The sequence below is a fragment of the Cryptomeria japonica genome, chromosome 3 (genome assembly GCF_030272615.1).
Source record: "Cryptomeria japonica chromosome 3, Sugi_1.0, whole genome shotgun sequence".
Lineage (NCBI taxonomy): Eukaryota > Viridiplantae > Streptophyta > Pinopsida > Cupressales > Cupressaceae > Cryptomeria > Cryptomeria japonica.
In genome coordinates, this window is record NC_081407.1 from 688,468,615 (window position 1) to 688,540,703 (window position 72,089).

Here is a 72,089-nt window from a genome sequence, read left to right on the forward strand (position 1 = left end):
GAACAATTGTTTGTCGCAAATGGAAGGGGAAGTCCCCCACCCCTTTCCCAAACCCCTCTTTGTCAAATTTTGGGTGTTTCTCCCCATTCTTGAGTTGAGTTTTGGGTTGTTGTAGGTTTGACAGGTTTTCATTGTGGTCTTTGGCCTTGTTGTGTTTGGCCTATCTGACCTTGTTTGTTTGAGGTTTGCACCCATGTTTAGTTTGTCTTTCCTTTGCCACCTATGGATTATTGTATGCTAATTGATAGCCTTTTGGTGTTAAAAGTTCGTGCCCTTGTAAACACTGCTATTTAATCAAAAACACATAAATAGAAATGATTCATATAGTATAATTAAATTTCTTTGAACAAAAGATTTTGTACAAAGATAAATTATCACATTATGAAAAATACTATTTCTATCTCATTTAAAATTATATCATATTAAAAATAAAAATAAAAAATACTAATTTTTTTATTAAATAAGAAAATAAAATAAATAAATAAATTGCATAACCAAATAGAAGAATCTAATGAAATCAAGATAGAAACTTACAACCATAACCACATTCAGAACTTCCAATTTCTAGAATTGAATCCTACTTACATCACACTTTTGCTTATTTGTTAAATTATGGTTCTCCAAAAAAAATCCCTATCATGACATTTATAAATTAACATTATTTCCTTGCTGGATTTAAAAATAATTAAATAAAGAATCATATGTAATGATAAATGTAGTTTGAAAGTAGACCAATAAAATGACATGAAGTACATAATACGACTTTCTTAAGACACACTTGATCCATTTAATTTGGCAATAATCAATAAACTAACAATACAGGAACATCAATTAATGAAGGGGAAAGGATAGTAGTTGTACATGTTTTAATAGTTACGGTAAAATTTGTTGATTTAATATTCAATATTTTTCACATACAGCCCTAGCTTTTGTGACTTGTTAGTGTTAATCATGAGTACTCATAATTGAATGAAATATGTCTCTTAGATCTAAAAAGCAACAAATCATGTGATGCCACATCAATACACTGATAAAACATGACAATACATAAGTGCTAGCCTAACTTTTTTGGAAGTCTGTTTAGACAGCTCAACAAAAAGCATGCCAATGTGACATCATATTTGATGATGTGGCCCTAAAACATTAGTTATAAGCAGAGTACTTTCCAAATAAGCTGCTACAAAAAAATGGGCATTATCTGAAATTGCCATGCAAGACTTCGAGAGACATGAAATTAGAATGCTCAACTGCCGAATACTCTCCCTCAAATGCCATATTAGTGCCTTATCTGTCAGACAATATAATTGTTAAAAGATTGTGTCTGCAAGATGAACCACAACTAATATTGCAAACTCTTTTGGCAACTTTGACCATAATAAAGAATGACAACATCATTATATTTGAGCCATTCGTACACAAGGCATGCATCCAAGTGCTATTACACGTTCAAGATGGATAAAATAGTCCACAACGTCAAAAAGACCTCCTACTGCTTTGAAAATGGAGCAGTAGAAGGTATCATCCCAAAAATAATGAGGTAACAAAAAGAAATCCAATGTGAGATTCATCATATTAATCTCTTTTAAAATATAACAAAATAATTTAAATCAGTTGTGTAATCTGGATCCAAGAACTCTTCGTTTGCTCTTTTCCACACCCCTTATACTGAGATTGAATCAGCTTGATCCAAGCCCTAAAAAAGAAACAGTGTAATCAATTTCGGACAAGCCTTGTTTCTCTTGTTCTCTTCAAATGTCTTATTCAGGGTGGTCCTTTTTTTTCATTTTTTAATACATATATATTGGAATTTGCTGAAAATTGCAAATATAAGACTTGACCGAAACCAGAGGAGGACACAGTCGTACCAATGCAACACAAGAGGCACTGCCAAAGACAACAAAGCTCAGCCTTAGCCATGTCTAAATAATGTTTTCAGCATACAAGGAAACTGTCTACAAGCAACTGTTCAACATGCGGCAGCTTCAAACACTATAAAGTTTGCCCGAAACTACAATACAAAGAAGGAACAGCTGCAACCAGTTCACCATACAAAAAGAAATCAGCAGATAGAAATAAGATTATCCTTCCACAAACATGAAGTTCTAGCACCGTGAAAATAAGAGTTAAGTGCTCCAAAGGCCTCAACTAGGCAATTATTTGATTTCAAAAAATTCTCCATGTTAATGTGAGCTTTTCATATGCCATTGGTTTATCCACGATAATCTGCTCTTCAAATATTTTTCTAGGGCATATGCTCTCAAAGATTGTAGTTGTCTATTTAGTAAGGCATCCTTTATATCAAACTTGGCTAAACAGTATGTTAGGATTAGTCACCTTGAGAAATCCTATACTCCAGATGTTCTGGATTCCGATGCTTCTTTGGTATTAGTGCCTAACAGGGAGATTAACGAGGCACTAATTCAAGCTCCTTCATATCCATGCTATTTACAGGCATTATTTTACCCACAATTGAATGTTGTTGCATTGTGTAAAAATCATTGGATTTATACATTAGTTGATATTCTCCCTAGTATCAAGAAACACCTGGAAATCACATTTGATGTTTCTTGACCCAAATAAGGATTTCTGCTGCAAATTTGCGCTGTTCCTCATTGTCAATGATTTTTTGAAAACATTTCATTTCTTTTTAGTCTACCAAGTTATTTTAGTATTTGCAAGTTTGTGAAACCTAACTCTTTGGCTAGTTGGGAAATAACCCTATTTCTTCTCACATCGTCATCATCACTAATCTCTCCTTCGAGACCATTTAGCCCATAGAAATTAACTACAATAAACCAACAACCAATTTTAAGTCATATTAAATTGCACGAGGTAGTTGTAAGTTATAATAATCTCCAATTATTACATTATAACATAGTCTTCTCAATAGTTTTAGTGGAAAATGAGACCTCATCTTGTTGGCTTTCTCATTCCAAAATAGTTTGACCAGTAACTAAAAACCTACATTGCAATTGCAATAACAATCGGGTGACAAATTGTATGAATATCTCATTTTGTCAATCTATTGTCAATACCTATTGGAACACAACAGCATCATTCAAGTAAAGCATAAACATGAATTTTGAGCCTGAGCTCAAACGTGAGTTTCAAGCTTTTTGGAGGGACGCATTACCAACGTGAGATCCCTTGGGGACGGGCCTTGATGACATACCCAATTTGTCCCCCTTGAAGAGATACCTTCAAGATGTCCCCACCACATCCCCCATCTCATTTCCCATGGGCACTTCTCCCCTTTCCGAGGAAAGCTTGGCACAATTGACTAAAATATATCAATAAAAGTTATCAAGGCTTGTAAACTGCCTATATTCATTTATCATCCGAGGCCAACTTGCCCTCTATTTTAGAACTGGCAAAACAATGTAAAATAGTTCTAATAATTGGCAACATGACTTGTCTTTGCTGCAAATATAACCGCCCAAAAGGTAGTTGTCATCTGTTATATGTGGCAATAAATGGCTGTATTTACACTATATTTAAAAACTAGGTAATAGTGATGCTAATGGTTCTATGATATTCAAAACAAATCTGCATCAAACAGACAAATTACCAAATTGCCTAACATGGAAAGGTTTATTCACCAGTCTCAGCTTTTGAGCTTGATTCACACGTTCCTTATTAACAATGATCATAAAAGTGAGTAGTTAGATACAGAGCTCCATATGACAGTGGCTTCGCAGCAGTCTACTCATTACATTCCAACTTACAAAATAAAGGCACTCAATTGAAATATTCCTTTTATCTGTTGTTTTATTCCTTAACTAATCAATGATCACATCAAATTTATAACATGTTAAATATATCTTGACTATAGTATTTTTTTTTTAAATCTTAAACATTTTCATTTTTGCAAATACAGTTTTGTTTTTGCCCAATGTTTCCTTTCCCCACTCTCCTCCCTACCGAAAGGGGAACTTAGGAACAGAGCAAAGGTACAAAACAATGGTAATGTTAAGTACAACAACCTTCTCAACAGTACGGAGGATTAAGTATCATTTAGTGCATTACATGTGTGTTAAGGATTGACATCAAATAATTTAACACACATTAACCGTGTTTGTATTTTTGTTGGGTTTCTGTATTTATGCAGATGGGGAGCTAGAAAGAAATTAGGAATGATATTAGAATAGAACTAACACCATGGATGACAATGTATCTCAAGGCTATGCCATCAATTTAAAAAAATGCCCATATAATTATAGATGTTTTAAGTTTTCAACCACCGTTTTGCGTTCAACAATGAAAGCCTAGAACTCTCTGGCCTCAATGAAAAAAGCTGTAACTAACCTTCGAAGCAACAAGACGGCCCAAATGAACTTTCAGGTAAGGCAAACTTTACAACTTGGACTGCATTTTATACATTTACTTTTACATTGAGAATTGGCTTTTATCCTTTTTAACTTTTTAAGGTGCTCAAACTTCATTGTTACACTGGCATGGTATATAAGCGCTACAATTTGTCATTTGAAACCCTCTTAACCATGAGGACGCGTTGTTTTTTCCCTATCCAAGTACTTGCCCAAGGTGGATCTTGCGAGACAACTTGGTAGCCTGCCCTGCTATACAAGGTTCTTGCAGCAACGTCATCTCCATATGCTCGGAGGACTAGATACTCAAAACCCCAGAGAAATGCCATAAAATCACATGCTTTAAGTAGAACTGTTGCAACCTTTCTCCTCCTGCATACATAAGTTTTGTTCCCAATGATTACATGACAAAGTGAGTACTGCATGAAAACAGTATGGTAATTTACCTGTAGTTCTCTCCAACAGCTATACCACTAACATAGAGATATTCCACTGCTCCTCCTAAATGGAACAGGACATCCTTATCTGTATATGCTGTAACATCCACGACACCAACTATTTCCTGCTTGGTTTTATTGGCCATTCCATGATCCGTAGTATCATAATCAGTTTCAGCAACCAAGCAAGCATACCTGCACATTTTTTGGCTAAATGTTATTATTGCAAGAAAAGGTGTGGCAATTAGTGAGAGGGTGTGAATACCTACAGGTAATGCTCAGTAGATGTAGCATTCCTTTCCATCCACAAGTTTCATGACAAAACAGTATTTTACCATAATAATTCTTATGATAATTAAATTGTTAAAACAATCAGATAGATATCAATACAGGTTTATGTGTATTGTTGTTGCAAGACAAAACATTCTTCTTATAGATTTTAGGCCTGGCAGTCAAAGTATTTTTTTGATTAAGAAAATTCTTACAATTGTATACAATGTTAGCTGACTTGCTGGGGAGAAGAATCATCAATAATGATTGCCACATTTGATTGAAGTTTTTAACAATAGACCAAGGAAACCAAGAAGCTCAAAGCTACTCATAATGTGACGATCTAGTTCAAAAGTAAAGACAATTAAGATTAAGAGAATCAAGACAATGGGATTGAAAACGTATCTAAGAAGACATGTATTATAGAGGATGACATTGCATGTTAGTGTTACAATTTTTTTGCTAAAAGGAAACAATAATATTGTATCATGTAATTTGAAAGTTGAAAACTGTAGGATGGGAAGCAAAACTCAATAAAAATGAACAAAGATAAACACAAATGCTCAAGTAGAATATAATGTATATAATTTGTGAATAACCACTAATAAGTCTTCACTATCCCATCGAACTTACGTAAAAAAGTGGAATATCCTAAATAGTCCTCTAATACATCTATAGGTAGTACTAATAATTTTTGGGACCAAATCATTCTTTATTTTAATTCTTATGTAAGATGCTCCACAAACCATAGTTGAAAAACTCATTGCAAGTGTTGGCCTCATTTTATAACTCGGCCTATTTTAAACTTTTCCGCGCTTATTGTCCACCATGCTAGGTCATTTTAAACCCCCAAGTGTCTTTTTCAAAAGTTTTAAGTCTTTTGCTTCCCTTTTTGGCAAGATGGGCTTTTGGCAAACTCCTTTTCAACATAACCTAAAGTTCACTAAGCTCCCTTTTGGCCAAAAGCAGTTTGCTTTCTTTTGTTGGCTAAGTTTTGTCTTCATTTTTCCCTTTCGGCAAAACTTCATCTTCACTAACTTTTCCCTTCACTGAAAGGGAAGAATCAGTCCATGGTTTTGGCGATATATGGAGTTCGCAAACCCCGATCAAGGAAATCATTGATTGCAAAAATGACTAAGGAATAAAGTTTTGGTGATTCAGTAGTTTGAGAAGTATTCTTTTTCACTGAAAAGGCTCGTTTATATGGATTGGTGTTCACCAAAGAAACGGGACTCGGACTCGGCTCGGACTCGGCAAGGCCAACTCGGACTCGGACTCGGGACTCGGCGTCAGACTCGGCTCGAAACTCGGCTGGACTCGGGATAGTGAAAAACTCAAGAAATTTAGAGATTTTTAAATATTTAAAACTTGTTTCAAACACCCTTTATTGAATACACCTTAAAGACACAATAACATCATCAAACTTGGCTCATTTGATTACATACACAAGTATACATCAATCACATAAGCATAAACGCAAATTGTAGCTGAAGAAAATAACAAACATAGATATATAAATATTGTCAAATGTATACAATATTACAAAACTCATGGAATAAAAAATCCATGTCATCATATGATCATCATCAAATGTTTCATACAAATACCAAAGGTAAATACAACTACAAGTCTATGGCTCAAAGGAGCCTGCACCCTCCGGCCCCAGCCCCCTGCGAAGGCGTCTAAGGTAGGTCCTGGATGATTCGACTGCCATAGCCGCTCCCCGTGACACCATGCCATGCTCACCAACATCAAGAACATCCGTGTCACTATCTGCCTCTGAATCTCCTGTCTGTGCTCGTGCTCTCCGCTCCTCCTCTGCCATGGCTACAGTCTCAACCTCTATATCTACCCGGTCGATCCAATCAATGTCAGACTCGGAGGTTAAATTTTCTCTACTTCTATCGACGCAGTTTCCCCCATATTTTTCGACGGGGGTTTGGGGGCAGCGCCCCCAAGGTGGGGTCAAGGGGCAGCGCCCCGCGAGGCCAAAAAAACTTATTACAAGTCTGAATTAGGGTTTCTTTGAGAGTCTTCCTTAGGGCCTGGTTTTGCTCTTGTTGCTAACTGGGTCTTGCTTGGTGAGTGAGTATCATTCTTGAAGGTCCAAGCTAGGTCAAGTTGGTGAGTGATAAAGTCTGGAATGTCATCCTGATCTTCAAATGCTCTGAAATTTGGCTAAGTCTGGAATGTCCTGATCCTGAAATTTGACTAAGTCTGGAAAACTGAAGAATCCTCCAAAAACTAGATTTTGCAATATAACTCCTGGAGGCCCGAAACCACTCTCAAACATCCTGACAGTATATATGGAATATAACTTAAAGTATAATTTCTTCTTTCTTATACTTAAATGTTATATTCCATAAAATAATCCTGACGGAGAGATCAAAATGTCAAATTTCGCACTTCCAAAAAAACTTATTACTTTTAAAAAAAACTTTTTAAAATGTTTTTTTTTTTTGTCATTTTATTAACCCAGCCAGTAGCCGAGTCTGGGGCTCAGGACTCGCCGAGTCTGGCGATTTTGAGCCAAAATCGCCAACTCGGCGAGTCTGGCGAGTTTACTCTCCAGACTCGGCCGAGTCCGAGTCCGAGCCCCTGGGACTCGTTTGGCCTGACTCGGACTCGGACTCGCCGAGTTTGGGCGATTTCGGGCGAGTCTCGTACTGTTCACCAAAACAAGAGTTCACCGAAAGAAGAGTTCTCCCAAAGAGAATTCGCCAAAATGATCAGACCAAAACCAAGTGACTTTATTAAAGGGAGCAAAGCATTAATTTTTAGGGTTTTTAAGTTTGTGAAATCCTTGTATGGCTGAAATAATGGTTTCCGATAGCTTGCAATGTTTTCAAACTCCATTTTCTACCGGAACATATAATTATTGGCAAACCCAAAGGTTCCCTACCCATTGAGATTGTTGAAAGCAAGCCTACCATCGAGATTGCTCAAAGCAAGCCTTTTCGGCGTATCTCCAAGTTTGTAAATAAACAATTTTGCTGAAAATATTGAGTTTCACAAAATGTCCGAATGAAATGTGGTCTCACGGCATGCAAGACATAATGGATTTGTTGAAGCAGCTTCTGAAACTTTGAAGTAAATGTAGATCGCAGAAGTGATGAATTTCAAATAAGTAAGGAGACTGATGATAGATAGAGGAATTAATAAGATGCCTGGACGTAGTTGGATTGAAAACCATAAAATAGCATGTGCTTTTTGCATAGGAGACAGATCACATTCACAAACTTTGGAATATGCAAATATGGAGAAATTGGCTTGGCAAATGAAGGCGGCAAGGCATTTCCAAATTCGAGACATCTATTTGACATTGAGGAAGAGAATGAAAAAGAGTTATTTGTCAGCCGCCACAATGAAAAATCAACAATTATATTTGGTTTGTTAAACGTGATCCAATTTTTAATAATAAAGTCCATGGTCATAGTATTTAACTCATTTAACAAGTTAATCTATATATGCACGAGAATGTAAAAAGATTCATTTTATCATTTGTAACTTTTCAAGAAGCAATTACGAGAAGAGGGCTGGGCTATAAATTCAAGATTTTGCGATGTAAAGGGGATCATTTTCCTGCTTCTCTTGAGAGAGCTTTGGGAAAGAGAGGCGGTATTTCTGCTGGTCTGTGACAACAATAGTCATCTTTCCAACACAGATTTTTGAACAGAGATAGAAGGGAGACTTTGAGCTCTTATGTTATTGAAGAATTGAAGGGATATTGTGGAGCTTTGTGTATATTTTGTCCCCTCTTTGATTGCAGGTTTTCTTATGTCAAGTTGCAATCTTCCTTTGATATTTCTTTGGTATATCTGGCTGCATCTATGTTTATACAGAAACTTTGTGTTCTGAACAGTTGTATGTTATTCATATGTTCAATATGCAATCACTTTCTTATCTATTTATATCTTAGGAAGAGATAATTGCTCATCTGATGAGTCAGCATTTGTGGCACAGAACTAGTTAACTTTATGTCATTTGTTTTTGTTCCTTTTTCTTCTGAGTTTATTCCTGAGGAACCTAGGTGGTTTTCTTAGTATTCCATTAGGAGTTTCTCTCTTTTCATTTCTTTGTAGTTTCCTTTACTACATTTTGGTCAAAAGCATATCCCAAAAACCCCAAATTAGATCATACAAGAGAGCTGCCCCTCTCAAACGTAGAGGAAGATTACCATTCCATTGGTGGTCTCTCCAATTGTTGTGTAGTTTTGTCACCATCACTTAGGCAAGTCATTGTTTTCTTATATTTCCAAAGTGACAAATTTGTTAACCAACAACAAGCCAAAAGCCCTAGTGGGTTACTCGCCTAACAACTTGCCAATGATTTTTTGACAAACAAAGCGACTTTTGCTAAAAACTTGCAAGTTTTTGTGAAAAACTCACCTAAATAAGTATACTTTTGTTTTTTTCATGTAATGTTAAAAGTGTTACAAGCTAGGGTTGCCGTTGCACCAAAAGATCGACCTGTCAATGCCTGATACAACCACTAGACTTATAGAATCCATAGGAGGCTGTTAAACCATGTCGTGAATCCCCGCGAGGGATGCTGGCCCACTGCCAACAACCCCCCTCCCAGTGTCACTCGTTGCGGCCTGCGTGATTCGAACCTATGACCAAGCTCTGATACCACTTGTTACAAGCTAGGGTTGTCGTTGCACCAAAAAATCGACCTGTCAATGCCCGATACAACCACTAGACTTATAGAATCCATAGGAGGTTGTTAAACCATGTCGCAAATCCTCGCGAGGGACGCTGGCCCAATGCCAACAAAAAGAACTGTTCCACGAAGACACGTCCCCCCCCCCCCCAAAAAAAAAAACCCATGTCCCCTATAGGGGAATGTTTCCGAGACTTGGGGACTTGGGGCAAACATCCCCCCATAACACTACCACCTCTACCAAGGGCACCACTTGGTTGCTTGCTAGCCTTTCATGGGGCACTCACAAAGATGTTATATTGCAGATTTTGCTTTGAAGATTTCAGTTGACCTCTTTTTATATAAGCACCACCCCCCCCCCCCCACTGCTCCGTTGTCGTCCCCTCACCATCCCCAAATTTAGGCCCTTGGTCCCCCCATCTCCCTATCCCCCCATCAGGAAACTCCATGGAACATTGGAACTTAAAAGTTTTATATGATTTTTCAAGGATTTTTATAAACAACAAAGTGCCAAACACCAAATTTCTCTCTTAAGTGATAAAATTGTGAAAATGGCATAAGCAATGAAATGAAGGTTTGTGTGTATTCAAAGACATTTGGGCTTGATGGCAAGGGCTCCACTCCTTGACCCCACCTGTTGACATGTTTTTTATTACAGCGCCTAACACAAAATAAAGTTGCCTAACAATCACTTCACTCTCTCTTGATCAAAGTACGATTGTATGCTGAGATTGCAGTAAGTTCAAACAATCGACTCCAAGGTTCCTATATGCAACGGACGTGACTCAGTTGGCCTAATGTGATATGTTGGTAATCCAAGGGGCCTTACATTTGGATCATTCTTTCACTTCTTTGTTGTAGCATGGAACTTCATCATCGGAAATGGAAATTTTGCGATGCTTCTGCTTCAAATGAACTAAACTGGAATCAACTGAAATTTAAAGGGAAAAGGGTTAGAAGGATGTAAATCTACTCCTAAGGGCAATGATATCAACAGATAGAGCTCTAATGGACGAATTCCAAATAAACCATGCTCTGTTTCGCCAAATTTAACTACAACTCCGCAAGAACCGGTGCAATCTTTTGAGGATGTTGAAGGATTCACACATTGAGAAAGTGCATTTGAATACCCAACACGATGCAATCCAAACGACTATTCACAATCGAACTTAGCAAAAATTTGGTGGCTCAGGCTAACTTTACACTGCAACTTATAATCAACAAGATGCAAAAAGTATGAACCATGGAAATTCATCAAACACCATTGCATTCTCCATTGAAATCAAAGCACTATACTACTTCTACTTTAAGTGAGGAAGATGAAACCATGCAAGTTTTGAAAAATAACGTAAGTGGACACCATCAAAGAACAATGTTACCATCAGAGAACAATGTTTCATTGTTACTATCTCAAAAACTTATCGCAACAATTTCATACAAATCCCCCTCCTTACAAATGAAGGGGTCACCCCTTTATATAGACTTCAAGCCTTGGCTACATGCAAAACCCTAATTAGGATTTGCCCTAAAAGATTCCCACACATGATGCAACAAGGTGGGAATATTCATTGAATGCCCACTTTTCCCATTTACAATAAATTCCTACATGCCCAAAATGGATGGTGTCCACTTGTGCATTAAATGCACCATCTTCATTAAATTCGCCCAACATGCAATAAAAATTCCTCCATGCAAAACTGCTCACGCTGCCATAAATGCCCATCATCTCTGCATGTGACGGCTGCATGCAAAAAGATGCTCCACTACCTCAACATGTGTTGACCTGGCTGCCACTTTGCGAGAAACCCCTGGAGAGAGAAGACTTCCTGAAAAGAATTTTCTTGAGATTTTGAATTTGCCCAGCCTTGGAGAAGATTTTTCATCAATTTTCAACATCTCCTATTTTTTAGGAACTTTTTCAAACTTGATTTTTGGGTTCCAAGAGAGTGAAAATTATATCACGATTCCAAATCTATCATCATTTTGAATTTTGGATGATTTTTTACGTCCGAAAATGGATTTTTAAAAAAATTTCCCAAGGGGAATTTTCTTGTACAGTTCATCCTTAATTTCCCTCCCTGAAGTATAATTTTATTTTATTTTTTCACCTTCAATTCATCCTAGCGTGGAATTCATGTTGTGAAGGAAATCTCCTTTGGAAAGAAATTTCTTCCTTACCCCTGTCCAACACTTCATCTCCAACTTAAGTGCTAAAAACACATGGTGAAGGAAAATTTTGCTTGAGGAGGAAAAATTCTCCATACCCTTCATTTGGTGCCCATTCTTGACCTTGATTCTACTCTACCCTTGAGGAAGGAAATTCTTCATGCCTTAGCCAATTTTTCATGATTTCCAAGAACTATGTCCTGAAGGAAGGAATTTCCAATACTTAGTCAATTTTGCACTTTTTCCAAGAATTCTATCCTTAAGGAATTTCCAACACTTAGTCAATTTTTCCACTTTCCTAGAACTGTCCTGAAGGAAGGAATTTCCAATACTTAGTCAATTTTTTACTTTTTCCAAGAATTCTATCCTTAAGGAAGGAATTTCCAACACTTAGTCAATTTTTCCACTTTCCTAGAACTGTCCTGAAGGAAGGAATTTCTAGCACTTTGTCAAATTTTCACTTCTTCCAAGAATTCTGCCCTGAAGGAAGGAATTTTGAACACTTGGTCGATTTTTTGCTTTTCCTACTTTTTAGGAATTTTTTCAAATTTGAGTTCCAAGGTCCAGGAGAGAGAAAATTCTCTCACTTAGCCAAATTTGTCATCATTTTGAAATTTGGATGAATGTTCAAGCCTGAAAAAGGATTTTTCAATTTTTTTCCCAAGAGGAATTTTCTTTTCAATTTCATCCTTGACTTCCATTTTCCTTGTTTGGGAATTTTGAGTTTCAACCTCGGGCGTGGAATTTTCACCCTGATGGAGGAATTTAACCTTTGAATGCTTTTTCCCTGATGCTTTGGTTTCAACATCCAACCTCTAACTAGGGCGCTAATTCATCTTGATGAAGGAATTTTGTGTTTTAGGGAAGAAATCCATGACCTACCTTCTCCAGCACCCTGACTTGGACTTGGGCGTTAAATTGCCATAGTGGAGGATTTTTTATTTTAAGCATTTTCCATGATCTCCTCATTTTAGCGCCCATCACTTGACTTGGGCGCTAATTCATGCTTGTGAAGGAATTTTCAAATTGAGCATTTTCTCCTTGTCTATCTCCATTTCACGCCCTGCCCAAGTTTTGGGCACTAAAACACCATGGTGGAGGATATTTCAACTTTTTGGTTTTTCCATGGCACCATCATTTTGGCGCCACCACTCTCCTTGGGCGCTAATTCACCTTGATGAAGGAATTTTCCCTTTTTTCAACTTGCCTTGACTCCTTCATTTCAGCGCTCTTCTCTTGACTAGGGCGTCATTTGGGTAGAGTGGTGAAATTTAAGAGTTTTTGGATTTTCCATGGTGCCTTGAATTTGGCGCCCAACCTCTAACTTGGGCGCCATTTTTCCTTGACGAAGGAATTTGACTCGCTTCTCTCCAAACTTAGCCAATTTTGAGTGTCTCCAGATTGGGATGCTATTTTTGGGAATTGAAGTGGATTTTTTCACCGATCTTAGAGGATTTTCATGCTTTCCACTTCTAGAATGGGCGTCCATACTTAGCCATTTTTAATCCATTTTGCCTTGAATTTTCTGGATTTAGAAATGATCATGAATGCTCAATCTTTAGTGTCTGCCTGTGAAGAACTTGCCAAAAGTAAACTTTCCAAAAATGGAAAGTGTTTCAAAATGTAAGGATTAGGGCAAAATGGGACACAGGGACACTTAATAAAAATAGAAACTTACTAAAAATAGAAATTGCTAAAAATAGTAAGTTTCACGTGCAGGTTCCTTAAATGGTCCTGATTCCAATGCAGCACTCAGTTTTTCCAAAATCCTTAAGGAAAGGCCTCAAATTCAGGTCTAAAGGTCAAAACCCTAAAACAAACAAAACATGCTCCAGACTTGAGCCAAATTCACTCAAACGAGCTGCAAACTTGATCAAATTGACCCCCAACCACTTGCAAACCCAGAGGATTGACGATACTGCCGCGAAAAGACCCAAAGAACCAAAACTAAATGACCAAGAGGACCTAAAAAGTAGGGAGTCCCCATTTGCAATGGGGCGATGTGTGAAAACATCACAACACCACCCTCTACCAAAAATGGGGAGCTCACCCAAGGCACTACCCCCGGACCCCATTGGAGGCATTTCCACTAGACGCCAAAAGGGGTGTTGCCCCCAAGCCCCCATGAGGAGCGTCTCCTCAACTCTATTGGGGCCGTTGCCCCCATGAGGGACATTGCTCCTCAACCCCATTGGGGTCTATGATATGTATCTCTAATTTTAATTTATAAATGATGAAAATCAATAATATGTTCTATAAATTTCGTAATTTATTTGTTTTTTAAGAAAAAATTTAAATATTTATGTTTTTTTAAATGTTTGATAAAACTGCCAATCCAAGTTTCACAGCCATGCCACAAACAATACCATATATTTCGCCACATCCTTATGTTCATACTATATTACTTCCACTATGATTTTAATTTTTTAATTTCATAACAAAACAAATTCCTCAATAGTTTTCTATCGTGGCTCACTCATTTGTTATATGGGCAGGCAGTGTGGATTCAATCCCTACTTTAATAACATCTAGAACTACATCCTTGTATCAAGGGGTTTCAACTTTTTGTATGTTAATTCAATTTATTCCCCTCCTCGCCTATATCATAAATTTCCATCACTACTTCCAATTGTGACAAGCTTTTAATCTCCATATCATTTTCTAAATTTCTTAATTGATCATAATATTGTTGCCATTCTTCATCATGTAATCATTGTAATGTTTTCTTAGGAATAAGAGTGAGTTTTGGATTTTCAAGTATATCAAATTCTAGAGGGTTAAATTGAATTGGTTTTGGATGTGAGGAATTGCCCTTTTGTTGCATCCATTCATCATCTTTGCAATATCCCGATCTAGAATTTAATGAATCAGCATTTATGACAATCCAAGAATATCATTATGCTGAAATGGCAGCCTTCACCAGGGCCAGGCCAAAAAGTATATCTCAGTGATAGTGTGGCAGCTTGTGATAGGTCTACAATCAGCATCCAATGTCCCATGAACCTTGGCTGTGATTTAAACCCAACAATGTGAAGGAGCTCTACAGCAATTAGCACTTACCCTAATTCCAATCACTTCAACCCTGTAGTCTGCCTAGGCAATGCCCAATGCCAATCAAAGTAGTAAGATATTGAAGGCTCAACAAGTTCTCATATATACTCAACTTTGTAAGCTCCAAATGTCACAATTTACGCTGGCAAACAGCTGTGGCCATAATCCCTTATCAATGGTAATGACTGGTAGTAATCAGGTGAATTATGTAATGTCCCTTTTCTGGATCACTTAATATTTTACCCTAAATTCACAAATTCAAATAAGACATAGAATGTAATACAGTTAGAGACATAATTCTCACCCAAGAATAAGACAGGTCTGTTTTGGAAACCTGCAACCAAGTTAGATAATAATGTAGGTATAATTCATGAGATACATCCATTTCTAGGGTTAGGAGAATATATATTTATAACACAACAAATCTAAACGATTATGTGGGAGTTCAACCATTGAGATAGGAGACATGATAAGATGCCCTAAATATCCCCTACCCTAGGCCCAAGGGTGGAAACTCCGTCCCCCTTGGCCTCATATGGTCCTTATCCATTCCCATGAGGTGGTGTACCTAGTGAGGCCTGTACACCATTCCCCTCTATCATGCCATCCTTCTCTCCTCTTATGATTGAGGATCCCCTCTAGTGTCCCTCAACAATTGATCAATATAGGGTTTGTGGGGGAGACTGCAATAGGGTGCCCTTAAAATGACCCTCCACCCTAGGCCCAAGAGCAGAAACCCTGCCCCCCTTGGCCTCATGCGGTCCTTAACCATCTCCATGAGGTGGTGTACCTAGTGAGGTATACACAGCCATTCCCCCTCCTTGCATTCCTTTCCTTACCCCCATATGATCAATTATTGTAAGCAGAAAATCATATCATTAAATGCATGCTAAATTCAAAAATTCAGATCTGCATATAACTGATATAATTTAATATATTATTACACAGATCCGCCTGCTGCATGAGAGGTTCTGCTGTTCTTCGATGATCTCATCTGGGCACTAATGTGGTCCCTTATATCCTTCACTAGACATTGGAGAGTCATGACCCTTTCCACAGGTTGCAATGATTGTGAGGGAGGCGCCCTTTCATGGTTGACTGCTGCGCCTTTGTTAATCCATGTGAACTAATCAGTTGTTATGAATGTAAACGCACCTCTATTAACTAATCAATTATAATGATTATGATCGCTGCATTATAGAAGAGATCGGATCCTTTAGGCTGATGCTGTGATGCTGTGTATTGTCAAACAAGCCCGACTTCATGGGATAAGCCCGATTGTGTTTGATTTATGAAATTGTGAAGTCTTACTTCGTAAGACAATATCATGTTCAGTTCTGTTGTTTATGGGATGTCAGGATGGGGCATGACAAATTAACAGCTGTGATCCCCTTAGTGATGCCAATAGAGTGTTGTGATGGATCAATGAATCAATGCAGCACACCCCTAACAGCAGGAAGATGATTTTGTAATATGCCAACTAGGAATTCGGCCAAATCTGATGATTTTGGTTTGCTCTCAAGTCTTTGACCAGCGAATTTGCTTTTTGGTCTTTAGGTGAATTTTTTATCTTTTTCAGTTTTTTGGGGTTTTGCTTGATTATGCCAATGGGAAATTGCGAATTGAATGCAATACATTAAAGAACAATTGACTAAAATGAATTCTCAGAATTCTGATTTTATTACCAGCAAATTACAAATTCAAGTAAATAATTATTTAAGACAACTAGAGCCAAAATTGGCCTACCAGGTGTCCTACGCTAGCCTGGATGAGCTTATTTTGATGCTGGAGGTGGTGCACAGAACAATAGAAGAGCCTCCAAGTGCTGTAAATTGCTCCATGGTGTTTTATTCTCCTAGTATATAATTACCAAAAACAATTGAATGAAGAAATAGTAGATCAGGTACTATATTCTGATTCTAGCCAGGAGAAGCCTCCAGAATTAACCAATTTTCCCCAATGAAATGCTGATGTAGTCCAAGTATGCTATGAATTCTCTGAATGAACCCCTGATTTGTCTTTATTATCTCCCAACAATGAATTCGCAAACAAATTCTGATCCTAAAACCCTCTGATTTATTTATTGACTTCACAGGCCAAGCATGAATGGTACGGCTGGCCTTGGAATAGTACAGCTGGCAATATATATCCTCCAAATTGCAATGTTGGGCCTCAAAACTGCCCAGATCTACCTTAAATATTCTGTGCTTGCTGACTGTAGCAAAATTCCTCAAGATTCGATCCTCCAATGATCAGAAATATGTCTTTTCTTGGTGCCGAAGTGCTGTAAATGGCTGGGGTATTGTCCAACCTCGACAAAATCGAGAGTTTTCGTTCTCAATTCTGATTTCACATTGCTGTACCTGCTGTTGCAGAGTGCTGCAAAGATAGAAAGTTGTAAAAAATGAATCACAATATGTCAAAATGAATGCCCATGTGTTTCCTTTAACCTCCTCTAACCCTAGACGCCACTTTTGGGAGATAGATGCTTGGAACCAAATAGAATATTCCCCTCATAAGCTACGCCCAGCTTGAGGGTCTCCTCTTCATGCTTAATGAACATCTTTTAAAAATTATTTAACTTATTTCCTAGGGGGGCGTGCAAGGTGGGGTCCAATCAATTAAATAATTAACTTTATATAATGCACTTTTATAAAGTTGCTTTTCCTTTCCACATAAAGTAACTTTATATTTAAATAATATAAAGTATGAATATAGTATTCCCTACATGCCCCGCCCCCCACCCAAAGGCTAAGCAATGAATCCTTCTGCCATCCAAATCATCACCTACCCAATGAACTTCACCTGCAGAGATGGATAACAGGTGAATCTTCACTCCTGAAGGATCACTAAGAAAGAGAGGACATTACAGATTTTTTAATTCCCAGACTCTCCATAGGGAAAATGTAGTGTAGGCAACTGCAATGACCAATCACCACTCCCTAGTGAGATCTAATTCCAACAAACTCCCTTTAACAGCTGCGATCACCCCTTATGATGTGTAAGGATGTTGCCATTTGGATAATGGCTCAATGCAGCTGCAAAGCCAGTGATAGACAACTCTAAAATAACCACTGATGGCACTTCACATAAACAACAACAAATACTTCAGTGAGCTTCTTATCTAACCAATAAGGAAACAACAACAAAGATGTCTGAAACAATCTCTGAATTCCTTGCAAATCACATTTGCCCACACAGGAAACTCCCAAACAACCAGCAAATCTAAAACTTGAGTGAGATCACCCAATTCAGCTACAATGCAAACCCCGCATTGAGATGCCCTAGATGCAATTGGGGTTTGATTTCATCCTCCAAGACCTCCAAATAGCCAATGGTTTTCATCCTTGGTTGTGAAATTGAACATGAATGCTCCAAAGTGAAAATGACAAATGAAGTCGAGCACCACCTTTTTAAACCTCCCCAAAACCGGGCCCTTGGATTATATTGCCCACCCAAGTATTCAAAAATACTTTTTATAATTAAGTGTTTAAAAACAATTTTTTAAATTAATTATAATATTATTATTAAGTTGCCCCTTAAATATAAATTGGCAGGCCCATGTAATGTCCCCTTGTTGAAATAGGATTTATTCATAAATAATAATAATAATAATAAGAAAAAAAAATATTAAAAAAAAAAAATCATATAATTAAAATTTAGTTAAGTTTAATGAATGGTCAAAAGGCATGAAATGAAAAGTTGTGACTCCCTAAAACATGAGATATAAAAGGGAGAGAAGAGATTCATTTGGGGAGAAAAGGGATGTAGGAAGAAAGAAGGGAGCAAAGGAATCAAGCAAGCATTAATGGGAAGAAGATAAGTAAGTAACTCTTTCAAAGGGGCAGCAATGATGGAGTGTTGTGACCCTTTCGAAGGGTGGTAATTGTAAGAGGTTGTGACCATTATGAAGAGGTGCGACTCTCCCTCACATTGGAGGATATAAAAGGGAGAAGTTTGCATTTGAGAAGAAAAGATCCATGGAATAGAACAAAATATCTGAAGCATTAAAAGCAGATTTAGGAGCAGACCTAAATCAAAATTATAAGAAAATTTGGAAGAATGATGAACATTATCAAAGAGATCAGAACACAAATACAAATCTGCAATCAATAATCAAGCAGGCATAAAAGGAAAAGAAGAGGAAACATTAAATCAATAACCAGAGAATCAAACCTGATGGAATAGAAAGGATTTTCATATATATATATATGAGTATAGGCAGCAGATCAGATTGATATAAACAGCATACCTGTGCATTTACAAGGTGCTTGGGCTTATGTGTTTTCAATAAGTTTATTCCATGTGTGTTTCCAAAGCCATTTCATATTGAGAATCGTCAGAACACTCTATGATCATTGCTTGAGGACAAGAAATCTTGGGCAGGGCGGACTGTAATGTCCCTACTTTGAAATAGGATTTAATAATAAAATTAAAATACAAAAGAATAAAAATATAAAAGAATATAATTAAAATTAGATTAAGTTAATGAATGGTCAAAAGACATGAAATGAAAAGTTGTGACTCCCTCAAACATGAGATATAAAAGGGAGAAGAGAACCTCATTTGTGAGGGAGGAAGAGAAGAACGAATGGAGCATGTGAATCAAGGAGGAATCAATGGAAGAAGGAATGGGAAGTAAATAAGGAAGTGACTGTTCCAAAGGAGGGCAGAAATTATGAAAGGTTGTGACTCTTTCAAAGGGTATAAAATGATGAAGGGTTGTGACCCTTTCAAAAGGGTGGTAATTATGAAAGGTTGTCTCTTTCAAAAAGCATAATTATGGAAGGTTGTGACTCTGTCAACGGGCATAAATGATGAAGGGTTGTGACTCTTTTGAAGAGTGGTGATTGTGAAAGGTTGTGACCATTACAAAGGGCAGACATGATGAAGAGGTGTGACCCTCCCTCACTTTGGAAGATATAAGGGGAGAAAGTTTCATTTGATGAGGACATGGAAGCATAGCAGGAGTTCTCATTACGCAGTCAGATCAGACCTGAACCGTGATAATCTAATCTCTTGTGGGAAAAATATAAGGTGATTCAAATAGGGGACATTACAGCCCAGCTTAAATTAATATTATTAAATCTTTAGCTCTGAAAAGGGGACATGACAATCTTCTTTTTAACGAGATTTCATCTCCCAAAGTATCATCTCACCAATCAGGATGTTTCAAATTAGTATTGACCCACCTTGTCCTTACTAAATTATAGACTTGCTCGCTGCTATCAACCTCTATTTGCTTGGCAAGGCATTATTTTGTGCTAATCATAATCATTTTGGTTTTGCAATTTTAAGTATTGGCTTGCTTTGCTCTTGTTCACTACCCTTGTGTTTATGGTCATTTTCTAATTCCGGATTGAGCCTTCTTTCTTGAAAGTGGATTGTTTGATTTGAGGTTTCTTTGTATTGAGTTTGGCTTGTAAATTATGAAGCTGCTTTTGCTGACCCATTTGTTAAGTTTTGCTGCTATTATCTTACATTCTCTTGGGCATTTACTTTCTGATTTAATCTTGATTTACAATTTCTTGTGCCAACAGCCATTTTATCTTTCAGATCTGATTTGAATTGCTTTCTTGTCTATCCTTTGCCCATTGGTTTCCTTTGTTTTTAGCTGTAGTTTTCTCTTTTGGCCATTCTATTTTGCTCGCTACTTCATTTTTATAATTTTTTTCTATTTTGGCTGCTGATAGTTCAACCTTGCTTGTCTCCTTTGGTCTCTCTTTTGCATTTTTGCTGCAAATTTTGTTAATGCATGTTGTTGTGTAGCTAGGTCGGATCCCTTCGCCAACCTAGTGCACAAAATGCCAAGTGACCTGTCGGCCTTGGCATTTGGATATCTCAGTTGTACGAGTCTAATTTGGGGCAGGCCCTATTTGGGCGAACCACTTGTGTGTAACTTGTGATTAAGTTAAATGTAACTTGCAACTAATGGAGACTCATATGTAACATGTAATATATAGGTCTGACCCTATCCTTGGCGCCAAAAGTATATGGCCAACTCGAGATATATTAGGAAGTATTGATTCATATATATGCAAGGTCATGATCGCATCAATAGCAATGAATTCAATAACATGAAGGACATGTAGTGTGCTCAGGGGTGACAATAAGAGCTTATCGTCTATGGTTGGGAAGGCAATAGATCTGATGTTTGCCTATGGTTAACGAGCACTACCATAAAATCAACATGGTATCAGAGCGGGTTCCTTCTATAGAGCCTAACCACTTGAAGGTAAATCATATGCTTCTACGGGAGTTCAATCAAAATAATTTGCAGACGAAAAAACAATGGCAAAAGAAGAAGGAAAATTTGATGATCTGGCGAAGGAGAAAACCATAGCGTAGGCCTGGTATAACCTGCACAATTCCAGATCGAAGTCCAAAGGCAAAATATGGGACTGTGACAATGCCCTTTACGACTCCTTTGAATTGCGATCCTTTTTTTTTCAGCTGAATAGAGCATTGCCGGTGGTCTCGAGGTCGAGTCCCCGCAGCGCTCCTGTGCAACGAGAGGCTTCTGGATGCTTTCGTAGCTTCTCGCTTCGACAAAATTGGAACCTGAATTATGAGAAGCAATCGAAGGAGCAAATTTTGATTCCGAAGGGTAGAAAGGCTTCGTCTTGGTCGCTCAAGAATACGATCACTGGATTTCACTGGAAGAAGTACAGAGTACAGAAAAGTGTTGTCGAACTGGATGATATTGCAACTGAAGGTGGATGTCTGTCGCATTTATGTGGTTGGTCCATCACTTTGTTGTGGAAGGTATTAAAGGCAATTCTTCAGATGATTCTTAAGCTATGCACAGAGCAGATACTGTGGACAGATGATGAGTGATGGTGAGGGCCAAAGGCCACGCAGCCATCACATCATCACTAGGTGTTTCAGTGTGATCAATCCAAGTGAATTGAAATTCCATTGCTGAGCAAAATTATAAAAGATAAGTACTCTTTATGTTTGAATAATGTTCATGAATTTTTTCATTAAGTCATGCTACATCATTGAATAGTGAATCATGTATTGACATTTCCCTTGACTATCATTATCTCTTTGAAATGCTTCCAGGACGAATCAGAGATTGCATTCAAGGAAGGAAGATTGCTTGCAGAGGAAGAATCAGCATTCAGAGGGAGTCTGACATATCGTCAAGAGTAACCTTGGACGAAGAGGTCAGAAGATTGATTTCAACTTCAGAGGGAGCTTGACGCTTCAGCTTTAGAGGAAGCCTAGCATTTCAGTTTCAAAGGGAGCTACGGTATCATGAAGATTTGGTTAATGAGTTCTTCTCTGTGAGGGATAAGTTCGAGGTGCAATCCCTTGTTAATGCATTCTTCTCTGGGAGAAGTTTGAGGTGAAAGCCCTCATTCCACCCTCTGCGAGTAGGTATGGTGGATCCACTCTCTACGAGTATGCATGGTAGAGATGCATTCTCCTCTGGGAGAAGTCTAAAGTTAGAGCCCTCGATCCACCTTCTGCGAGTAGGTATAGGTATGGTGGATCCACCCTCTACGAGTATGCATGGTAGAGATGCATTCTTCTCTGGGAGAAGTCTGAAGTTAGAGCCCTCGATCCACCCTCTGCGAGTAGGCATGGTGGAGATGCATTCTTCTCTGGGAGAAGTCTGAGGTTAAAGCCCTCATTCCACCCTCTGTGAGTAGGCATGGTGGAGCCACCCTCTGCAAGTAGGCATGGTGAGCCCACCCTCTGCGAGTAGGTATGGTGGGTATCATGGAAGAAATTCCATGATGTGCTTGTTCACCCTCTAGGAGTAGCTATGGTGAACGTATTATTCAAGGGAGTAGCCATGGTGGTAGTCACTATGTGACTTGGTTATTTAGAAGGAATCCTCCCTAGCTAAGAGGGAGTGTTGTTGTGTAGCTAGGTCGGATCCCTTCTAGAGCCGACCTAGTGCACAAAATGCCAAGTGGCCTGTCGGCCTTGGCATTTGGATATCTCAATTGTATGAGTCTAATTTGGGGCAGGCCCTATTTGGGCGAACCACTTGTGTGTAACTTGTGATTAAGTTAAATGTAACTTGCAACTAAGGGAGACTCGTATGTAACTTGTAATATATAGGTCTGACCCTATCCTTGGCGCCAAAAGTATATGGCCGACTTGAGATCTATTAGGAGGTATTGATTCATATATATGCAAGGTCATGATTGCATCAATAGCAATGAATTCAATAACATGAAGGACGTGTAGTGTGCTCAGGGGTGACGATAAGAGCTTATCGTCTATGGTTGGGAAGGCAACAGATCTGATGTTTGCCTGTGGTTAACGAGCACTACCATAAAATCAACACTGCATGTTTCGTTGATTTCAGATTGAGCATTCTTTCTTAAGAGTGGATTGTTAGATTGGAAGTTTCTTTGCATTGAGTTTGGCATGTTAACTATGAGGCTACTTTCGCTGCCCCATTTGTTAAGTTTTTCTACTATTATCTTACATTCTCTTGGCCATTTGCTTTCTATTTAATCTTGCTTTACAATTTCTAATTTTCTTGTGCCTTGCCAGCCTTTTATCTTCCAAATCTGATTTGAAATGCTTTCTCATCTATCCTTTGCCCATTGTTTGCCTTTGTTTTTAGCTGCAGTTTTGTCTCTTTTGGCCATTCTCGTTTGCTTGCTACTTCACTTTTATAACTTTTTTCTATTTTGGTTGATGGTTCAAGTTTTCAACCTTGCTTGTCTCCTTTTGTCTCTCTTTTTCCGTTTTGCTGTCAATTATTGATCTTTCTTTCTTGAGAGTGGATTGTTTGATTGGAGTTTTCTTTGTATTGAATTTGGCTTGTTAATTGTGAAGCTACTTTTGCTGCCCCATTTGTTAAAATTTTCTACTATTGTCTTACATTCTCTTTAGTATTTACTTTCTATTTTAATATTGCTTTAAAGTTTCTTGTGCCTTGCCAGCCTTTATAGCTTCCAAATATAATTTGAATTGCTTTCTTGTCTATCCTTTGCCCATCGGTTGCCTTTCGTTTTAGCTGCAGTTTTGTCTCTTTTGGCTATTCTTGTGTTCTTACCACATCACTTTTATAACATTTTTTCTATTTTGGTTGATAGTTCAACCTTGCTTGTCTCCTTTGGTCTCTCTTTGGCTGTGTTGCTGCAAATTTTGTTACTGTATGCTTAGAATCTTTTTTATGGTGTATTTCTCTTGATTTTTTATTTGTCTTTTGCTCCCATTTGACCTTGCATCTCTATTTGCACTCACAATCTTCATTTTTTCCTTCAGCATCATACTACTTTCATTCTTGCTTGTTGCTCATTTTTTTTATCTCTCCTCCTTATTTGCCTTCTTGTTTTGTTTACCTTGTTTGAGTGTTGTTGCTATCAAGCATGCATATTGTATCATTGAGTATTCTTTGATTGCATCTCCTAGTTATTCAATCACCGCCATATTTGCTAGCAAGGACAATATTACTCTATACCTGTTTATCTATACACTAGATAGCAATTTGCTCATTAACCCTTGCAGTTGCAGAGTTAACCATATTTTTACAGCACATGGATCACTCATTTTCTGAAACACTGTATTGCTTGCCAAAAACTTTCTAAAAAGTAAGAGCTAAGACATTACAATTCCAGAGGCTAAAAGCGAGAATTGCAAGGTTAAAATTTGCAAAATTTAATTGTTTTATTTCTGTAATTTTGTTAAGTTTCACTTCATTTTTAATTCATTCAATTACAAGTCTTGTTTGCGTTATTTAGCATCTTTCTATCAACAAGCACGCATTGCACCCATAGTTCATCACACACATGACCCATCTTCAAATCCCTTCATATGATTGAAGTAATTCAGACCCCTTTGTCTTTGGAAATCATGAACAAGACTGCAGAGGTTCTTCTTCAACCACTTCATGCAATCATGGATCAAAGCAACTTCCATGTGGATTCCAATCATGGATCAAAGCAACTTACATGTGGATTCACTCAATTGTGTCACCCTTCCATATCCCGCCTAGCTTCATGTCTGCCAACTAAGCCCTTCTTCTCTACCTTTCTCCTAAGGATGGTCATTGTTAGCCGCCTAGTGAAATATGAATTTTTTTAAGGATTGTATGACAGTTGTGAATTTGACCATTTGGTGAATATTCAATTAAGGTCAAATTGCAGTCATACAAGATCCCCCAAAACTTAGACATGCCAAAAAAAGGGTATGATTGATATTTGTTCACCTATTTGTGTGGCAGACTCTTCCCAAGGACAATTTTAATGAAGCAATTTATATAATTAAGTACAATTTTAATGAAGCATTGTATAATTAAGTACAACTTAAATGAGGATTTGTCTAATTAAATACAAAAAGAGAATATGCAATTAGAATGAAAACAAAATCAAACAAGATTGACATGTAGCTAATGAAAGCAATGTGAACGGAGAGTATTCGAAGGTAGGATGCATCATCATCATCCTAGCCTACTACTGATTTCAAATTTTGAATAGGACCTCTTGGATGTGGAGTTTCCTCTACTTCACAACTGCTGGGGTCAACTATTTCACCAAGTGAGAATTTTTGGAGAAAAAAGAGAAACATTTGGCAAACCAGCAATATATTCTTTTTTATATTATTCAAGAGCTTTAGATTTAAAAAAATAGGAGTTTTACAAAAAGTAGGACAGCGCATAAAGACAGATCCATGAGCTTCTATAAAGCCACTCATCAGAAAGATGAGCACTGATAGTTCCCAACTGGAACAAAATGAGGTTATGCCAAAGAACATCTTGATGAGATCCATGACTGTACACAGTCAAGAGACTTACAAACTGACAGACCTTAGAAAGCAAACTTAAAAGAAGACCATTACAAACAGATATGATAGACATGCATGTTCTAGGACACCCTAATCATAAGATAAACAAAAGCTGGAATTTCAAATTGTTTGCTGATTTCTGCATTTCCCAAGAAAAATGAGATTTCTACTGAGGGTCTGTGACAGTTCCTTATCATTTAGAGACTGAGGGGTAAAGCAGTATTCAGGGCATTCCAGTCCACAGTCTGACATTGTGAGGAAATTCAACAGCCAGTTTATGTGTTGCATCTTTGTAAGTTCTAACATGTTCTGAATGATAGAGTGTTGCTTCTAGGACAAGTCACTTGATAGGATCATATACAACATCAGCTCAAGGGTTTGGAGATGAAGCTGCTAGAATTCGGTGGTTTTTAGCAATTGATGTATGCAAGCTTCCTGTTTTTTATGTAGTTTTGCATTTAGTGTACATTCTCCCAGGAAAGGGGGCTTAATTTTCATAGTTATCAGTTTTTGCAGCAAAATGATGAAAACTACCAGCAAGTTTATTGATGACTCCAATTAAGGCTTCAGGTCCAAATATATAAGGATATTCTTGGTCATGGCTTCCTGCACTCCATTGGAATTCAATGTCATTGAAAACAGGATTAGCAACAATTGCTTGGTTTCTGTGAAACTGAATTTGGTTTGGGTCAATTCTTGGCGAAATAAAGTCAGTATTACATCTAATTCTAAGGATAACAGGGGGATTAGCTGAGGAGATGTGCATGGTGAAGGAAGGAAAAGTTCAACCATGCCAAAATTTATGGTTGAGTGGATGATCAACACTGGCTTCAAATAAGGTGAGAATACAAACGTTTTGCAGCAGAAGAAAATTAGTTCTTACTTGGTTCCTCCCATGGTGTGTAATGTTGGCAAGACTTGAGATAGGTATATTTACATTGTGTCATAAAAATTGCCAAGAATGTGGAGTAGTTATAGTTGAGCACCCTAATGGAGTTCCCAAACAATCATACAATGTCATGGAGTTGAAAGAATACTGTGTAAGCAATTTTCCTGCACTCTATTGCTATAAAGCAAAGGATAAGATTGTGAAAGAGACCAAGTGCATCAAAGTGAACACATGGGTGGAGGACAACAGAAGTTTTATTAGAGCAGAACAGAATTTCAAGGGATGAAGTGTTAAAGAGAAGAGTGAGGATAGTTGTGAGGAGGAAGCCAAGACTTGGCATGGTGAAATAGAACGAGATAAAGCATTCAAAGGGATATGAAGAATTTGTGGTTGTGGAAACAATTCCAAGAAGTTAATTGGAGAAGGTAACGATTAATGTTTAAGTAGGAAGGGGTTTAAAGGATATGGGCAGGGTTTAATTACTAGAATGACCATGAAATGAGGATCTTAATACTGTAGATTTAAAAGGATGATTGTTCTTGTGTAGGGAAACATTAAAGGTATAGGAGAAGTTAGTGAGGTTAAGGCTATGAGATGAGCAGTAGATACCTTTGGAGTATCAATTTAAAGCTGGGATTTAACATAGCTAAACTGGGACCCCGTGTAAAATATGCAATTAGATGTGAAACAATGACATAGCAAATGCAATATTGAATAGGCAAAGAAGATAATAAAGTCCAACCAAAAATATGTTGGCAGAAGAAAAGAATGTAGCAAGTCAGGTTTATTATAAGGAAACTAATTTATGTGGATTTAGAATTACCATGCCTTCAGCCAACTGTTGCAATAAGGAACAATTGAGATGTTTTCTATCTTCTAGGGGGTGCTGCCATCCTGTCTGCTAATGATGAAGAAAAGCTGTGTGTTAATAACATGGGCTGTGATTTCCTAAACCTCCAATTGATTTACATAAACATATCCTTATTTGTTGATCAATGAGACAACTGATATGTGAAGTTGCTGTGCATCTTGTATTGAGATTGTGATTGTAATGTCCCTTCTAGGATAGTTCTAAATTTTGCTTTAAAACAATAATCCTTACTCAAAATGGTAATGGCTTTGTCAAAAATTATGAATTTATTATAATATTCAGATCCATAATTCATGCATAATTCTGCAAAGCAATCATATCTTGAAATTCTTTGGAAATGCTTTCAAAACTGCTAAATCGGAGGGTTTTGTCCCTAACTCAGCAGTGACAAGATTAAAGGTTTTCATCCTTAACTTGCCAAGAGTATTTAAGGGTTTTTGTCCTCCTTGATCAAGATTTGGGTTTTCATCCAAAACTTGATAAGAGAAATAAGGGTTTTACTTTTCATCCTTCAATCTCTTATGAACTTTGGAGGGGTTTTGTCCTCCTTATTTGCAAGTCGCTTCCTCAAATTCAACATTGAATGCTTGATTGATTGATTGATTGATTGCTGATTGCTTGATTGATCTTTGCTGATAAATTGATTGCTTGATTCCTTATGGCTTGATTTGTTAATCTGATTTTCTGTCTTCTCTTCAAGAAATGATTTCCCTTTTATATCCAATCCTTGCAAGAGTCGTAGCCTTTTCAAACAGTCTCTGCCCTTGGTAAATTATTATTTAATTCACAACCTTTCAATCGCTGCCCTTAAAATTCTTCGTTTAATTTTAATTAAATTCTGTTATTCTAGGAATCGATGCTACCTTTATTAACTCCTCATCACTTAGAACAATATTCATAAGGGCTATGATCTGTGTTTTATTAAAGCTGCAATCTGGTACTTGGTGGGGGCATGACAGCAATTGTCTCAGCAAATCTGTTTTAAAAATTGTGAGATCATTGGATTTTGGAATACTGATTTAGGTCACTGGCTCCTTGGATTTTGTGTTTCACCAACTCAATAATATTGGAGCAGTTTGCATGGGAAACTTTCTATTTCTGAGTAGATTTGCATTTGGCTTTTCTTGATTAGAAATGACAGCTTTATTGGTAAGTGTTAATTTTTGGAGATCAGATTTTAATTTCAACATTATTTGCCAATGAATTGGATTCTTCCTTATAGGATATACTGTTCAAATTATAAGTTCAATCTGCCTTAATGATGATCTTCTGGTATACAGATTAATCACAGCACAAGAGAAGGAATTCAATCTGATTGATTAATGTGTATAACAGACTGGAAGATGATATGCTTCAAACTGAATGATGATTGTGAAAAACAATGACAGAAAACCCGAACTGTTGTTGATGCTGGGCATTTCGAATATGTAGATGAGGGACTGAGATGTCATTCTGCTATCTTCTGCACTAATCGATATAAACATGGAGGGGGAGATCGAACTGATATATATAACATGATATCTAATCCAAATGACATGACTCTCTCAACCAACACGACTCTCCCTAAGATCAGATAGACATGATCGAATAGACATGAACACGTCTAAAAGGCAAGTTAGATAAAACGATTTAACATTGAATCGATTCATATAATAATTGATTCATAAACTAATCATCACGTAGAATCAATTCATATAATAATCGTTTCATAAACTAATCTTAAGTAGAATCGATTCTTATATTAATCAATTCATAACTAATCATATTATCAATCGAATCATATATAAGTCAATTCATATTCAATTATTTTATTATAATAATATATAGTTAATTTGTAGACTAAGTTGTCTAAGGCCGATTAGGCCAATTAGACAACTTAGTAGACTCAGTAAGGTCAGTAGATTACTGACCAACGCTATTCTTCAACACTCCCTCTTAGCTAGGGAGGAATTCTACTCAAGATCTGAGTCACATAGGTATCACCTCACTGGGATAACAACCAGCATGGAATATCCATAGGCATTACCTTATGTGATGTCCAACATTATGGCTTATCCACGGATATCACCTCATGTGATATCCACCATAAATATCTCCTCAAGTAATATCCACCATTATGGCTTATCCATAGACATCACTTCACATGATATCCACCATTATGGTATATCCATAGACATCACCTTATGAGATATTAATCATTATGGCATATCCATAGACATCACCTCACGTGACATCCACCATTATGGTTTATACATAGATATTTCCTCATGTAATATCTACCATTATGGCATGTCCACAGATATCACCTCACAAGATATCAACCATTATAGCATATCCATAGATATCACTTCACATGATATCCACCAGTATGGTTTATCCATAGATATCTCCTCATGTAACATCCACAATAATGGTATGATGTACAAGTGTTCAACATTGTGAGTTCATCACCTCACAATGATATTCACCATGGCTCATCCAAAGGGTAAACACACAAGTACAAGAAAAATCACCACGGATTCTCTCATGTGATGTTTGTCATGGCATCACACACATGACATCTACCATGAACCATATCAGAGGGTGTAGATAAGGGCTTTCACCTTAAGTCTCTCTCAAAGAGAAATGCAATAACAAGAGTTTACACTTTAAACATCTTATAAAGAGAAGAATACAATAGTACAAAAAAATATAAACAAATCAATATTACAATAGTACAAAAATAGATTCAATCTCAACTAAGACTTTATTCTGAAGAGAGGCAGTGAGAATGTTTGTCGTTTGCTCATTAGTACTAATGTATCTTAACTAAATAACATACCTTTCCACCATGTCTCTAACATAGTGATACTTGATCTCCACATGCTTTGACCTTTCATGAAATACAAGGTTGGAGTCTGCATCACTCTTGGTGTATTTCAAGCTCACCCAGTATTCATCTGTCTAGGAATATCATGACTTAGGAGTCAACATAAAGGCCTTCCAGCCTACATAAATGGGACTCCATCTCATGAATCATAGTCCTTTGACTGATCACTAGAGAAACCATCTTGACATGGTCCACTCCCTCTACACCAATATAACCAAGACCCTTGGATATCAATAGAAGCACATCCTCTTAGCTGCTCCCTCTGTCACGGAAGCATCCCCTGCTCACATGGTCCCAATCATGGAAGATATCTTGCTTTAGGAGACTCTCATCATCTGGTATGATCCTCATATGGTTAGAAGTGCTAGATCCAAAACCACCATAGATCTACTGTCATAAGATCAAGCCTTGGGCAGGAATATGATCATCCTGAGATTTAGAACAAAATCCCCTTTCAGTATGCTCCCTCTCACTAAGAGAGCCCTCTTGTCTCAACTTGGCTTTGTAACCCTAGATGCTATCATTACCAGCACAAGTGCCTCTATGGCTTTCACAAGTGAACTGTTGCACCTCTGCAAGTAGATATTTGTTTTATATATAAAAAAAATGGAAATGCAAAATCTTAGAATCTCCACTAAAGTCCTCTGCATATTCCTCCTAAATTCCAATCTCTTCATCACAAATAGAACTTCAAAACTGTGATTCTAAAGATGTCCTAAATGTAAGGGACAAATTTCTCATAGCAAATTGAGGAAATTTAAAACACAAGATATCCAAATGCAGCTAGTCATAAGTGAACATCTACTGACAAAGTTGTTTCACAAATAACACGAATAATGTAATTGCATGAATTAAAAAAACTACATATTAAATTCATGAACATTATTCAATCAAAAAGAAAACTTATCTCTTTCAAATCAGAAAATGAATCCATCTGAATCCTTTTGTGGAATAGTCTCACCAACATCCGCAATGGAAGCTTGAGGCATAGACCTGGTTGGACATTTCATTGCGTAGTGACCATATTTGTCACATCTAAAGCATTGGATTTCTGAAATGTCCTTCCTTCTTTTGTGTGTGGGAGCACCATTTGATTCCTCGTCTTTCTTTCTTTTGAAGTGTCCTTTCTTACCCTTCTTCTTTGAGAAGCGCGCAGCAAGAACATGAATATCTTCATTTGTGGAGCTTTGGCCAATACCTCTTGTAGCCAATCTTGACTCTTCTTGAATGCAATCTGTCTTCAATCGATCAAACTTAGGGAGTTTTGATCTTGCGCTTATCCCTTGAATAAATTACTCCCATGATGAAGGAAGACCATTAAGAGCCAACATGGTTAATTCTTTGCTATTTATGGTGTGTCCAATGGTAGAGAGATGATCTCTTAATTTGGTAATCCTCATGAAGAAAGACATGATGGATTCTCCTTTCGTCATCTTGATGTGGTGAAGTTGTTGCTTCAGTGCGAGAGCTCGACTCATGTTGTTGATCTCATACATCTCCTCTAATGTTTTGAACATGTCACATGCCTTCGTCATCTTGGAGATGATTGGCACAATGTGATCTTTCACGGAGTCAACCAACATTTTCATTGCTTTGTTGTTCTTTCTCTTCCATTGAAGCTTCTCATCCTCTTCCTTTGGTTCCGGTACCGCATCCTTCACGAATTCGTCTAATTCGATTTCCCCCAAAGCAAGCATGATTCTAAACTTCCAAGATACGAAGTTTAATGCTCCTTCAAGTCTGTCCTCAACTCTAATTCCATTCACCATCTTGACGTTGATAGAAATAGATGAACTTGAAGACAATAATAGAAGATAATCTTGCTTATATCAATCTGATCTGATCTTTGTTCAATCCTGCTCTGATACCATGTTAATTTTTGGAGATCAGATTTTAATTTCAAAATTATTTGCCAATGAATTGGATTCTTCCTTATAGGATATACTGTTCAGATTATAAGTTCAATCTGCCTTAATGATCTTCTGGTATACAGATTAATCACAGCACAAGAGAAGGAATTCAATCTGAATGATTAATGTGTATAACAGACTGGAAGATGAAACGCTTCAAACTGAATGATGATTGTGAAAAACAATGACAGAAAACCCGAACTGTTGTTGATGCTGGGCAATTTGAATATGTAGATGAGGGACTGAAATGTTATTCTGCTATCTTCTGCACTAATCGATATATACATGGAAGGAGAGATCGAACTGATATATATAACATGATATCTAATCAAAATGACATGACTCTCTCAACCAACACGACTCTCCCTAAGATCAGATAGACATGAACACGTCTAAAAGGCAAGTTAGATAAAACGATTTAACATTGAATCGATTCATATAATAATTGATTTATAAACTAATCATCATGTAGAATCAATTCATATAATAATCGTTTCAGAAACTAATCTTAAGTAGAATTGATTCTTATATTAATTGATTCATAACTAATCATATTATCAATCGAATCATATATAAGTCAATTCTTACTCAATTATTTTATTATAACAATATAGAGTTAATTTGTAAACTAAGTTGTCTAAGGCTGATTAGGCCAATTAGACAACTTAGTAGACTCAGTCAGATCAGTAGATTACTGACCGACGCTATTCTTCAACAGTAAGGTGATCTGCCATTGTTTGTATTGCACTTTAGCATGTATAATTTAAAATGCCTTCGACGGGTTCAGATTCTTGTGAATTTGGACAATGATTTTCTTCTTCCAGTTGAAATTTGTTCTTGTAAATTGTGGTAATGTGTGGGACCCTGTGCTTATAATGTATTTGCCCTTGGACAAAGTCAATGATTAGCCAAGTATCCCCTTAAATGTAGAAATTGTTGACATTGTGTTCAATTGCTAACTGAATTCCTGTATGGAGTGCCATGATTTCTGCCCAAAAGTTTGTGTGGATTCCTATCAACTGCTCTCACAGAGTTGGGGAGAGCCAAGGCTGTCTCTAATGATTTCCCTATTCCTGCTTCCCAGTGTTCCACGGATGTTGGGAACGAGGAGACGCGGGGACACGGGGACGGGCTTCAGGAACGAGGGGATAAAGAGAAAAAGTTTTGGGGACGGGTTTCGGGGACGGGGGGACTTGGGCCTGAGAGGGAGAAACGCGTTTCCGTGGAACACTGCTGCTTCCCCTAGATTGTATATAAATGTTCCATCAGAATTAGTTTGAAGCAGCCCAGCTAAAGAGAAGTTCTTAATTCCTTGAATTTATTGTGAACCAGTGACGTTTGCAGTGAAAAGGCATATACCATTTTGGTCTATGCTGCAGTCTTCCATAATATGAAAAAGATGATACTGCAAGATTTAGAAAAACAGCATATAGCCCAAAACAGATTTTTTTTGTTTTTGGTATGGTCTCCGATAAACCATTATGTTGTTCAGAGACATTTTTTTTACTTGAGCTATGAAGATGCCCTACCTATGACCACAACTTATAGTATTGGCACATGCCTAAGTATTCAGAGAGATCAGATAGGTGGCATGTTTTGCCAAAGATGTAAAGTTTGGACTCGATACTCCTACAGTATGTCATGCCTTGATCTACTGACTTCCCAACAGAATGACAAGTGCTGAGAAGTGCTGGGGATTATAAAACCATTTCATCTTCAAAAAGAGATAAGTTCTGCTATTCATAATGAAGTCTATTAACAAACTAAGTTATTGTACGTTGAGTGTTTGTTGCAAAATTGCAAATCATTAATGCAACTAAAAAACTATGTTGAAACATGGTAATTTGCAAATATGGTTTGCAAAATGAAACCAAGTTTGAAAAGAGTCAATGTAATTGGAGCGTCTATAGGCTATCAGAGCAAAACATAATGTCTATCTAGCAAGTTGCAATATTGAGTGAAGCAAAACCAGAGGAAGGAACATCAATGACCAAACTGAGGCTGATAACCAAAACAATGGAAGCCTCAATCACCACAAATTCAGGACCAATTTCCACCCTATGAATGGAAAATTATTTACACTAGTCAGAATAAAGTACCTTTTCATGTGTAGGAGCATTATAAGTCCATATTTCTAGCTTGACCTGGGAAAGAAAACTGACTAAAATAGTCTTTTTGATTGTTTAGCTACTTGTGCATGAAGTCCTATTTCGCTTATTCTTTCCTTACCGTGATGGGATACTTAACTAGCTTTGTCCTAGTGCTACTTTGGAATTCGGATCCAAACTGAGAGAGCTGCTGATGAAATACAATAACATAAAATGCATAATGTTTAGAGAAACTCCCAATTTACAAATTGAATCAGATGACAGCTCTATATCTTGCCATTTTCTGAAACAGTTCAACAATCATTGAAGAAATCCTAGTTTATACATAATGATTCTGAACCGCTGCCAGAAAAGTAATAAGACATATTATGGTAGCAGATGCCAAAGTTGCATTCGAATTGACAGAATTCTTATGAACAGAAAACCAAGTTTAATATCTCTAACATTAAAAGATATCAATTTCCATGTAAATGGTTTAAACAGGCAACGTACATTTCATAGAATTCCAGATTCAGATTTGTTGATAATTCCATTGTTGAGATTCCGGACAGCTCAATCTCAAAATTGCATTGGTGACAAAGCTTCCCAAAACTAATGAGAAGCATAATGACCCAGTTGATCCAGAAAACATCCGATATCATCAAAGTGACAGTTTTGGACAGAAAATTTATATATTTTAATGAATCAGTTTTTGGGGGATTTTTTGTATTTTTTGTATTTTACTATTTTGCATTTTTTGGGCCCTCTGAAGTAGAATTTAGCAATGTGACCATCTATGGTCCAACTCAGATTGATTAGTTAATGACAAAGTTGCATGGACACGGATACGGTATCGGATACGGATACGGCTATTTTTTAAGACCCCCAATATGGATACGGCTGGATACGTCATTCATAAAAAACACATACACATATATTTAACACAATTTTCTAAGTTATTTGAGGAGATTTTCATTACTTCAAAAGCAATATAGACACATAATTGCTACATAAATAATGATAAGTTGATTTGACATTTTACAATATGCAAAAATAGTAGAGTTGCATTGGAAGATAACCCAAAAAATGGGTCACTGAAATAGAAAATCATTTCATTTGTCTTTCTCATTTGGTGTAGGTTTTGTTGCTATCAATTTTTTTTTTAAATGCATGAATGAAGTTTTTTAAAATTAAATTTAGGAAGATTTACGTCAAATTTTAAAAAAAATCAAATCACATTAGGATCTAGCATGGTTGGAAATCAAGGATTTTTGGGCATTGTATCGGATACGTATCCATGTCGGAAACGGGAACGGATACGGGGATACACATTCCCAGGGAGGGACAAAGGAGTTTCCGACAACTCTGGTTCATGACCTAAACTTTCCTGCATAAATACGAAATTTGAATTTTGAGTAAAGGCTAAGTGTATTGACCCCAACAAGTAAGGACTAAAATTGAACAAGTCCAACAAACATTTTCAGTTTTTAACTTTTTTTGATAAGTTTATCCTTATCTAATTGTCCATTTCAACTTCCTTATCATAGGTCACTAACATGTGTGGTGACTCTTCAGTTCTCACCAAGAATCATAATTTATTATTTTCAATAAAAGATTTTATATCTTATACTCTAAAATTATAGAGTAGTTGAATTTGAAGTGTGTAAGCATTGTAAAAGGCATACATATCTCCTATGAAGCTTGCCCATTTTGCGTAACGTCTCAGTCAATATAAGAATTTATTTTATTCAGCTATTCAGTAATTGTTAATCTTGTTTTGTTTGAGTTTTCTCAAGTGCTGTTTATAATAAATTAATTTTTCAACTAGTGTTTTGTCCTCTGAATTACTAGTCTGTTCAGAACACCAATTCTAGTAAAATAAAAATCTGATTGAAACAATAACTAACACAAGTGTCAAACAGACACAAACTCTCAACTTCAAGAAAAAAAATCGAATAAGATTTCATCAAGAAATGAGAATGAAAGACCATGTTGTAACATTGAAAAGGAAAAGAAAAGAACTTATGTTCCTGTTCAAAAAATCATCGTACCTGTTTGGTGGTGAATTCCTAAGCTTGTACAAGAGAGCACCGAGTACTTCTGCCTGTTAATGGATACCATGGGGGTGAAATGAGAATTTCAACATTATACTATTTTAAACAATTGTTGAACACTCAATAGAACCCACTTCAAAAAAAAGAATCAATAAAAATTCAGCTGTCAACCAATATATAAAGTAAAGAAAAAATGTTTCTTTGATTGAGAACAGTCTGAACATATCACAACTTTTCCACATTTTAATCAATTATGACCAATAATTGCCCAAACCATAGTATCCAATATGCGGAGACTGTGTTTTACAGTATACACACTCTACACTCTAACAACATAATATGCTTTCTACAATGTTCTAAACATAATGGATCTCCAAGAAACCAGAATCGGTAAAAGAACAAAAAAGAAACGGAATGTATTAACATGTCAAAATCTTCTGTTAACATGAGCTTAACCTTAAAAATCATGTAGAAAAAGCTGTCCCAAATTGGAGCTGGACTGTAAAAGGCTGCAGATTGAATATCTGCTACTGCATCCATCTCCTCCTTTTCTGTTGTTAAAAGCCTCACTCTCCATCCATAGTCACTTACCAAATACTTTAATTCCTTCTCTTCTACAGCTGATGTTGAAGCCCTAGCTTCTTGTAATCCTTTTCTTATTCCAACGGTCACATTTCTAGCATAATGCTTCAATGATCCCTGTTTACTTCTGTTTGCGGTTGACCCAGAAAAGCTTATTATAGAATTTCTTACTAAGGGTGAGAAATCACTCTTGTTGAACACTTTAACCGGTCTCAGTAATGTTTTGACGCTCTTTAAACTCCAAAAATGCAGGCTACTTAAATGTTGAAAATCAGTGGGAATTGATAAAAAATTCCTATCTCTATTCAACGAGTCACCCAGTCGTACTTGTGTCGTAAAGGCGTGGCTTACTTTCATTTGGACCATGTTAATCATATTGATCAGCTTTCAATAACAAGGCTATACAGATTCATAAAACGAGTACAACAGATGACCAAGCCCAAGTACCTCGAATGAAAATGTGGGACATTTAAATACTAGCCATAGGTAAGTGGTTTCATACAAAGCAATTCAGCTCTATGACCGACAGCAATTCAAAGTCAGACTGAATTCGTGCTTTTAATGTAATTTATACTTCTGTAACTGACAAAGAAGACAATTCCTGTAACCTAAGGGCTCCTTAAGAGAACAAATTAATTAATAAGAGCAAATCATGACAGAACAGAGTCTATTAGTTCTTGGAACACTTATTTCTCCTAAATATACTACAACTTCCTTTATGTATGTAGCGAGCTCTTCCAAAAACCGATGATCCAGTTCACTTTACCTGATTCTATATTGAAATGACCTTCACAAAACGGCATTACAGGTTATGCCCTAATTCATCCATTACCAGAAACAGTCCTCCATTGGCCTAATTTTGATTCTTTACAAAAGACTTAAGCTCCTTGAATTCCAATTACCCCTGTATACATGGGTCTGGAAAAAATAAAATGGGGAGTTGCTAAACATTAATCCACCTTATAATTTGAGACTCAAGTAGAATAGAAACGATATGATTATGTGCATAGCACACAGGAACTCAGGCTATCCCATCATAACTTGTGCAGCATTTTCAAGACTCAAAACAGGTAAATAATTTACAGAAAACAGAAGATAAGGCGGTCTGGGCAGCATGACAATGAGAAAACACAAAAAAATGCTACTTATCCGAACCTGAATCAGAAGCTTGCAAATTCTATATTTAACTTATCTGCTTAAAAATTCAATGTTGGAATGATAGAAGATTAAGCACATTTTATCTGCTTGGCAATGCCTGGGGCTGGGACGAGGCCAACTCTCCTCCACAAGCCTTCTCGATGATCTTAGACCTCGATTGCTACTTCAAAATACACCATAATAATCAGTTCCAATTATTTTTTAATAATTAATCATCCTAAATTCCTTAATCAGCCTATATCAAGAGTGGACAGTAGAGAGAGGAGGATGGCAGATTTAAATAGGGTAAAAGCACTCATAATGCTAGGTTTTATTTTTATTGGAAAGTTATGTTGAATTTTTTTAAATTAAATTTTAAAAAGCATAAAAGATAGTTTGCAATAAAAATAAACTCAACCGTTTTAAATGGTGGTAATTAAAAATTGTGTTAAATAGCGGCAATCAAAAAATTATGTTACATATTATGGGTCATTAAGAGTCAAAAGGGAATATAGAGTAGAGAATGAATATCAAGTGGTGACGTCAAAAGGAGGTGATTAATATAGTTGAGGCAAAGATTTTTTTAAAAGACTCACGAGAGAAGGGTTAAAATTTTGCAACGAACCTTGAGCAATGGTATTTGGAAAGGCCAAAGAAGCTAGAAGATGTTCATATAGGAAAGTTATCTTTGCATTCATATGTCCAATTTTGTCAAAAGCAACAACAAAATTTAAGAGAAATCTAATATCATTTTTTCATATACATATAAAAATTATTGCAGGGAGGATGACCCCACAACGCAATGGTTAACTTTGAGCCTCCTACATGGGAGGTGTTGGGTTCGAGTCTACTCGATTGGTTCTTAGCTCCAACAAAAAGCTAAAATTGTCACTTTTGTTGTGGCTTATCAAAACAAAAACAAAAAATATTGCAGGAAGACAATTATTTTAAAGTTGAAGACTGGGCAAAGAGACATTGTAGCCACTACAATCAAAATTTGAAGTTAATTAAAGTAGTTTTGAAAGAGTTATTATTAACTTAGGTTTTTAACCAAATTTACTCTTAAGGTGACAAAGCAATGACATATTTTCATATTTTGACTTCGTTTGAATAAGTTACTATCAAAACTATTTGGTGGCATCATAATAAGGTAATAGATTATAGGTTGAAGTGAGAATTCCTATCACTAGGAAAAATCCTAACAAAGAGGATGTAGACTTAGAGTTTAGATTAAGGGAGACTTCAGATGTGATGTTGTCGTCATTTGATGACAAATTGCATTATCTAGAAGTTGGTATGTAGAATATGCAATCTAAAATAAAAGATAAATAGCTCGTATTAAGTTTGAAGTGAAAGGAGTAATGGATAGCATCAAATATAAATTAATATTTTATCTCCAAGACTGTACCCAAAAGATATCAATCCCATGGCCAAAGTCACAACTATATGTTTCCATCAATCAAGGTGGATGTTTGGATAAGCTAATCTTGATCCAAATGCTAGCACTCACTTTGGATGTTGGAAGGTGTTGTGAAAGGTGGATATGTATAAATTTGATGGTAAGGATCCACTTACTTTAGTAAATGAAAATGGATTATTTTCTTATTTACATCAAATTCCAAGTGGGTACAAGGTGATAGTGAATTCCTTACATTTAGAACTAAAGTAATTCATATGGTATCGGATATGTGCCCAAAGAAAGGAAAAGTTATTAGACTATAAAGAGTTCTAACCCAAACAATGTTACCAAATATTGAAGAAGAGGAAAAAAATTATTTTGGAAGGTAACCCTTCAAACATGCACTGAGAGCTTGTTGTCAAGGGTTATTACAAAGTATGTTATCAAGTCAAATAATTGTGTCATTAAAGAAGCTATAGGGTAAAATGAAGAATTGACACAAAGAATTCATGGTTGATCCATATTAAGGATGCCACTTATTTGAAAAGGAGGACATGATATGCCCTTAACTCATTGATTGTATTGGGATGTGTATGTCTAACTTGTGGCTAACATAACCCTTAATTAAGTTATTAGATCATCAATACAATTTCATATAAGTAGCTAGGTTATCTTAGATGGCATCCATGGCATAAGGATGGTATATATAGGAGGTATAATGAGTTAGAGTAAATATTGTCTAGTACCTAGTAAAGGTCTTGTACCTTGTAATTTCCTAGTAAGCAGACATATTCACATGTTAAGTTAACTTAGGTTCTAAGTGTCATTCTAGAAGTTAGTTATAATGGGGTTGTGTTCACCTCATTTACTTTTAGTTTTCTAAGAATTTAATGTTTGTATCAAGGTTGTTGGTCATAGTACATCTCACCTTGCCTATATAAGAAAGGCTATTGTACATTTGTAAAATATACATTGATCATCATTTGATCAACATCCCATATCTCAACATTCAATAAAGCTCATTATATTGAATACTCTTTGACTGACTCCTACTAAGTGCAATAGATTGATGCAAAAAACTCAATGCATACGACTCAAGGGACCAGTGAATCCCTTATGAAGTAACATATTTTCTTAAGAAGGTTCATTTAACTACTGACCAAGGACATGACTTCTTAGTGAAGGAACACAAATGAACCATTGAGAGGGGGGTGAATCAGTGGTAATTAAAACTTGAACTTACTTTATAATCAAATCTTTAATAACAAAATTCAAAAAACTATGAGCAAAGATATTAAACATATTTGCACACACATACAAGGCAAACACATAACACAAGATATATGAGGAAAACCCACAGTGGGGAAAAACCTTGGTGATAAATTATGTTGCTAGAGTCTACTGCTCTAATCCAACCTCACGAAGAAAATATTTTGATTAAACATTGATGGGAACCAACCCAAAGGAGCACCAACCCCTGAATTTTATGGGCACCAAACCAAAGGAGCACCAACTCATACAATTACAATGAGTAAAAGTTCAACTACAGTTAAGTACCTTATTACAAATGATTTTGTAACTCATTAATATTCAGATGCTTACTCACAGAATGTTATGCCTGCTCTGCTACTAGGTTATATTGACGTTCTGTTTTCTTTCATCTACAACCCTCTTCAACTTTTTGGCCTATTCATACCTTGAATTGTATCTTTTCTTCACTTCTCTACTTATCTATCCTTTATTCTCTCTGCTACACTCTATTATCTTCCTTTGGATACCTTATTCACTTCCTTGTTCTATCTTCTTCACCTCTTTGTTGTACCTTTCTTTCCTTCTTTGCTCTGCATTCTTAATCCTTTATTTTTCTGTGGTTTGCTTTTTCTTTCAATTGCCTCTTATCTCCTCTTCACCTTCTAATCATTATGCATGTAATCTTTTCAATTGTGTTATGTATGTTTTGGAGTCATGTTATGCTCACGTGTTGAAGTTGCTTCTCTGCACCCCTTATTTTTTTTCTTCACTGCTTTATATCCTACGTTTTTCACACTTCTCTGCACGCTCACAACTCACCTTCATTAATTCGACCACTACATACCTCCACTATCTTCACTTAGTGGTCTTCTACGTACTACCAAGATTTCCCTCCAAAAAAGAGATTCAAAATAATCTTTTTGAGCCACTAAATGGTTTACCTTGTCTCTTCATTCCAGTCTAGTAGTTGTCCATATTAAATGTTGCCTTCCTTATTTACCCAACAATCTTTGCAGTATGGTTTCACTTTGTACACAACCCCCATTTTGAAAATATATTTTCAATTACAATTTTGTTCAGCATTTACTCCATTTCTTATTTTCTATTGTCTGAAAAATCTCCTTTGATATGTGTACTCTTAGCTTCATAGACAAATCAAATATTTTGTCCACATAGCATTCACATGCCACTCAACCACATGGTGGATGGTGGGACCCATCAACATATCCCTGTGCTCACAAATGGTCTGCCTGTAGAAAAAATCCACGTTGGATTCACGGGCGACGTGTTGAGCTGGCATATCCCACAGTCTGACTAACACTATGTGTTATTCACTTGTTGCGGTATCGCAACTCTCTTTGGTCAATGCAGAGAGTTGACCATAAAATAGCAATAGCATTCTCTATGTGTTATGTGCTTCTCCTATCTCATATCGCAGTTTTGTAGCTACCTTTAGTCAATGCAGAGAGTTGACCGCAAAATAGCGATAGCATTCCCTACATGTTATGCGCTTCTCTTTCGCAGTTTCGCAGCTACCCTGGTCAACACCACATGTTGACCCGTGAAGCAACGATAACGATAAACATGGTGTGTTATTCTATCCTTGTAACAGTGTACAACTAACATTGTGTGTTATGCATTACTACAATTGTACTTTTTTGAGTCTTCATTATTTGCCCAATGCCTTTACCACTCTATGGCCTATGTCTTCTTTGTCCAATTGCAATTCCCAATAACACACTCCATGATTTCCTTCTATATTCTCTTTATGTTGACTAAATGCAATTTCATGCTTATTCAACTTTCTCACATACAATGAAATCTGCTCACTTCTGTCAACTTGATACAACACCATCTCAATCGATCTGATCTTCACTCTGGGACACTCATCATCCTACATCTATGTTCAGTGGACGTTGACAACAATGACAATCAAATGCCAACACTTAGATGATGTCATTACTATATGTGTTTCTAAGGGATCCCTAGGTTATCCTTCAATTGCATATATGAAACTAACTAGATTAAAAAATTGAAGAAAAAATAAATAATGTTGGAATTAAACATATCTACATAGCAGTGGCTATGGGTCACTAGCTAATTAACACAATAATGGTTGCAGGTGATTTAAAACTATAACTATGTTGCAACTTAAGACTTATTCTATTATATCAATGTCATTAATAGATTATATAAATTCAAGTTAAGAAGAAGAATATGTAACAATTAATCTATCAAAGTAATTAACAAATTAACTAATATTAACATTAGCAATCTAAACTATCTCGAGGACTACAATACCTCAAGTGGCCCTTACTTGAGTGTTGTAACCTCTTATAACAAAGCTCAGTCTAACTTTGGATATCATCGACATTCTACCTTTTATTCAATATGAAAAATAGATACATAATTGATAACAACAATCTTCTCTGGATTGATAAGAAAAATTGATTGAATCTAATAAAGAACAATGACCAATGCATTCTCGATAACCTTAGACTCTATCAAGATTTTGTCTTTATACACGATATCGAGAGTGCATTACTTGAGAGTAAAATAACCTATTAATATTTGTTGATCCTCCATGAAAATAAGAACAACTTATTCTCCTACATAACTAGAAATAGCAATCTAACTAACTAGAGTCGTAATTCTATTTGAACTCTTATTACAACTAAAGAATAACAAAGACAGGAAATGTGCAAGGTAGATATAAATACTATTATGCACCATGTCTCATAATCCTACAAGATCCTTCATGTTCTTCAAATGCATTTATTTTATAATGACAATATCAACAAAAAGAACATCTGATTGTTTCCTTCCTTGACAATTGCATTCCATTTGGCACCTCCTCGGTTGCTACCTTGTGAGCTATAGGGTACACCATGTTGAAAATGGTTTTCTTTGGTTGTGGATTAGCAATCAGACTCACTATTACAAGTTTGTATCTCAAAAACAATCATTCATCTACATTACTCCCATTCGCAACATCATGAGATCATATCATCCATAAATATTCACAAAACACGTGCATTCATTATACGTCATATATCATCTATTAAACTTAAAAGGTATTAACAAAGTCTAGGAATAAGTGTTAAAAGCATATAAAGTGTCTTGTGGAATATGGAATAAAATAGGTAAAATAGTGTCAGTTCTAGAGCCCATCATTCTCTACAACTACTCTCTTGCTTTTCCCCAAGAAAACTAAGACCTTAGGTTATATTGTGATGCAATAAGCCTATAATTCGTTGATTCAATGACACCTATACCATGCTTCAGATAAAAACCCTTTTGATCTTATCTTGGCCCACCTTTCATTATCTACAGTCACATCCACCAATCTTCTCCTTGACCAATGAGGAATTGGATATACGAGGAATGGTGGATGAAATGTAAGAGGAATCCAATTGATGTGGGTGTCCATTGAGGCTTTGATGTACTTGTATCCCCTTGAATTTGTTGCAATGTAGTTGTAGGTAGAATGAGTTTCTTTTCTTTTTATCTCTAGGGTGAGCTCATTTCACCTATTCTGATAGAATCCCAATGTATCTTTCCCTAGTCTTGTGACTAGTTCCTTTAATTTATCTTGTAGTTCTCTTTCCTGCATTGAATGATTTTATAAATCACTCCTAGGTTATCAATTAATTTTATCCATTCCTCCACAATATTGTTAGGCTCTTTTGTCTCTGCTCTGATTTGAAGAGGAGTTGATTTCTCTCTTTCTTGGTACTTCTAGAACAACTCTCCTCGTTGATATTCATTTCTTATATATGATGCAAGAGCTTTAATTTGAACTTCCCCTGCATACATCAAGGGGTTCCATATGGTAATATAGGGCACGACAAGGTTATGCAGATAGAACTCACAAATTTGGTCTTGCATCTCTGGTGTGATTAAGAAATAGGAAGGTCACTAATTAGTTAGTTGATTTGAAAACATAAAAAATGTTCTTGTAAGTACAAGGCATATACTTGGGATAGTGGTCTACAAATTACTAATCGATTTGTCAATTCAATTAGTTTCTCTATTTTGACTATCAATTTCTTTATTTTTGAGTCTTTTTCCTCTATTTTTGCTTGATGTTTAGCCTCAATGTCTTCCCTCTCCTTCTCCCATTTCTTCTTAGATTGGTCAAATTCCCTTATTATATCTCTTAATGCAAATCCAAGAATTAGTATTGTTGGGATTGGAGGTGGCATAGGAGGTTTGGTATTCTGAGCAGGGGTTGGCTTCTTCTTCTTCTTTAATTTCACTATGACTAGTTGTTCTAGCTTATCCAACCCTCTCCCCTCTTGTTTATGAATTATTAACTATGTTTCTAGGTCACTGACCTTCCCTTGCAATCCCATATTCCTCGCTTGGTATTCCTTTAACTCCTCTTCTAAATCTCGAATCCTCCCAAGATCTGACCAAAACTCACTGTTCTCATCCTCTCATATGAGAAAAATTGCAAGGATTTCCTTCACACTAAAAGCTTCATCAGTCTCAACAAGAGGAATCAAGTCCTTCTATTACCCTAGATTTTGTGAAGCTTTGGTGTTATTTCTATTTATAAAAGGATCGTCTTTTGATTCTTATTCAGAGCTAGATGATATGTGTTACCTCCTCAATTTTCTATTTCGATCTCTCATGCTCTTTGTCCCTGAATAAGTTTTCCCTTTCCGAGTCAATTTCAATAATGAAAATATTTTTCTTCTTCTAAGATTTTTTCCTTGTTGTAATCCCCTTGCCCTTAAGGCAATGTGAGCTACTTTTTGGTTGCTTGTGCTTTTTAAGCTTCCTCTTCATGGAATATGAAGTAAGGTTTTTTCTTTTGATATTTTTAGGCTTAGGTGGACAAATAGGGTTCTTTGGCTGAGAAACAAGGGTTTCTGGAAAAGACACGGGACTCTCTAATTCAGATGATGGTAGATTTTCAAATGCTACAAGTTGATAGTTTGACAATTCTTCATCTATGTATTCTTGGGGGATACGGATAGGAATAGGAGGTAAGTCATTCTCCAATTCTTCTTCTAGTACATTCTCTTCTTGAGGTTTAGTTTCCTCATCACCCCTTGGTTGATTAGCATTATCTTTAGCCCTAATATCTTCAATTAGAGGAGGTCATAGGGATCTATCATAAATATCATTGTAGGCACAAAATTTCTCCCAAGTAATGTAGGGAAACTGAGCAAATAAACTCATTTTAATAAGAAAGACAACTAGACAATGGTGGGATAGGGATGAATATGTCCTCTCCTTCCTAAATTTGGTGGACATTCCCTTAAGCATGTGGTGTAGATAATTTGGAATATTTACTAATATATTATGGGGTAAAGAAGATAATGTCTCCCATCACAAGTAAAGTACTTGATTACATGGACTTCAACTATCCTATACAACCAGGGTAAGGAAAGCCTTTGGTTCCCTCTGATGAAGACTCAAACCTCTCTCTCGGCCTTACAAATTTTGTCCTGCTTATGACCACGTCCACAACTACAAGATACTCTTCCCTTATCATAAGTAGTCCTGATACCTTTGACATTATAGCTTCTAAAGCTTCTACTCTCGGTCCTTTAACAATAACTTCACTTCTTTAAAATATAATTGCAAACTACTTTGTCATTCTTTCATTAAATTATAACAACTGTAAGTAATAATGGACCCACCCTCACCTTCAAAAGAATAGAAAACATTCTTCATTAGTCAATAACAGTGTATGATCCATCAGTTCTTGCCTGATAATGTCACCACCCATTGCTATGTTCTTCAAAAAATCCTTTACTAACAATTGAACCTTTAAAGTCTTCACTAAATTTTTGAATTTAACACTACAAATCTACCAAATTGCTAGCAAAATATTGCAATTTCTCTTTCTTCTTTCATAGACTAATATATGGTGGATACAATGCTTTAATTTTTTAACTAGCGGTAGTTCTAAATCAACTCATATGCAAAATAATAATTGTAGTTTGAGTTCACAAGTAGAGTCTAGACCTTACTAATAATTATTACTTTTTAACAATTGCATAAGGCATTCAGTCATCATAACACATAAGGCATTTAGTCAACCTAAAAAATCCAATCCCCTCCTCTCAACTAAAAGATTCATTTACCCTTAAATGAGTTATGAGGTGGTAGGAGGTACAAAAGATAATAGTTTAGGGAGAAAGACAATATACAAATCTAGACAATAAATAATATGTGTGTAAAATCCATAGAGATAATAATAGATGATGTTAATAAATGATATAAATGCGAATAATAATTGTTAAGATAGTAGGATTGACAGGCGACACGTAGGAAGCAAAAACAAATTGACAAATGATTGATTGATGTGACTAGAGTGTAGTCCTTTGAATTGTCTACATAGATTGTGATGATGGAAAGTGTTCCATGGAATGTAATAATGGTGGTGGCTTGACTACATGCAAGGAAATGAAAAAGTGTTACATGTACAACTAGGAAAAGAATTGAAATGGTTGCATGTTGATTATTATCAAGTGTTGTTGCATGGAACTTGCTGGACTAATGACTTAAGGCAATTGTTATTGTGTGTTTGCATGATCAAGTCCTATTAAAAATAGACACCATAGGTCGTGATGATCTATGATGTTGTGTGCTCATTAAGTACAAACTCAAAAATGAATGTTGATTATGTAAGCGTGGTGTGTGAATGTGAATGAGAGTACTTATTGTTGTGAAATGGTTGTCAATGAACTAATAGGTACATTTGTAGTAGGTTTGTATAACAAGGGTGATGTAGTTGGTGATGGAATAGTATCATTCGATGGAATGGACGAGATAGTTGATGCATGTTGTGAAATAAATTCTTATTGTAGGTGATGCAATAATGCATCCCTATTATATGGCTTTTTTATATAACTTAAGGTAATTCCCATTTACCATAAAGGAGAAATCGACTAGGTCAATTGATGTGAGCCAAACAACACCATTTGGAATGACTTGCTGAAATTTATAAGGACCCAACTATCATGTTTGAAGTTTCCCTGTATGGTCATTGTATTTGGAGTCAAAGAGTAGGATCCAATCACCTTCTTTAAATTCTTTTGTTTTGATAAACTATTCATGCCACTTGTGTTATTTTTGTATGTTTTATGTATGATGGATCGCTTCCATCCTAATTTCATTCATTGAATTTAGTTGATGTAAGTAATCTTGATATGCTTGACTAAGGTCCATCCCCAGTTCTATTGTTGTGAAAAGTATTTAATAATCAATTTCAATTGGTAGGATTTTTTTTTTTTTCGTAAACCAACTCATAGGGTGTGAAACCTATGGTTGTTTTCCATGTTGTTTCGTAGACCCAAACAATTTCAAGTAACTCAGTAGCTCAATCCCTTTGTTGAAGTTGAATAGTATGTTAGGCCCAATATGGAAAGCTAATGTACTAAGAGGGGAGGGGTGAATCAGTACTCCAAAACTTTTCTTTAATAATAACCTTACTGTTATGCATAAACAAAATAGTGCAGTAACATAAAATAAAGTTAAAACAAACATATAACAATCATACATGATTCACTCCATAACACATATATTTTGGTTACGCATAAACTCTTGGTTAGAGAGAAAAACTGCGGTGGGGATGGCACCCACAACTTCACTACTGCAATAATAAAGATGCTCGGTTAGAGCTACATGTTTAGCTATTTCTGATAGCTTACCCTGTTAGGAGTAACAAGATCTGTTAGATCTACCTTGCTAAAGGATTTCATGACATTATTTTGAATGTTGCACCTGGTTAGAGGCTTTACAATTTATAGACTTGGTTAGAGTCTTTTACCCTATTAAAGGTTTCTTTTTCAACTTCACAATATTACAATAAAATCATTACAAACATCTGCAACTTTACATTTGAAATGTTATAGCAGATTCTATGTGCTCAGAATAAGATTACCTTGCTTATAGCATACCTCGGTAACCCATATAGTAACTCGATAAACCCTTCTGTTTACTCTGTTCTTTGACTGTTCTCTGAAAACCTTCTCGGTGACCTCTGTGTCTCTGTAACAGTCTTCCTTCATAGATATATGCACACACCTTGCTCTTTATCCATGCTGTATAAATAGATCTCTTAAAACGGTGATCTAATTCATTACTTCGATCTTACAAACAAGATTCCTCGAATGAATAACTAAACAAAATATTTCATTGGTTAGATTGACCTTGTAATCATACACAATCTTCTAGTGCAATTTCCAATGTATAACGGCTAGATGTGCCTCGATTCTTGTAACATGTTTTCATATGCATGTCCAGGTTCAATGTATCTGGTAACACATTTCATTCGGTGAATATCAACTCAGTGTGTTAACTTTACTGCTCGGTAGCCATAAAAAGATACTCGGTAGACGGCTTCGGTGTACACTGTGTTCTGTGACTACTTTCTTCTTTAACCAACTAGACTGTGCATACCGACTTCTCTGTTTATACCGACTGCATGATTCGGTAGTGCTAACCGACTAGAATGTATAATATGACTTTGAATATAAAAACTAATGACAACTTGATAAGTAGTAACATAGTATTTGTGAGTATTGTTTTAAGCTCCCTATTTGTCACCTCAACTTGGCCATTAGACTATGGATGATAAGGCGTAGACTTTTTGTGCCTAATCTCATATTCTTTGATCAACTGAGAAATTAAATTTTAGGTGAATTGACGACTTTGGTCTATAACTATTTATCTTGGCACACCATATCTTGTAAATATTTATTTACATAGAAATGTAGCTACCTGTGTGTCTCTAGCAATCCTCAAGGCTTTTACCTTCACCAATTTGGTGAGGTAATCAATACGAACTAGTATGTAAGACATGGTGTTTGATGTAGGCTCTATTGGACTAATAAAATCAAGGCCCCACTAATTAAATGGTGCAATCACCAATTGTGGTTTTAAAGGCATCTCATCACTTCTAGTCGGTATGCCCAACCTTTGACATTGGTCACATCTTTCGGTATACTGAGCTACATCTTTATATATAGTGGGTCAATAGTACCCTATCTTGAGGATATTCATTGTTGTTCTCTTGGTTGCAAAATTTCCACCTCAAGGCTTGTAATGGCAAGCCTTGAGAATATCAAATGCTTCATCCTCTCTAATGCACCCACACATCACATAATCAGGTCTTGCATAAAATGAATAGTCATCTATCAATGAATATGAAAATTTGTGTTGGACCAATTGTTGTTTCTCCTTTGGTGATAGGTGTTGAGGTGTTTTTCTTGTAACTAGATACTTGGCTATGTTTGCATACTATGTTGTATTTACTAATGGTGCAAATAAATGTTTACTAGGGAAATAATCATCCATAATTGGACCCTATGCTGAAGTTGTTAGTCTGTATAGAAACTCAACCACCACATTGGCTTTACCTAGCTTGCCAATAAAAGTAATATTGAATTCTTGCATTAATAGTATCCATCTAATAATCTTTCCAATTACCACTAGTTTATTCATTAGATAATGAATTATAGTATGGTCCCTATGAATAAAAATAGAGTAACCAGTATTATGGTGTCTGAACTTGTTTATTACATGTGTAACCACCAAAATATTATTTTCAGTCACTATGTAATTGAGCTCAACCACCTGCAAATTCTTACTAATGTGATAAATGACATACTCCAAGTAGTCTTCCTTTTGTCCCAAAATAGATCCAATTGCAAAATCAAAAGCATTAATGTCAATATGGAAAGGAAGATTACAATTAGGCCCTCTTAAAATAGAGGCTTGTTTGAGGTTGTTTGCAATGCTTCAAAAGATTATTGGCAAGCCTTTGCCTAATCAAATTATACATCCTTGGTTATCAATACAAACAAAGGGGCAAGAATATTATTGAAATCCTTTATAAATATCTCGTAGTACTCTACATGTCCAAGAACGCTCCTTACATCATTTTTCTTTTGTGGTACTGGAATATTTGAAATTATCTCTATCTTAGTTGGATCCACTTGAATTTCATTATATAACACAAAGTAGCCAAGGACAACACCTTATTCCATCATCATTAAACATTTCTCTTGACTGAGGGATAGGTTATTATCTTGACACCTTTGAAGAAACTTTTCCAATTTTTTTAAAGCTTTCTCACAGGAGTTCCCATAGGCACTAAAATAATTTGTATAAATCTCCATTGGATCAAGAGAAAAATATGTGAAAATGCTTAAGACAACTCTTTGAAATGTAATTAGGGTGTTGTAAAATCCAAATTGAGACATTGAATATGCATGTAACCCAAAGGTGTTGGAATCCAAGAACACTGAGAAGGGGGGGGGGATGAACCAGTGTTCTACCGGTAAAAGAATTTCTGAACTTATTGAAGATCGACTGGATGACACAATATAAAATTAAAGTGCATAAACAAATCAACACACAAAGCAATACCATAACACCAATATTTTTACGTGGAAAAACCTGTAAAGGGAAAAACCATGGTGGGGCTGATACCCACAATATCTATATACTTGATCAAGGTATACAAATATTATATAGATGGATATGCACATGCATACAAGCTCGCCGCCTAGACCTCACTGCTCAAATGGAAGTCTCACTGACTTACACAACATTACTAAATGATTTAAAAGAGAAATGAACTTAAATAGCGCATTTGATCATGTTGGATAAGTTCTGATTTAGCTCTGAGAACCTTTACTAAATCGGTGTTTCTGATACTCTGTTATGCTACCAGTTAGGATTGTGCACATGTAACTGCACACTTAAGCTATCACTCGCACACCAATTCACACACTATCAGTCTCTGCCTTATTCGCATCTCAAATCGCATCACAACCATCATATCCCTATCAGTCCAAATCATCGCTAAGTGATCTCCCTTATATACCCTTATAACTTGTTCACCATGTCGACTTCATAAAGAAAGTAATCCTATCTTCTTCCTCCCGTATCATAAAATATATTAAGAATTATCTTGATGATCTAATTTGATGTTGGCCTACACGCTACCTCCAATTCCACAAATGACTTAGTCGGGTCCCAAAATATCTTAACCGAGGCCTATAATGTGAATTACCGGTACCAAGAATAAACAGTTAACAAGAGTAAACCTTAGGGTGTGTACATGTTAGCCCAAGCAAGACAAAATGATAAAGCAATGAATCTGAATGAAGAAATACCATCAGCTGAAGATGAGTTGTCATCAATGACAACCCAAAATGCAATTTACCTCAGAAGGTGACTACCGGATGAGTGTCAATTGCCAACAAAAGGCCTGTAAAAGTAGTATTGTCCTAGTCCTGAAGAGTTATCTTAATTTTTTTATAACCACTAAACCCATCTAAGAAAGAGAAATACCTTTTTCCAACTAATGATTCTAAAACCTAATCAATGAAGGGCAAGGGAAAATGGTCTTTCCTAGGGGCTTCATTTAGTTTTTTATAATTAACACACACTCGTCGTTAGCCTCCCTTCTTAGGTATAATCACAAATTCAAAGACACCCACTTGCTATCTAATATAGGATGTATGAACCTTGCATCCAAAAGTTTCTACAACTTTGCTTTCACTATGTCCTTGAGAATTGGGTTCATTATCCTCTGTGGTTGTCTTACTAATCTAAACCCTTCATTGATATAAGTACAATGCATGCAAAGGCTAGGGTCTATGCCTCTCATGTCATGATAATCCCATGCAAATGCAGATGCGTGGCTTGTAGCATGTGCAATAGGTCAAAGGTTAGGATGAAGTTAATTCATTATTGACATTGAGTGTTTTACCAAGTGTAATTTAAGAAAATGGGATCTAACCCTAGAATACAAAATCATTCACCATTTCCAACATTCATTGAGGAATAAGCAGCTAGGCCTAACTTCAGCCTTTTAGAAGAGCTAGGCATTATGGTTGATTTTTCCCTTTTTTAGTGTTGATGATTAGATAATTATTTAGAAGTGAGAATGCAAGAACTAGGTTAAATGATGCAAAAATGGCAATATTCATTATAAACAGAAAAATACAAGATTGTGAGTCAACTTGTATGTTAGGAATGTGAATCAATTAATTTAAGCATCTAACACACGTCAATGAGATATTATATTGAGGCATAAGTCAAATAAACAAATCAAAAGAGTACTCCCCAATGGCGTCCCATTGTCCTCAATCTCCAAGGACCTTGTTGGTCTATTGATTTGGCTCTCGACAGCATGGACCTCCAAGATGACAATGTGAAGAATGAGTAGCTACACTATGATCCTATGATCTACATGATTGCTATGATACAATGGAATAAACAATGCTAAATACAAATGTATGATGATATGCTAAATGTGAAAACTAAGGATGTTTTTGTACTAAATATGTATGCTAAATTGAAGGGTGTAAGATTAAGGATGCAAGGTTAAACATTAAAGAATTAGATTAAGGATCCTTCATGAATGAAAAATGGGGGCATTTATAACTTTTTCCAAGGTATGATCCTGGGTGGTAGGATTCGATGGTCTAGATTCAGCCTAAAGAGATGAATGGTGAGAGATGAAGAAGTTAGAAAGGGGTTGGGAAGATATGCCACTTGTCATTCTAGGGAGGACAAGTGGCAAGGGAATCTACAACAAATGCCACACATGTCCCACAAGAAGGCAAGTGGCATGGAAGGGGAGGACATGTGGCAAAGAACCCAAGTGTCCTCATGAAGGGGATAGAAACTCCATAGGGGGTTAGGATAGAGGAAGTTTGGAGGGATAATGTTAGTTAACCCAAGGTTAGATGGTAGGTTAGAGAGTTAGGAGGGTAGTTTAGATTAGGAAGCATGTGACCAATTTGAATTAAAAATTCAAATTAATTGGAAGAGATAATTAAATAAGACAAATTATTTAAATTTGCTCATTTAATTAGGAAAATGAAGAAAATGATTTATGATGAGAAGAATTTAGAAAATGAGCTATATAAATATTTATTTATGAGTAGAAGAATTAAGGACCCATTAATTAAATAACTTGTATTTAATTAATTCTCTCCAAGCCAATTTTTATTGTATACATTTTGCCCCTCTTTGGAGCAATGTGTTTATGACATGTTGGTTGAAAGGAAAAATTGCTTGATGCCCCAGACGAACCCCAAACGCTGATAAAAATTTTGATTTTTGCCCCTGACCTTGATTATCACTTAATAATGTGTACATGCTCGCTCAGGAGATGAATGGGATAAATATTTGAATTTTTAGGATTTTTAATGATTTTTTTTTTTTTTAAATTTTAAATTTTATTTTGTTGGTTGAAAATTTTGTAAATTGATGAAGGTTCACAAAATGTGTTTCACAACAGCACACAAAACAATATCTCTCAAAAGGCAAGACATAATTCCTCCTAATTATAAGGGAAGGCTCCCCCTTTCTATTGCAACTATTTTCTATTTTTCCTACCTTCTAACTTTACACTAATCCAGGGTACAATAACAACTTGGTTCTCTTCTTTCAAAACTAGTTATATCCAATTATCTTTTAAGAATATACTTTCCCTTAACTTAAATAACTTTGAAAACTTGCAGTAATATTATACTAACTAATTTGGAAAAGTAAAGTGTCTGTGAAAGAACAAAGTCTTTCGTTACTTTCCTTTTCTGAAAATGACCTGGGGACGAGAATTTGCACACTTAAGAACTCAAAGATTCTTTCTATGTACGAAGATTCCTATCAACCACTGTAACCCAAATATATTATCAGCTCAAAGACTCACAAATATATTAAAAGATATTCTACTATAGCCAGATAGTCCGTATAGCACAAAGAATCCGCTTTCTATCCTTCAAATACAACTTTTGGAGATGAATTGTATAAGCTCAAAGAATTAAAGCAATTTCTTGTCAGCTATTTCCCAATTTCTAAAGTTTCAAAGTAACTCAAAGATTACTTGTAAACACTCAGAATTTCTTCAATATTCAACACTAATAACTATCACCAACATCATTCAAGAACATATGATATCAATGACACAAGAACATTCATACCACTTAGAAGATTTAACTCAAAACAAAGTTTGAATGCCAAGCTCTTCTCTTTCTTGATTAAATTGCAAATTTACAAAATGAACACCAAGTCTCAATTTGCTCTTCACTTTGGCAGAGTTTTGTTGCATAAACAAAGATGGAAAAAAGATCCTTTTTACAATAATAACCCTCATATATATAGAAGAGGGGTGCAACATGAAAATAGGAAATTATAACTAATTCTAAGACTAAGTCAAAAGAAGAGTTCAAATTGACCTAGGACTTTTGCACTCAATAGGTGCACAAGAGCAAATACAAAAAGACACCTGAAGTGTCAATGGGTAAAATGAAAAGCCACTGGAAAAACATGAATACTAATTCTAAGAAGAAGTCAAAAGTAGAGTTCAAATTGACTTAGGACTTGTGCACTCAATAGGTGCTAAGAGCAAATACAAAAAGACACTTGAAGTGTCAATGGGTAAAATGAAAAGCCACTGGAAAAACATGAAAATGACTAAGTGTCATTTTCCCTTAAGCTGAATCTCACTTCTGGAAATCCTCAAACTTCTGAAAAGCATTCTTTATTTGAATTCCATTAGGTTCTTGTGTATTACGTGTGATGACTTTGACCCTAGTGATGGAATCTTACAAGTTGGTGCAACACTTCTTGTGCTTCCTCGAAATAGTATCAAGAAAATCCAAAATGAATTGGAGATCAACCAATTTATCAATTGAGGATAAAGAGAAATTCTCCTTATCAACCTCAATAGTCACAAGCAAGCTGAGTTCTTTGATGATTACATCTACTTCAATTACCTTCTCATTTCCATCAAGAAATGAACATGTGATCTCAAAGATTTTTGTTGCAATCTATTTCTTCTTATCCACACATTCTTTTAGGGCCTTCCTCATATCTTTGACTAGGCGCTCAAGAATATTCATCTGGTGTTCCAAGGCCTCTCGCTGCTCAATGTACATGCACTGTGAAGGAATGACACCATTTTGGATGAGGTCATCAGGATCATAATCTTCAAACTTCAAAATCCTTTTCTTGTATTTCAAGCTCCTGAGAGAAGACCTTTATGGTGTTATCTACTTCTATCTTCGCTACATCAATATTGTTTAAAATAGTACAATATTTACTTACGAGTCATGTGCCTTGACTCGACATTTGATCCATCCAGTCTTCTACAACTCTTCTTCATGATGCTTCTTGCTCAGCCTTTTTAACAACCTATTCGTCCAAGGATGAAGTCACTGGTTCACCAACTTTTGAAGACTTGGTCACTTTAATAAGAATTGAGGTGAGTTACTAAATTCATGCTTTGAGTTAATATTTCTTGACCTTATCTTCATCGTACCTTGCAACAAGAGCTTCCAAAGTTGATATGGCATCACCTGAAGCAGAATCATGAGTTTGTTTTCCCAACTCAATCCTTTGAATGACATAGTCTGAATCTTGGACTTGACCAATAACTACATCTAGAGGAGGAACAACAACCTCAACATACTTGTTCCTATTCTTGTCAACCTTTACCCTTGACAAAGTTTTGGCTTTCTTAACAATCTTGGGTTTGACAAGAACAAGTTGGCTGAAATCAAAATATTCAAGAGAGACAATCTGCTTCTTTCTCTTTGGCATATTAGACATCAACCAAGGTGGTAAAGTCAAATCATCATTCTCACCTACTACCACATCCTGAGAGGGATTGATAGAATCCTGAATAGTAGTGGTTACTATAGGAGAAGTCATGGTAATGACATTGGGAGGATTCTCAAAGGATGATTCATTGGATCTAGGGATTGCTTCATTCATGAATTTATCAAAATCATCCATCATGGTTGTAGACACTTCAGACAACAAGGGAAAATGAAAAAATACATTCTCAATGTTGTCATGTGGCATGTTTAAAGCAGACTCACTAGCACTAGTGGAAGATACATGGATAACACTTGAAGGAAAAATACAGGCGACCACTGGAGGCTCAAGATCAGAAGTAGAAGAAGGAACTTGTAACTTAGATGAAGGACAAGATACCTGAAGTAAGGATTCATCTGCTCGTGGCATTTATTTTTAATCAAATTCATTTTGTTCTTGATCACCTTCTTGTCTAGAAATTAACTCTTCATTAGGATGCTCACCCTCTTGTTCATTTGGTACTTCTAACTCTGGTATCTCCTAAACATTAGAACTTGAGGGTTCTCCTTGAGCTTTTCCTTTCTTAGACCCAACCTTTAACTTCAACTTAGGATCCTTTTCTAGATTGGTAGGGTCCTACTTGTTCTTATTTCTAATCTCTATTTTTCTTCCCATTGGGCCATCAGTGTCATCATCAGAACCAAAAGAGAAAGGTTTCATGGGAACACCATGAAAAGATAACAGATATTAGCATTCATAAGAATACTTTGAAACCATTCCCTGATGGAAGTACATTCCTTTTTCAACCATTGGATGAGAGGCAAAGGAGTAGAAGAAACCTTGTTCTTCTCAAACATAGGATCCAAGATATCACCATCTTCCTCCAAATCATTAGGAACATCGGCAAGGCCAAAGTTTGAATCAATTTGTTCAACAGTCAGCCAACAATAGCTAAGTTTCCTTACATCATGCTCAGACCTACAATCAACCCAAACATCTTCAATTTGATGCACATGTACATATTCCTTCTTCAAATTATGTTGCATTCCTCTGTAGTCGAAGTTTTTTTCTAGACTTAGAGAACCTCGTGGTGACTCTTCTCATCTCCTATTCCAACACCCTAGCTTTGAAGATGGAGTTGATAGAATACCTACCAATAGAAAGAGAGAACTTCAAAATTATTTTATGAGAACCTAATTGGGCCTTGTGCACTGCATTCATTTGATGAGCTAGCTCCATCAATACAATATTATCAGAGGGGTACCTAGGGAGCATAAAGGCTCGCCATTGAAACAACCAACGCTGATATATGTAAAGGTTGGAAATTCAAGAAACATGCATCCATATTGGTTCACTACCTCCCAAGCATGATCAGACACTCTTTTGTTATACAAGTTCTTATCCAACATAACCATGTAATAACCAAAGAAAGCATCATTTACTCTCTGGAAATGATTATGACTATCATGAAGAATCAACTGAGAATAGTATTTATGTACCTCAATCTGCCTCCTATCACCAATCGTAGATAATCCGAGAAAATGTCTCATTGTCAAAGCCACATGGTACACCAAGTAATAAGTCATATAGAACTTTAGGTACCTTGGTGAGTTGTTCGCAAATGACATCAGTGATTTGTTTTTCCCAAAATATCTTCTCCTTATTTTGCCTGATCACATGGATGTATTGATACATCCATTTATAGAAGGTATTAGAGGTAGGAAGACCCTTCACTCTGCTCAAAAGAGTTATCAAATTATTGACCTCTTCAATTAAGTCACATCAAGAAAGAGTTTCTGGTCATCTTTCAATGGTAGGTCTTGTGGTCTTCAACCAGTTGTCATTCATGTTCTTTCTGCACTTGCCAGAATTCTTATCAAAATAAGCTATGGCTGATTGCATTGTAATATCAACATATCTCCCAATACTGGGACATTTGAAAACTAAACCAAAGAATTCCTCATCGATCTTGATTAATTTCTCTTTGGCTTCATCTTACACTTCTACTGACTGGGTCAAATTGTTTTGCAACTGTCATTACGAACTTAGGGTCTTGAGCAGACATTGGAAAAGCAACAACCAAATGAATTCTATTGTTAATAACAACTTTCATGTCATGATATGAAGGTGGTTTCTCAATTCTTTTAAGAAACTCAACTAGGTCAACATGACTTATCTTTGTATCTCTTATATGGTCAATGATTGAGTTGACTGAAGGAGGAAAGACCAGATGAGGATCTTACTTCTTGACTTTCATCCCTCTCTTATTTGGAGAAGCCTCTGTCGTTGATATAATAATAACTTTGGGAGAAAAATACATTCATCGGTATTATAATGATACATTTGATCAATTGCTTTTGTTCATACGACTTGAACAAATCTTCAGAAAAATAGTACAAATTAGCCATTAGGGTTTCCAAAACCCCCTTAAAATATTTGAACTCACTCGGATTGATCAAATATAAATCTTAATTTTCATGTGTGATAAGTAAAATTTTAAGATTATAATCTTAAAAATTTACTTAAGAAAAAGTGTGGGTAAAGGTGTAATTCGAGTTTACAGATCCGAATTACACTTAATACAAAGTGCAAATAATAAACCAAGTGTCAAGCAGGGTCACTAGCCCGCTTAGCACTTAGAGAAACAAAGGAAAGCATAAGGTGGACGGTGGGGTTTCAAACATACCAAACACCCGATATGGTGTATGGCGGGTTTGTACCCCTACCGAACACCCAAAACAATTTACTTTGTGCATCAATATAAAGGAGAACGGGGGTGGTCGGGGTCGCTGACCCATCACACACCACCATATGGTGTGGGGTGGGCCTATGGCCTTTCTCAACACTGAAGTGGGTAAAATACAACAAACATAGGGAAATGATGGTGGTTAGAGTCCCTGACCCGTCACACACCACCGTGTGGTGTGGGGCAAGCCTACGACTCCACAAAACGTTGCAATGAATAAACATGGCAAGGAAAATAAGGATAGTGTGTTTCGAGGTCACCGACCCATCACACACCACAATGTGGTGTGGGGTGGGGTGGAGGCCCTGCCAAACACACAACATTTGAATGGTAATAAAAAATGTAGGGAAAGAATGAATAGTAGTGCATGGTGATGGTTGCAGACCCGCCACACACCACTGTGTGATGCATGGTGGGCCTACGATCATCACCTTGCTCTGATATAACATGGTGATATGATAATCAAAGGAATGAAAATCAAATAATTCAAAAGGGTTTAAGAAAACCCTAGAATAATGGGGAAGAAATCATACCTGATATAAAATTCGATGAAGTCTCCCTCTCGACCCAAGCAAGATTAAATTGAAATGAGTGCAAATTAAAATGCTAAAGGGGGGTTAATAAACCAAGTAAAAAGACTCCTATTCGAATTACTCAACTGAGTAATTAATAACTGAAGTTTATTAAATACATGCAAATAGGGTTTGTAAACCCGATTTGCACCTACAAGGTGTAAATTAGGTTTACAAACCCGATTTGCACCTACAAGGTGTAAATTAGGTTTACAAACCCAATTTGCACATGGATGGACAAAACATGAAAAAAGAGGTGTAAATCAGGTTTGTAAACCCAATTTGCACTTAAATGAAACTCTTGGTGGAAATCGGGTTTACAAACCCGATTTGCACCTAAATTGTATTTAAGTGAAAAAAGGAAAAACAAGGGGGAAAAATGCGCTAATGACAACAATAATATCTCACAAAGCATGCAATGAGCGTCAAAACCACAAACAAGCACAAAATTTGTGGGGTACCCTCATATTTCTGAAAAATAAAAATCGAGGATAACATTTTTTTTGTTGGAATTTTTGAAGATTTTTAATTTTTAAGATTTCCAAATGATTCATCTCCCAATAAAATGAAGGAATGATGTTGTGTAGAAAATAAACATGACAAGTGGAAAATACACTTAATTATCCCTCTCGGCATCCATTAATAGGGTAAAAGTTGAAAAATGAACTCACTTGGAGTTCATTTGTGCATTGTGATCCTATATGTTAGCTCAGAGGCAAAATGGTGATCTCCTACCACCAGCACAAATTTGAGTGATTTCAGTGATTTCAGAGACCTCTAGCACGTAAGCCATTGATAGGTACTTCAATAACCTCCCTTATCATTAAATTTAAAAAAAAATTCACATGTTTTTGTTCGGTTTTTAGCATTTTTCACTTGTTTTAGCGCATACGAAAGGTTTTTTAGTGCATAGGAACCCTGTTTTAGCACATAGGAGCTAGGGTTTAGTTTTAGCTCATAGGCATGTTTTGCTAGTGCATAGGATAGATTCTCTAGTGCATCAAATGTTTTAGCGCATAGGTTATATTTTGTAGCACATTGAGTGGATATTATAGCGCATCAGATGTTTTAGCGCATAGGTTAGATTTTGTAGCACATTGAATAGATTATTTGGCGCATGACTAGTTTTACCGCATAGGATGCACACATTAGAGTTTTCAATGTGCAGATTAGTGCATAGATATTTTTGGCGCATACATGCAATTTTTCAATGCATAGACTACGTAGTCTAGCGCATCTACACCAAAAAGTTAGAATATTGTTTTCATTTCCTCCGTTTTGAGACTTTTCAATCACTTTCAATTTTCATGATGTTAATGTTTGATAAGATAGATGATGATTAACCTCGTGATGAATGAGATTCAATGATAGGTGCTCAACGAGATTGATTGAAATCTCACATGAGCTAATTAAAATGATAGATAAGTTGATTAATCAAATGTTGATACTATGATATGTCTTGATTATAGGAGGATTTAGGAGTATTGCAGTCTTGGGAGTGATACCCGAAGACATGGCAGATGATACCCCATCTGGTGCAAGCAGATCTTGATGCTATTGGTGCATGTGGATTGTCTTCCTTGTTAGAGATTCTCCAGTATAGGATAAATAGGGGTTTATTGACCGCACTAGATGAGAGGTGGCACAACGAGCATAACACCTTTCAACTACTCACTGATGAGATGACAGTTATATCAGAGGATGTCTATTAGATTCTGCAGATTCCTATGATTGGAGATTTAGTGATTTATGATATGACAGAGAAAGGAGGTACAAAGGCCCTCAGGAGGATATAATAGGATGATGAGATCTATGGTTATGAAATCACTTGGCAGGATATGATTGATCAGTACAAGTCATTACCTTTTATTCTAGCTGGATTCATTGGAGGTTTTCTATGTCCTGACCATAGGTCAAAGGGGATATCAGTTGGCTAGGGATGAGTGCTAGAGAGCATGATCACATAGGGTACTCGATTGCATGGGGCTCCTACATGCTAGCACATTTGTATCATGACTAGCATTAGGTGGTTAACCTTGGCGCTTCGAGTTTATTAGCTGGAGTGACATTGTTGCAAATATAGGCATGGGAGCATATAGCTATTACTCATCCATTGGCTGAGAGGGATCGACCAGTTGGGAGACCTTATGTCTTCGTGTATGCAGGTATTGTTGTCGAACGTAAGCTGGGCAAACTAGAGTACTGGAGACAGATCTTAGATTATCTAGACATAGTGATATGGAGAACCTACCTAGATTGTGAGCCTTGGCCTGAGGGTGATCTTGAGATGCCATATGTGTTTACTTCTCAGTATTTGATTAGGGGACATGATTTGTGATTGAGACATTTATTCATACAAGGGTGTTTCGACAGTACGATTGAGTTTAGGGATTCCCACATGGTGTTGCATTATATGCACAAAGACAACAGGATGTACCAGACTGGGGTCCTACCATTTCTTATGAGACAACATGTACTAAGTATTTTTCACTTGGATCTCAGGCATGGGATTATTTACCAAGTACTACAGATGAAGGGATGACTGCAGAGTACTCCCATTATTTCATGATGCATTAAGGTCTAAGGCTATCCTGTCATGATGAGTTGATGCCTACATTTTATGATGAGGAGGATAGACCATAACAAAGAGGCCCTAGAAAGAGGAGGGATGGAGATGATGGTGGAAGAGATGGTGGTGATGGCGGTGGAGATGGAGGTGGTGCTAGAAACTTTGGTTAGCAGGAGGATCAACCGAGTGGGTGGGATACCAGGGTAGTTTGGAGGAGGAGATCTAGGAGACCTCTTGTACATGATATAGGCAAGGAAAATGCCCCTAGGCAGGATTCAGCACAACAATAGCCAATTTAGCGACAACTTCAGATCAGAGTGCCTTCACATCAGTAGTAGGCACATATAGCTGCCTTACAGGGCATGGTTCAACAGCTACAAGGACAGGTTACACAGATATAGGCTCAACTTACTCAAACACAAGGTCAACTTAATCAAGCACAGGCCGAGAGAGATTTAGCGATTGAGCACTATGGAAATGTTGAGGCCCTGGTTGATAGACTAGAGAGGGCCATTGCTAGGACCATTACAAGAGACACTATTCAAGAGATCTGATACTTAGCCAAGGAGGCTGAGTATTGCCAGAGGTTATATGAGGATCACATTCCTATTTATCAATGTGTCCCTAGCTACGCACAAATTTCTGGGACACGATCTGGATGGAGTCAGTCATGTATAGAGAGTAGGGGTGTTACAAGGCCCCTTCATAGAGATCCATCGGGTAGAGATCTAGATATTGGGTCATTTTGGGGATCAACAAGAGGAACAAATAGACCCACAATGTCTAGAGGGGGCACAACTTAGATTCATGTGTTTTTGTTTTTGATGTATACATTTACTCACATAGAGACCATGTGATTCCTGTCATTTTTTTTTATGTATTTCTCATATTATGCGATGTCATTGTACACCAAACATTGATTATTTTTTAGTATATGAGATGCAACGAAGATTATTAGTGGATTTCGTCTATATGCTTTTATGGTGTGATTATGCATTATTTACATGATGGATGCATTTACTTTACATGTTTTATTTGACCTATATGGATATATGCATTTGCATGATTAGATGATCCTCTGATGTGTTGCTTATGATTTTGGATTATGATATGTATGATGTTCATGCGACCTATGATGCCATATGTGATATTCACTTGACGATGAGATGCATGATGATGATGTTTTTGTATTGTGATTGATATGCACATGAAATGATGCAATGTTGATGACCTAGTATATGATGCATGATGATATTGATGTATGATATGAGATGCTTATTGACATCTAATGTTTGATGCTTATGCATGTATGATTACATTACACACAATAAGAATGACATGCAATGGTTTGAAATATGATACAATACAATGCAATGATTAATGGAATACAATGCCTAATGAATGAAATGTGAAATGATGAAATGATGTGGATAATGATAAATGAAATGCAATACTTTACAAAAATGTGATGATGTATGATGCAATATATGAATTAACTAAATGAATGACATAATGTACAAGGATGAGAGAATAACGATTTAAGGACCTGAAATGAATTAAAATGCACTGATGAAATGATAAAATGTCAATAAATGCAATGATTAAATGAATGTAAGTATATATTGTAGACGTCCAAAATTAATTTAATTAAATATTTGATTAATTTAGCCTTACTACATAATTAATTAATTAAATTATGTTATCTCTTTATTCCTCATAATTAATTAAATTTAATCTAATTAATCCTGTCACTATAGAATAATCAATTTATATTCTCTATTCTTCTAAAGTCCTCAAATCAACTATTTCTTCTAAATCCCCTCTTAGTTAATTAATGACAATTAATTAACCAAGTCATGTGATTCCTACAAATCACTATCCCTAATTTTTCATTAAGTTAATTAATTCTTCTAGAATGCCCACTTGGCATTATTTCCTAATTTTTAATTCCTTCACTCATTCTCTCCCCTCTTGTCAAATCTTCCTACAAATCCCACTTGTCTTCTAATCTTCTATTATCCCACCTAACCACCTTCTTAATCATTTGCTAGTGGCTAATCCCCATGATTAGCCTCCAAGTCAACCAATAGCCATAAATGGCTAAATCCTCTTGTCCCCTCCTCACCTTCCAACCTTAAATGCACCTAATTCAATCATGTCAAGGATTTAAAAATCTCACACTCTCCCATGTCTCTCACCTTCCCAAGGAATTTTTAATTCCTTTTCCCATTTCCTTTCCCCATGCAAGTCATTATTTGGGAATTTTCAATCCCTTGTCCTCTCTCTAAGGAATTTTTAAATCCTTTAATTCCTCCAAGGTACTTGAGGATATCTTCCCCATGAACCTTGTGGAGTGTGGAGACAAGAAATGCCTTTATGGCAAACCTCTTGGTCTCCAAACTATGTCCTCTCAATCCATGTCCCCACCTTCTTTCAATCTCAACCGTCCATTCATCCCTTTTCAAATATATAAATTGGGGTTTTCTCCCCTTCATTTCTCATCTCCAATTCAAGTAATCTTATGTTGGCCTAATGGTTTTAGAATCCTCATTTGTGCATCCTTACTATAGCTAATTGAGCGTCCATAATCACTTAGCATCCATAGCAATCCACTTCATCCATCTATCCTACATCCATCAAACCATCACTTAGCCATTTGTTGTGCATTTGGAGGGAAATCCACACATCAACAAGGAGCCAATCCAATTAAGTCAAGGAGGGGCACATCTTTGCCTTCATCAAAGGCTCAATTCGAAGGAGGTGGTAAAATAGCAAGGTGAAATGATGTATTTTGTGTTTTAAGTGCTTGTTTGAATATTTATCATTTAATCATACCTTGTATGTTTTAACCCTTTTAATTTTGGCACGCCTAGTGGGACCCACGTCCCTTTTTGCTAATCATTTTTTGAGTTTTTGTGATTTAAGCTCGCAGGTTTCCACTTCAACGTTTCTGCTTGCTAATAGACATATCTACAACACTGTTTCAACGTATCTACTACATATCGATGTATGCATTTTAAATTTAAATTTTAACCCGCCATTTTTCAAGTTTAGTTGGATCGATGTATGCGCCTATGAATCAACACCTCCACACTGTCTATTGACACTTCTTCTTAGAGCTTTAGTTTTAACATTTATTTCTATTTAAAAGCTTAAAAACTTCAAAAACATTTAAAAAGGACCATAAAAGGAACAAAAACCAAATTTAGGTTAGCTTGGTTTTTTATTTTTACTAGGTTTTCAAGCAATTTAGGTGAATTTTTGGGTTACAGGCAGATCGACGCCTGCATAGAACGTCAACGTCTACGCCCTGATTCAACGCTTACATTGAGTTAGATATCCCACCCGAATATCAAATTTTGAATTCAAATTTTAAAAATTTCAACTAACTCTGCAAACATTTAATTTTTTTTGTGTTTTGACTCTTGCGCATATGCATTGACGTTTGCGCTAGGAATCAATGTTTGCGCAAAAGGTAAAATTTGAATTTAAAAGTAAAAAATTTTCAAATTCTGTATTTTCCCTCTTTCTGTTCACTAGGTACACGCAATCTCCTTTAATGTTTGTGCAGGCACTGCAGCGTCTACGATTATGGATCAACGCTTGCATTGTATCCTTAGAATTTTTGGGTTACTAATCAAATTTTGAGTTTTGCAGGGTTTTCCTCACTTGTCCAAGACGAAAAATCAGACTACTAACTGTTTTCCTGCATCTCGTTTGTCCAAGACACTTGTTTTCCACTGAATTTAGATTTTTTTTTGAATTCTAGTTAGAAAATCATGAACATGTGGGATTAAAATGAACATGTGTCTTATGTGTTTGGTGCGCTTGCACGCTTAGTGTTGGGCGGACCCACCGTTGCACTTGAGTATCCTCTCCCCTCGCCTTCGTGGATCTTGGGTGTAAGAGAAAAAGTGATCAACAACACCCTATTTTTATTTTTGTAGTTGAAGGGTATTTCTTGATTGGGGATTTCATCACCCCACAAGAGTATCTCGAATTGGGACACATTGGGGATATCAACTCTCTCAGTGCAATCCCGAGTGGTGTGTTTTTCAAGCCACTATAAATAAAATCTAGGCAAACGGCTAGAGTGCTGAGTGAATTCGACACATGTGGGGGTCTTCCCTGCACTGATAAGCTCAGTTAAAGCCTTTAGTGGCTTGCTTCATGAAACCATGTTGGTCTGGACCCCATCAGAATAATACTAGAAGTAGAGACCACTTTTAATAGCCAAAAGCCTACATTTGATAGTGCAGGGGATGCGGATTGTAACACGAAGTTACTCCTCATGTATCCGCTCAGGATGAGACATGAATCCCCGATATAATAGATCCTTAGATCTTTGAGGTAAGATAATCTGGTATGCCCAAGAAGTGAGTGTTGTGGAGTGGAGCCAGTGCTACTAGAATATCTATCTGTCCACCTGAGTGAGGTATTTCTTATGCAAGGGGCCTATCAAGTGGTTTCCACTTTCCAGCCTAAGTTGTATGTTTGATGTGTGTCTTCATTTTGTGCTATACCAGTGAAATCTGTTTGGGCTAATCTAGGCCCCCATCACTTTCACACTCATTGTTGAGTGTTACACTTGGCCAATGTGTATACTTTGCTTGACGTTTTCTTTCCAACAGTAGTTGACAATACACCCTTCCCAAACACTTCACAAACATTTGCCAAATCAAATTTTCAAAAAGTCAAACCAAGTCCAACCCGTATTCAATCACTTTCCTTGATGTTCCATAAGCCCAAGGCCATCAATAATCCCAAAAAATCCATCTATCACCAAGTCAAGAAGAAGAATCCTAGCTATAAGACATCCCTCAAACGTGCCAAATTCTTGTATATCAACCAAAAACTCTTGCTAAAACATAGGACCTTCCTACACCGTTACCATGATTATACCCATAGTGATAGCAATGAGTTTGATGCCAATGATGAGTTCAGAACCCATGCCCTCCATCAAGGATATGGTTTGTCTTTCCGCACCAACTATCATCAAAACGGGGGTGGTCGTATTCCTTCTTACAATTTGCTCACTGAACCAATCACATATCGAGTCATCTCTCCATCTAGAGTAATCCTGACACCACTCCTCTTTTCTTCCAAAAATCACCATTCCCTTCTTCAATCTTTTCCGTTATTCATCTCCAAGGACTTCGCAACCAAATCAAATAATCAAACATTAATCAATTCTTAATCCAACACCCAATCGAATCATCCAAAATCAATCCATCAATCAACCTCATCCAAAGGTTCACATCTTTGTAAAGTTTAATTTATACCTTATCCTAAATCAATCAATCATTTCGGTTTTGTGCTTGGGGAAGAATCTACCCCAAGTAATTTTTCTTAATTGTTTATGTTAATCAAAACCCTAAATCCTTTTGCCCTATTTTGCTTGGGAACACAAGTTCATCCCACATAAGAAAAAGGCCCAATCAATTGATCATAATATCAAGGTCTAAATTTTACCTAACCTAGTTGTCACCTTGCTTGGGTGCCATCCTAATTCAATCAACCTTGTCCTAATCAAAGGATTCAATCCAAATCATTTCCAATCCTAGTCAACATCAAAATTCGTTAAGTCCATTCATCACCTTCTCTTGTCTAAATCACTCATCAATTCTTGTCCATTTTCACTCACTTCCAAAAGCACTCATGCATGGTCTTGAATTGATCACAAAAGGCAAAAATGGTTGCCCAAGGCAATAACGATAATGTGCCTAAATTTAATGATCCCTTCACCCAAGATCCTCCACCTTAAGAGGAAGTACTTGTTGATCAATCCAACCTCTCTCCACGTGTCCAGTCATTCATCAATGATCCTTATAATGAAGACATGATGGAAAAATTCTTCAAACACGATGCCAATAGGCTTGTAGTTGAGCTCATCTCATAAGGGGAACACTTACCCCCTGACTTTAACAGGTCCATTCTTGACCAACCTCCGATAGGCGACCTTGCAAACAATTCCATTCTTGATGCTCTTCTTGATCCTCAACCTGCCACATCTGCACCTGCAACTTCTATTCCTCCTCATACTTCTAATCTGCCAAGATCATCTGCCCCTCTTCAAAATAGGGACCATTATATCAACATGAGCTTGCCTCCCATTAGCACGATTCGAGGATCACAAGCTCCCCACATTTCCCAATCTCCTCCACATTCTTCGTATCAATAAATTGGTGGTGGTCCCCCATCCTTATCATATCAAATCCCAACATTAAATATGGATCACTTGTTCCTAATGTCCCCAATCAACAACCCAATCTCATCAAGGAAATCCAGGACATGAAGAACCTCATCAAAAATATCAAAGAGGGTACTAACAAGAGAACTTATTCCTTTCAGGAAATATGTCTGTACCCCGACGACTTGACCATCTCAGTTGCTCCATATTCACCTGGTTTTGAGATGCCTAAGTTTAAAAAATACAAATGCGAGGGTGATCCTAGGCATCATGTTAGAGAATTCTTCATTGCATGCCAAGAAGTCTCTTACAGTGACATATATCTTAGAAGAATTTTTCCAAAAAGTCTCGCTGAAGAGGCCCTCACTTGGTTCTCCTCTCTACCACAGGGCTCCATCACATCATTCCTTGTTTTAGTAAAAAAAAATGTGGATCATTATGCCTATAACATTGAGAATGATGCCTCTATAATAGACTCGTGTAACACAAAGCAAAGGCTTGGGGAAACTTTCACCAACTTCCTTCAAAGATAGCGACATCTCATTAAAATATTCCCTTGGACAATACCAGAGAAAAACCAAGTCGAATTATTTCAACATAATTTGATACTAGAATTGTCCAAACCCTTGACTCACCAATGCTTGACCTCCTTTGCAGAAATTTCCAAGAAGGGTATAGCTTTAGAGAATACGCTCTTAGAGGATGGAACTATCTAACACTGTCAGAAATCAACGCAAAAATCATCCTCTCATAACGATAATTCAAAATTCTCATCCAGAAACAAAAATGTCACCAACGATGGAGTCACCAATGCTAAACGTATCCAAACCATCGCCACACCATCCAAACCCACCACCAATAATTTCTTCAACATCTGATCCAATCCTCACAATCAATCCAATTCTCAAGATCAACCCCACAATCCCACCTCTTTCCAAGGTTGCCCCCCTCGGTCCAATAGTCAACGTGAGTATACCCCACTAGGTGAACCCATTGAGGTAATCTTCCATAAACTTGTCAAGGCTGGTGTTGTTGTCTTCTCAATGACACACCCTTTTGATCCTAACCAACCCAAACCTCAATGGTACAATGAGAATGAATATTGCGATTACTATCGTATCTATGGTCACAATACACGCAAGTGTATGAAACTCAAGAATTACATCCAAGACCTTATTGATAGAGGGGATATTGCGGTTGATGTTGCCAAATCTGGTAACTCCAATGACAAGCTTAAAATGTATCAGGACCCATTCCATAAGTATGTAAAAGACAAGGCCTCATCATCTCATGCAGTTAACTATTATTATACCAACTATATATCCAGCTTCGACTCCTTGGTGGGTTGCATAGAGCCTTCTAATACCTCTGTCAACACCCTTACCATCAAACGAGAAGACCCCCCACCCACCACTAGACCCAGAATCACCATCCAAGGGGCCTCTCCCCCTTAGCCATCAAGTCGCCCTTCCCAAGAAAAGATAGTAATTCAAGGTGTTGCAACTCCCAATTATCAGAATGACTACAATGTCACCAAACGTAGAGGAAGTGTAATTGTTCCAGGAGTCCCTCCTCCCCCTCCCCAACCCCCCTTGTCATCCACCTGCCGATATGATATCCTTGATCACCTTGTAAAGACTCCTGCACAGATCTCCATTCTTGATCTTCTCAAAACATCCCCCGTCCACAAAGAGATCCTCGAGCAAGCCCTCCTATAATCTCGTGTCCCTGATTATATCTATAAAGTGAAAAATTGAACCCTAGTGATTCCCCACCTAGGAGAGAGAAAGGAAATCACTAGGATGCTTTTCACTTGGGAGATACTTTACATTCAAAAGAGGGGTTGAATTCACTAGATCCAAACCCTAGAGTGAATAAGGATCTAAATACTAAGTGAATTAAAAGGGTGTAATGCAATTTACTCTCTTTTGTAAGTAGAAGAGTTGACTTGTTAACTATGCAGAAAATGAAGACAAAATGAGTGAAATAAGGAGCTACCAATTCAAGATCGCACTGTAACTTCAGATCAGAGGTATTCAGACTAATACAGACCTGCCCTATAAATTTAGAGAAAAGTCATTGGGACCGTGCATAAGTTATGCATGGTCCTCTGAAAAATTCGTGAGTCAAAAAGGGTTTTTCTGTCTCTGCAAATGAATCCTAAATCTGCAATTATAGCCGTGCACCTGCAACCTGCACGCAAAAAAGAAGGGAAGAAGGGTTGTGGATAGGGGTTTGCCTTAGTCAAACCCTGGTTGAGGAATCGACCTTGAAAGATAGTAATTGCAAATGCTTAAATGTAAATAATGGAAATGCATACCTTGTAGATTTACAATTTGTTGATGATGGTTGCTTTGCTTCTTGAATGTAATCACAAGTATTGCATGAAATGGCATGTAACATGACAAAACCCTAACACACGTACATGATTGCAAATGAATGTTGTAATGTTTCTCCAATGGATGAATGAAGAAGACACATGAAGAAGAAGCCTTGATGGATGCTTGAAGACTTGAACACTTGAACGCTTGATGATGATAATGGAGACCTTCTGCTTACTTTTTCCAATTTTTGCTTATGCAAATGAGAGGACTAGATCCCCTTTTATACTTGCCTTGGAGGGTTACTTATCCCTTCACCAAAGGCAGACATAGGGGGGAAATTAATTCTCAAAAGATAATTTAGGTCTAAGGGTCATATGGACCCATTTTAGGGCCACACAAAGAGGGAGGACAAGGGTGCCACACCCCTATCTTAAGGGGACAGGGGCTCCATGCCCCTTTCCTAAGGGTACTGTGGCACCACACCATGGTCGTGGCCCGTTTTCAAGGCCTGAAATAGGGTCTAAACAAATTGTAAAGTGTGGAAATGAGGCCCAGTTCCATGGTGGAGGCATAGATGGATCCCGATCAAGCATGGGAGATGATATCACCAAGGTAAGGGTCCTAAAACATGGTCAAAATTGCAAGGGATGCAATTTTATGACGCTACATTTAGGCCCCACTTTAGCAAGAGTATGGATTATGCCAATACTGCCGGTAAAGTAGAAGAAATAGAGATAAAGATGAGAGATGCAGAGCAAGATCACAAGGAGTATAAGATGCCACTAATCTTGAGGAACCAAGTTCCCATTCTTAGGATCTTAACTCACTCAAACATATGCAAGTGCACATAAAAAGGCACACAACAAAAGCTAATATCTTAAGACCTCAAGTCAAATAGCCAAAGAGACCTCGATATGAAAAATGTCTTAATCAACTAATATCATTCTTGAAACATAAAATGCCATCTCATGAACACATATAATCACATAAAAGAGCAAAGCTGACATCATCCATGAACCATCAATAGTAAAACTATGAGTTCATGAGAGGAAGAAGAGAGAGAACATGTATACACACTTTGGTGATCCTTGAGAAGAAAGGCGAACAAAAGGAACTATGGACATCTCGCCCCTAGAACTAGGTGATCCATGGAGAAAAAAGGACATGGAAAACTAGCCCCTAGATTCTGTCTAGTTGATCCATGTAAGGAGGAGAGTGAGAACACCGTTAGTTCAACTCAACCTCATGTGCGTGTGTGCAAGTGAGGTTCAAAGCACCTCATAGTAGTCTATGCCCGAGTATGCTACAACCTATATAAAATGTATAGTACAAATGTCAAGAAAGGCGTGGCATCTCGCTCTAAGAGACTATGCTCTGGTTCCGAGAATAAT

General features: G+C 36.6%; 1 protein-coding gene across 1 annotated transcript; it reads right to left on the reverse strand.

The window, feature by feature from the left end:
- Positions 1 to 4,189: 4,189 nt before the first annotated feature.
- LOC131051528 (GCN5-related N-acetyltransferase 10, chloroplastic) lies at positions 4,190 to 38,153 on the reverse strand. The gene is made up of 4 exons (XM_057986097.2): positions 36,803 to 38,153; positions 36,344 to 36,396; positions 4,772 to 4,957; positions 4,190 to 4,697 (listed from the first exon to the last, which is right to left on the reverse strand). The coding sequence occupies exons 1-4, from the start codon at positions 37,301 to 37,303 to the stop codon at positions 4,469 to 4,471; spliced, it is 969 nt and encodes a 322-aa protein (XP_057842080.2). The 5' UTR covers positions 37,304 to 38,153; the 3' UTR covers positions 4,190 to 4,468.
- Positions 38,154 to 72,089: the final 33,936 nt, after the last annotated feature.

Bases quoted from the DNA above. Each gene is read 5' to 3' on its own strand.
- LOC131051528 (XM_057986097.2), bottom strand. From the start codon at position 37,303: ATGATTAACATGGTCCAAATGAAAGTAAGCCACGCCTTTACGACACAA. The intron at 4,958-36,343 runs GTACGATGATTT...AAAAATGTGCAG, and splicing joins AGGAATTCACCACCAAACAG to GTATGCTTGCTTGGTTGCTG. The intron at 4,698-4,771 runs GTAAATTACCAT...TTATGTATGCAG, and splicing joins GCTGTTGGAGAGAACTACAG to GAGGAGAAAGGTTGCAACAG.